Here is a 72,089-nt window from a genome sequence, read left to right on the forward strand (position 1 = left end):
GTACATTGATGCTTCAACATATGCCATTGGAAGTATTCTAGCTCAACCTGGAGACGAAACAATGGATTTTCCGGTTTGCTATGCGAGCCGACAGTTAAACAGTGCAGAAAAGAACTACACAACCACCGAGAGGGAAGGATTAGGAATGATTTATGCTGTAAAGAAATTTCGGCATTATCTACTTGCAAACAAATTTGTGTTCTTTATAGATCATCAAGCTCTTTTGTACCTAGTAAATAAACCTTGCAATACAGGGAGAATCGTGAGATGGTTTAGTATATTGCTAGAATTTGACTTCACAGTGATGGTCAAAAAGGGTAAAACCCATCTACGAGCAGATCATCTTTCAAGAATACAAAAAGGGAAAGCTCCAGAAGGGGTAGATGATGACATACCGGATGCTTATCTTTTCAACATTGAAATGGTACCCAAGTGGTCTCAGGAAATTGTTAGCATTCTTTCCTTCGGACATGAGTTTGACAATACGGAGTGCAGATCCAAACAACAAACAATTCGACAAACAAAGAACTTCCAGTTGATAGCAGGACAGCTGTATGATGTTGAATCTGACATAATCCTACGATTATGTATAAATCCGAAAGAATTTGAGTGCTACCTTGAAGAGGCACATGTCCAGGGATGTGTTTTTCACTGTTCAACAGTGAAAACACACCAGAGACTGAAACAGTTAGGGGTTTATTGGCCAACTATGTATGCGGATACACATTTTTATGTTACCAATTGTACAATATGTAGTGCCAAATGACCAGTGGATCACGCAACTTTGTTTCAGGTGAACATAGCACCTGCATGGAGTCAATACATCATTGACTTCTTAACCACTAGGACGTTCCCTGAGAACATTACAAGAGCACGAGAAAAAGCTATAGAGCGGGAAGCTCGCGACTTTCAGCTAATTGGGAATCAACTCTATAAGCGGGGAAAGGACAATCAACTTAGAATCTGTGCAAGTGAAAGCGAATACCTGCTGATTCTAGAACATGCATATAGCGGAATAAGTGGAGGCCATTTTTCGGGCGATAAGACGGAAAAAATTGTCTTAACCACAAGAATTTGGTGGCCTACATTGCACATGGATGCCGATGAGTTTGTAAAGCGTTGTGATGCGTGTCAACGCACCAAGATACCAATAAAACGAGATGAGATTCCATTAAGGCCAATGATGGGGGCAAGGGCATTTGCAAAATGGGGCATTGATTTTGTGGGACCTATATCACCCCCTGCATATCACACCCATACCCAATATATCATTGTGGCTACGGACTATCTCACAAAATGGGTCGAAGCCAAAGCAACACAAAAGCTGATGCACGCACCACGGCACAATTTTTGTATGAGAATGTTTTTTGTACGTTACGGGTTACCAATAGAAATCATCATGAGTGAGCGTGGAACACACTTTCTCAATGAAGTCATTGAATATCTGCTAGAGGAATTCATGGTCATACATAGGAAATCAGCACCATACCATCCACAGGCCAATAGGCAAGCTGAGGCCACAAATAAAACACTATGCACGGTTCTCACTAAATAGTGTCAGAATCAAGAACAGATTGGGATCAACAACTACACTCAACACTATGGGCATACAGGGTAGCTTACAAAACATCAATAGGAACAACACCATACAACATGGTGTTTGGCCTAAATGCTATACTACCCATAGAGTTTTTAATCCCAACTCTACGAGTAGCAACAAGCTTGGAATGGACAGGGCATGAACTCTCTTCAAGGATTAATGACCTTGAAAAGCTCCATGAACTACGCTTACGAGCTGTCGCTTCAATCTATGCTAAAAAGACAAGACAAAAGGAATTTTTTGATAAACATGTGCGTACCAAAGAGTTCAAAACAGGTGATTACGTACTTGTTTATACCTTGAAGCAACATGCCAAGAAACTGAAAAAGCGAGGGATGGGACCATTTGTGATTCATGATCTATCACAAAGTGGAGCTGTCAAGCTTGCTACACTAGCAGGTGAAGAAATGCCAAACTGGATTAGTGGGTGTCGACTGAGAAGATATCATCTACCACTCACACAGGAAATGCTCCAACAAATTCATCAAGGGAAACAACGAATGAAGGAAAAAGAGAGAGTACGGGAGGAAGCTCAAGCCGAAGCACAGGAACGCATTGCAAAAAGACGGCTTCTGCGACAACAACAGAAAAGTGGAGCACCATTGCGAATCAATGCCATTCGAGTGACTGAGTTGGAGGAGGAAACAGTGGAGCGAATAATTACAGTCAAAGTAGGCAACAATCAAGTTGAATCAACAGCTTTGCTTGATTCGGGTGCTCAAGAAAATTTGATCTCTTACGGATTATACCAATAGCTCAAAGTCACAGATCAACTTCATCCTACTCCCCAAGTGCTGGAAAGTAGCACATCACACCCATTGACAATATTGGGATGGACTATATTGCATGTACAGATACATCAATATATCTATCCACACAAATTCTATGTGGTGACAGATGAAAGCACACAACACCCAATGATGCTAGGGCAACCTTGGAAAAAAGCATACAATGTGCAGATAGATTGGAAAGCAAAGGCTGTCAAAATTCAACATGAACATGAACGACAGGTGATAGCTTTTTCTCAGCAATACCATCATGATCAACTGGAAGCCATGCAATCACTGGCAACAAAGACAAAAGCACAAATGCCATCAAAGAACAACATGAAACCCGAGACCAACAACCAGGTAAAATCCAACCATGCTAATTACAGACAGATGAAGTCACCGGCCACAATGCAAAAATCTAGGCTACCAAAACAAGGTAAACAAGTATGGATGCGGAAGGATAGAAATGCAATGGCGGAAAAACAACATGTAACAAACGAATTCTAACAGAGCAGACGGTTCAACCCCAAACCAAGGGCATAAAACAGATGTGGATACCAAAGAAAATGCTTAGCAATAATCCAAATGTCACTCAGATTTGGATACCAAAGCAAAATCAAAAGGAACTACCTACCGTACACGCAATAATGGAAGGCAGAGAGCGGCATTTCAAAAAAGGAAACCAATATATGTGGATGCCGATGAAAGACAAACCAGTGGCAAACAAGAAAGTGCCAAACCATCTACAAAAGTTTTTAGCAACAAAATACCAATGGAAAGCCAAGGCCATAAGGCCCATAGATATTACATCCCAGCCAATTCTATCCTCAGAAAAAGCTATGGCTCCATCAACAACGTCGGCAAAGCAATTGCCTCTTGCCAAAAGGACAATTAAACAGAGAGCAGTAGAGTTACAGTTGCTACTTGCAAAGAAAACAGGAAGCCTCGACGGTGAGTGCCAATAAGCATCTTGCTTATTCCCTTCTCTTGCACAACATTAATTGTTCCATGCATTGACCGAGTATGCATAAAATAGGGCCACATTAATCGGCCAGGAATTAGCACAACTTTTTCAACCTATGCACGGAACATACTCCGAGGCAAAACCTTGTCGTCCAAGAGGACTCCGACTAGGAGGGGGGGAGTCATTCTAGAGGCACTCTCAAATGCGGAACCAATGACAGAAACAACAAAAAAGGGCATGATTTTCGACTATTTTAAGGGTTTTTGTTTGATTGCGAAATTTTTTGGAGTAACCCAAGCACACATGCCCTTATACAACATGAATCTATAGGTATATGGGTCCAAACGCCAAATCAAGCCCCTAGGTGTGTGTATATAAGTAGAAATAGCCATTTTTCGGGCAAAATATTGGTAAAACAGAGAAATCCGGCCATAAAAATTGCATGTGAGTGTATATAATGTGTTGCGGTGATGTTTGTGATTTATTATGATTTTTGGGGATTGTTTGGGTTTGATTTGCTATTTTCCTTTTAATTTTGCTAATTTTTGGCATAAAAACTTCAAAAATACAAAAAGCAGGTGAAAAACAGTCGTAATGAAAAACAAAAATATGGTGATGATCAGTGACTATAGGACAACCTATGGTACAGTGGGGGTGCAATTATGAGACTGGAGCGGAAAGCGTGTTTTGGCCAGGTTTTGACCGAAATGCCAAATTTCTGGCAAATAGAGCAAACGGAGTCCAAATCAAGAAAATTTTGAGCCTAAACCGCATCTCGCAAGAAGACAGGAGCACATGTCAAATTTCATGAAAAGTGGTTCGGGGACCTCCATTATAAGAAATTTTCACCCCATTTTTAACTCATTCTCACTAGTGACCTTGTGGAGAGAGCTTCTGCCACCTAGAGCGGATCGACTTTCCAGCAGCTTCTACGACGCGCACGTCCACCTTGAGCTTTTCGCACATGTTTGTCATTATGTCGCGAAAACTAGTGTAGAGGTCACACACAAAGCGAGCGGTAGAGACCTGCAAGTAGAGACAGCGGCCTAACGGCTAACCCGAAAGCAACAAGACTTCATCGGCAGCTTACCCTAGTCTAGGAGACCAAGGCAGTGGGAAACCATCGGGAAAAAACCTAAGTCCCAGAAACCCGCAAGAGGCCACCAAATGGGAAATCGGCAAAACGGCGACCAAATGCTACCAAAATTTATGGGTAGGAGCATCTCGACATGCTCGACAAGTCCATATGACCCACATGACCAAAAAGTGACCCGAAGCGGCACTAAACCTCAGAAACGGCATCAGACACACAAAGCGTCAAAATGCAATTGTGGCCAAACCGCAAGTCCGTTTGCCACCAACCTTCACGAGCGGCTTTCCTAGACCATCAACAACCAAGTACTATGGTGGTAGACCACCACAAATCATCAAAGATATGTAAACGCAACCACGGGTGCTTCTAGAACGACAAATTGCCAAATGGAGCTCCGGTGAAGCCAAAGTCGACAAAAACCATATGGCGAGGATCCCCAAGGGATTGGGAAGCTATGGAGACCAACATCGAGAAATCTCATCGCCAAAAAGCACTCCAAAAGTCAGAAAACGGCTCGGAGGCTCTGAAGTCCACATAGGGAGTTATACTCTATCCATTTGACTTTTTTGTTGAAATTAGGCTCAAAAGGGACTTAGGGGAGCAAAGGGCAAGCACTGGGAGCACTAGCACTGAAAAAATCACCAGGAGACATCCTACGTGTAGGACGTCTCAAGGGCACTTTTTGGCACAAACCTCAACAATTTTTGTCATGCACATGTTCTGAATGATATTTACAAGCCATACACCAAGTTTCATCACATTTGGACCAGATTTGACCTCATATGCATGGAAAAACGCAAAGTTAGAGCATAGGGGCAATAATGGGACATTGACCTACCAAATCTTGTCCAAATCTCATGAAACTTGCACAACACATTCACATACACATCAGCAAACAATCTGTGTGGTCAGGGAGTCAAAATGATGAAAAAGACATCCTACGCATAGGATGTCTATTGGACCTTTTTGGCATGGAAGGGATGTTTTGTCATTTCAGATCTAATTACCTCATCATCAAGAGCCCATATGTCAAGTTTGAAGCCATTCTAATCACTTTTGACCCCCAACACCTTCAAGATACACTTTTTGAGCCCAAAAACACCTCACAGAGCCCTACAAGCATCAAATCTTATCCAAATTCAAATCCAAGAACATGGCATTGTTCCATAGGCCAAGGACAACCCACATAACAAGTTTCATGCAATTCTGATGAAAAAGACATCCTACGCGTAGGATGCCTTCAGCATAAATTTAGCATTCTGTGCAAGGAATGACATCATAGGAGCCAATACCATGGTGCAATGAGCCCATATACCAATTTTCAACCCATTTGGACATGAATTGCTACCTATGATGGACATTCTACCTAAATTGTGACCTAAAGCCTGAATCAGCCCAAAAATCCACTTTTTGATACCCAAATTCAAATCCAAGCCTATAGCCATGCTCCATGAGCCTTACACTACCTGCATGTCAAGTATGAACCAATTCTGAAGAAAAAGACATCCTACGCGTAGGATGTCTAGATCGAAAATTTTGGCCAGATTTGCACTGTGAGCACATGCACAACTTCACAAGTTCCTTTTAAGCTATAATTCCAATTTTCAAGTCATTTGGATGAGTAAAACTCAGTTTCGCAGCTAATATGGAAAAAACGCTAACTTTGGATTACTGAGTGCAACAGGATCTATGGCAGCCTCGAAGTCACCGGCAAAGAAGAAAATAATGACAATCAAAGATTATCTAGACGAGGTGGAACCTTTTGTCATTCCAGAGGGAACACTAAAGCCCACCAGCACTTGGATACAGGAAGATCTGTTAGAGTCAAATGACCTAAAGATCTACCAGGGAGTGTTCAAAGACAATGAAGGTAATGTAATAGAGCTACCAATGCTGCCAAGAGAGCTCAATGAATTTGTACAAAGCAAAATGGCCGGCTACTTGGAGAAAATTGACCTCCATAACTATTTCGAAGCAATACCAGCAGGGGTGGACGTCAAAAGAGTATGGGAGTTTGTAACCAGCATCAAAGAGGATGGAGTGGCCAAGGTGACAGATTTGTAAGGCAGACCCGACAGAGATCATCATCACGGAGCAGGTTGTAGCCCATGCACTAGATCTCTCCAATCAGGGAGACAGTGTGACAAAGAGAAGGGATAAAGTCAAGGTGTACAAAGAGAAAAAGGCAAATTACACCTTTGAAGACATTGCCAACCGAAAGGTGGCAATCATGAGCCAATTGTACAACCGGTACTTCCACATGTGCACGAAGAGGACACAAAAGTACAGGATGCCGCCAGGTGCAACTGCCACAACGTTTACTTGGGCAATGACAAAAGGCACCCCAAAGATAATCAACTATGCGGCTTACATACATGACAGCTTGGTAAAAATGGGCAACAAAAAGCCAACCTACATAGTGCCAGGAGAAATGATAACCAAGGTGGTTTATGTAGCACTACACGCTAAAGGAAGGTGGCCTGATCCCCCATCTCAGAATGATTGGCTAAGGGTAAAAGAAGATAAGGAAGATGAGCCACAAAGAGCACCAAGGGTGGCTACGAGGTTGAAGAGACGGCTAGAGCCAGTTGCAGAGGAGCAACCTGAGCAGAAGAAAGGAAAAAAGAAGTCTGGTCAAGTGCCGGCCAAAGAGACAAGGTCACAAAAAGCGGCAAGACTCGAGAGGCTGTGTTAAGTATGGAGCCTGATTTACCGTTGTAATTTTCTGTGGTAAAAGCGCACATTTGTAAGGCCCCCATTATGAGGAGAAGCCATCGTGCGTGAAGGAAAACCACTCACCGGAAACCAAAATTTTCACAGACAAGAATCAGGGGCAACTTTAAAGGCCTCGGGGCCGGAATATTCTTTTTCGTCGGAATATTATGGCCGGACGGCGGCCGGAAAGTGGTCGGAAAACAACCGGTCGGTTGGCCGATGGTCGGTAGTCAATGGCCGATGGCCGGTGGTCGGAAGTCAATGGCCGGTGGCCGGTGGCCGAATTCAAAAGCGGACTTGTCTTCTCAAGGGCGGCCACACATGGGCGGATTGGAGGGTCCGATTTGGACTTATTCGCACAAGGGCGGCTACACATGGCTGTCTCTCATAAGAGAGGGCAGCCCTTTTGGCCTATAAAAGGAGGCCATTTCTACACACATTTCATAGTGTGAAGTTGATGCAACAAGGTGAGTGTGAGGTGGTGAGAGTGAAGCAAGGCGGGAGGTCCATTAAGGGTATAATCCCTTTGTAAACTACTTCTTGTTTTGAAGTACTAAAGCCATTGAGTGGCTGCTTTCCCGTGGACGTAGCCCACATTGGGTGAACCACGTATATCGTGTGTACTCTCTCTCTCTCTCTCTACTCTATAATCTCGTGTATATAAATCTGTCTCTCTCCATTAAGTAATCTACTCAATTATCTATTTAGCTACGTCTTATTTCCTAACAACTGGTATCAGAGCAAGGTTTGCTCGTAGCTAAATTATCTCAAGGAAAGGATTCCTTGAATTGAGTGGGAGTTATGGCGGAGGAAGGGAAGCTCAAGATTGAGAAGTTCAACGGCAAAAACTACCAACATTGGAAGATGCAGATTGAAGACTATCTCTACCAGAAGGACCTCTATTTGCCACTAGGCGGTCTTGCGAAGAAGCCCGCAACAATGGCAGATGAAGCATGGATTGTCCTTGATCGAAAGGCACTGGGAACAATCCGGTTAAGCTTGGCGTCAACGGTGGCCTTTAATGTTTCGGAGATGAAGACCACGGAGGACTTGATGAAGTCACTTGACGACTTTTACGAGAAACCATCGGCATCCAATAAGGTATTTCTTATGAAGCGCTTGTTCAATCTAAAGATGGCAGAGAATGGTTCAGTTGCAGAACACCTAAATGACTTTAACACAAACATAAGTCAACTTCGATCAGTGAAAATCAATTTCGATGATGAAGTGCGAGCTCTCCTTATACTATCATCTCTACCGGATAGTTGGGACAGCCTTGTGATGGCTGTAAGTAATTCTATCTCTGGCACAAATACTCTTAAGTTTGATGATGTTGTGGGTGTTCTCCTAAGCGAGGAAATGCGAAGGAGAAGCACAGGAGAATCATCAAGTGCTGCACTATCAGTGGAAACAAGAGGAAGGCTGAAGGAGAGGTTCAAAAACCAAAAGGGTTGTGATCGCTCAAGGCGGAGCAAGTCACGCACAAAGTCAGTTCTTGAATGTTGGAACTGCGGCAAGAAGGGCCACATCAAGAAGGATTGCTGGTCCAAGAAGAAGAAGGAGACAGAGTCTCAAGACAACAAGCCAACATCGGAGGCCAATGTGGCAGGTAAAGTAGAGCAAGATGCTCTAATTCTCTCATTAGACAATGTGTCTAATTCCTGGATAGTAGATTTCGGGGCTTCATTCCATGCGACACCACACAAGCAACATTTCCAAGACTACACCAAAGGTAATTTTGGGTATGTATACTTGGGAGATGATGAAGCTTGTGAGATTGTCGGCAAAGGTACAGTTTCTGTCAAAACTACTAACGGAAATGAATGGAAGCTTAAAGATGTTAGGCATGTTCCTTCTCTTCGCAAAAATTTGATCTCTACAGGACAATTGGACGATGAAGGTCACAACATTGCATTCGGAAACAAACGGTGAAAGATCTCAAAGGGATCTTTGGTGGTTGCCAAGGGAGAAAAAGTCGGTACACTTTACTTTTGTACTGTTAGGACGCAACCTTTAACTTGTGCAGCAACTACAGAAGCTGACAGTGCGGTGTGGCACTACCGACTTGGGCATATGAGTGCCAAAGGAATGCAAATCCTTCAAACAAAGAAGCTTCTACCAGGTTTGAAAGAAGTGGACTTAGAGTTCTGTGAAGATTGTGTTTATGGTAAACAAAAGAGGGTAAAATTTCAAAAATCAGGAAATGAAAGAAAAAATAAAAAACTTGAGTTGGTTCATTCTGATGTTTGGGGTACTGCAAGTACACCATCACTTGGTGGCTCATTGTACTATGTAACATTCATAGACGATGCGACTAGAAAAACATGGGTTTATGTCATGAAGAATAAATCCGATGTATTTTCCATATTTCAAAGGTGGAAAGCCTTTGTGGAGAATGAAACAGGTACCAAGGTTAAATGCCTCACATCCGACAATGGAGGCGAATATTGCAGCCAAGCTTTTGAAAGCTTTTGTGCTAGCAATGGCATTCAGAGGCAAAGGACAACCCCAAGGACACCTCAACAAAATGGGATTTCGGAAAGGATGAACAGGACAATCATGGAACGAGCACGAAGCATGCGGCTACATGCAGGCCTACCGCTTGAGTTTTGGGCGGAAGCTGTAAGTACGTCTGTGTACTTAATCAATCGGTCACCCTCAATGGCATTGGATGGGGTAGTTCCAGAAGAGGCATGGACAGGTAAACCGGTGAATTATGCATTTCTCAAAGTGTTTGGGTGTGAGGCTTTCATGCACATAGATAGAAGCCTAAGATCAAAGTTAGATGCAAAGTCCAAAAAGTGTTTCTTCATTGGCTATGGAGAAGGAGACTTTGGGTATCGCCTATGGAATCCTGAAGATGGTAAAATCTTAAGGAGTAGGGATGTAATTTTTAACGAACAAAATATGTACAAAGATTACTTGGAAAGAAAACAAACAAAAGAAACAGGTGATGAGTACATGGAGCTTGAGGACGGTGAAGACTCAAGGACTGCAAACGGTGACAATGTGCAACAACGTCAACCAAATGAGGAGCCTCAACTTATTCCCCGAAGATCTACAAGAGAAAGTAGACCTCCAGAAAGGTTTGTTCCTTCCTTCAACCATCTCTTGATCTCAGATTATGGAGAGCCGGAATCATATGAAGAAGCTATCCAACATGAATCCAAAGAAGAATGGACAAAGAGCATGAAAGTGGAGATGGACTCACTACATCGCAACCAAACATGGGAGTTGGTTGAGTTGCCTAAAGGTAAGCGGGCACTTCAAAACAAATGGGTGTACAAGCTAAAGGAAGAAGAAGGTGGGAAGAAAAGGTACAAGTCTAGGCTTGTGGTAAAAGGTTTTTCTCAAAAGAAAGGTATTGACTTCAATGAAATATTTTCTCCTGTTGTAAAAATGAACTCAATTAGGCTTGTCTTAAGCCTTGTGGCTGCTCATGATCTAAATCTCGAGCAAAAGGATGTAAATACGGCATTCCCTCACGGTGACTTAGAGGAGGAAATCTACATGCTTCAACCAAAGGGGTATGAAGTAAAAGGTAAGGAGAAAATGGTTTGCAGATTAAAGAAGAGCTTGTATGGTTTAAAGCAAGCATCAAGACAATGGTACTTGAAGTTTGATCGATGGATGTTGGATGATGGATTCACAAGATGCAACTCGGATCACTGCGTCTACACGAAGAATTTGGGAGATGGGAAATTCATCATCCTAATGTTGTATGTTGATGACATGTTGATTGCAAGTGCTAACATGCAGGACATCAAAGACCTAAAAGAGGAGCTGTCCAAATCTTTTTCAATGAAAGATTTAGGTGCTGCAAAGAGGATACTTGGTATGAAAATATCAAGGGACAGGACGAAGAAAACAATAAAGCTATCTCAAGAAGATTACATCAAGAAGGTACTAGAAAGGTTTGCAATGAAAAATGCAAAACCAGTTTCTACACCTTTGGCTGGTCATTTTAAACTAACGAAGGATATGTGTCCAAAGACACAAGAGGAGATAGCCTATATGTCGAAAGTTCCATATGCTGCAGCGGTAGGTTCTCTAATGTATGCTATGGTCTGGACAAGGCCAGACATTGCACATGCAGTGGGAGTTGTGAGTAGGTTCATGGACAACCCAGGTAAAGAGCATTGGCAAGCTGTGAAGTGGATACTTAGGTATCTAAAAGGGACAACAACAAATGATTTGTATTTTGGAGGAACTGATATTTTTCTAGAAGGGTATGCTGATGCAGATACGGCAGGTGACAAAGATACTCGAAGGAGCACTACTGGCTATGTGTTCACGTTTGGAGGCACAACAGTAAGCTGGGCTTCAAAGCTGCAGAAAGTGGTTTCACTTTCTACCACGGAAGCAGAGTATGTAGCAATGACGGAGGCAAGCAAAGAAATTATGTGGCTTCACAGATTCTTAGAAGAGCTTGGATTCAAACAAGACAATTGTGTCTTGTACAGTGATAGCCAAAGCGCTATCCATCTTGCGAAGAACACAGCCTTTCATTCAAGGACAAAGCACATTGAGGTGAGATATCACTTCATACGCACTCTTTTGGAAGAGGGACAACTAAAGCTAGGAAAGGTGCATACAAGTGAAAATCCTGCAGACATGTTTACAAAGGTGGTCAACAAGGAGAAGTTGAGCTTTTGCTCATCTTCAATCGGCATTCAAGGATAAGAAGCCAGAATGAAAAGAAGTCACAGGTTTGGTTTGGAGATCAGTCTCCAAGTGGGAGATTGTTAAGTATGGAGCCTGATTTACCCTTGTAATTTTCTGTGGTAAAAGCGCACATTTGTAAGGCCCCCATTATGAGGAGAAGCCATCGTGCGTGAAGGAAAACCACTCACCAGAAACCAAAATTTTCACAGACAAGAATCAGGGGCAACTTTAAAGGCCTCGGGGGCGGAGGCCCCCGAGACTTTTTTTGTCGCCGGAATATTCTTTTTCGCCGGAATATTATGGCCGGACGGCGGCCGGAAAGTGGTCGGAAAACAACCGGTCGGTTGGCCGGTGGCCGGTAGTCAATGGCCGATGGCCGGTGGTCGGAAGTCAATGGCCGGTGGCCGGTGGCCGAATTCAAAAGCGGACTTGTCTTCTCAAGGGCGGCCACACATGGGCGGATTGGAGGGTCCGATTTGGACTTATTCGCACAAGGGCGGCTACACATGGCTGTCTCTCATAAGAGAGGGCAGCCCTTTTGGCCTATAAAAGGAGGCCATTTCTACACACATTTCATAGTGTGAAGTTGATGCAACAAGGTGAGTGTGAGGTGGTGAGAGTGAAGCAAGGCGGGAGGTCCATTAAGGGTATAATCCCTTTGTAAACTACTTCTTGTTTTGAAGTACTAAAGCCATTGAGTGGCTGCTTTCCCGTGGACGTAGCCCACATTGGGTGAACCACGTATATCGTGTATACTCTCTCTCTCTCTCTCTCTCTCTACTCTATAATCTCGTGTATATAAATCTGTCTCTCTCCATTAAGTAATCTACTCAATTAGCTATTTAGCTACGTCTTATTTCCTAACAGGCTGATGGAGAGTTTCCGAGCAGAAAGTGCCCTCAAGGGTGATTTAAACAAACTCTGGAAGCCATCTCTCGAGTCTATGTCCGGATCATCCAGAAGAGTGCAGAGGGACCGCTTTGAAGATTACATCAAGAATTTCGAGATTCTTGATGCTTCAGCGGAAAACATTCCCCATGTCCCTTTCACCGAGGAGGAAGTGGAGCAGATAAGGCAGACATTGCTAGATGAGCAAGAAAGCCAAGAAAGGGAAAGGAAAACAAAATCAGACAGGGACTTAAAAGACAAACCTGCAGCTTTACCAGAAAGCCCTAAACCCAGCCCGCAGCCATCACCACCGCCTAGCAGCCCTCCACCAGAAGATAAAGAGGCTGAGGACAAACAAGAAGAAAACCAAGCTGAGGAGCAAGAGCAAAGGCAACAACCTGAGCCAAAGGAAGATGCCAAGCCTGAGTCTGAACAAAAAGGACTAGATGAGGCCTATTATGCATTTTTGGACCTGCTAGCTACAGGCTATACAAGGGAAGAAGCCGCCACAGTCGCATTCGACTTGGCGAGGACAGGGCATAAGGAACAGATGCCAGGCATCCGGCTAGTGGAGCTAAAAGAGATTGCTGCCGACACGGTAGACCTGCACCCACCCTCTAATGACTGGGACGTGGTGATGACCATGCTAGCTGGAATATGAGCACAATCTATGGCATCAGACGAAGAAATGATAACTCTAAAGGCCACCGAAGAAAAGACCAAGATGGAAAGGGATTCCCTGCAGGTACAAAGCCAAGGGCTAAAAGAGAGAGAAGCTGACCTCCAGGCCAGCTTGGCAACATCTCTACAAAACTGCCAAGCAAAGGAAGAAGCAAATGAGGCAGCGGCAAAAAGAATACAAGCAGCTGAAGAAGAGTGTCTGCAGCTTAGCAAGTCATTGCAAGATGCTGAAAAAGAACGGGATAATCTGACACTCCAGCTGGCAGAAGAAACAAAATAAGTAGAGGCCATGAGGAATGCCAAGAAAAAGGCAGAGATAGAACAAAAAGCAAGCCTGGATGAAGTCCTTGAGCTCAAGGACCAATTAAAAGTCAAAGATCAAACCATCCAGAGGCTGTGGGCATCACCTACTAGAGTTAGAGTTACAAGCTCGACTTAAATCATTTCCGAGAGTCAAATATATGAAGAGCAAATGCAAGAACTTCAGAAGGAGCTGACTCTCGAGAAGAAGCAGAGGCTGATGATGGATGAAGGTTCTATCTCTATGCAAACAAGAATGGAGGACAACCAAAAATCCCTACAAGAAGAAATGGAGAGCATAAAGATAAAGCTCGAGGAGGCGGAAAGAGTAAACGCTGAACTTAATGACCTCCTCGTGACTATCGGCGGAGAAGCCGAAGCGGAAAAGCAGACACTCCTCAAGCAAATTGAGGAGTTGAAAGGCAGGCAACAAACAGAAGCAGAAAGCTCAGGGCCAGCTGCCAATGAGGGCATCGACCTCGACAATGTGGCAGATCCTGTGGACACACCCATGCCAGAGGAAAGCATAGCAGGATCTGCTCAAGAGCCACAGGATCTAACACAAGAAGAGGAGGAAAAATTGCGTAAGGAAATAGAGGCAGAGCTCAGAGAAAGCACAAAGGCAGCCTTGGAATGGGAGCAGAGGATCTTCAAATCTATGACCATTCAGAAGATCGACGCCAACAATCTCAGGCGCGAGTGGCTTCAACCCTCTCTCCCTTATCCATTGCTGAAATATGAGGCATCAACAATAAACAAGCGAATAAGAGAAGAGCCAACGGAACCTCTCTACAATGCAGACACCTCGAGGCCAGAAGGAGTAAAGATCATAGTGGATTCTCAGCCAAAGTGGAGGAAGGCTTGGCTTACCAAGTACCCACAATACCTAATACACTTGGTAGAGACACCTAAACACAGCAGAGACAACCTCAGCTTCTGTCCTCTACCAAGGATTAGGACGTGGAAGGCACAAGAAATCTTGCAAAGAAGCCAACCCACTTGGCTGAACTACCCAAAGCTGCCAGGCGTAAAGGCAGGTGAGAGAATAAGTGTACAATACATGGTGAAAACCCTAACGGGCGCCATAAAGTTGTTCACCGGCTCACCTGACCTTACATGCATTATGATGAGAAAAATCTGCAGAACCATCCTAGCAGTGTTCGAGACCTTCAAGCCAGGCTAGGTGACCGACATCGTATTCTTCTTCCAAGATACATACAGATGTGCTTATGATCTGTCAGGTCAGCCTTCCAAGGAGGTGATACATGCGTTGTATCAAAGAATTATGTTTCTACCATCCTATCACCTCTAGGCTTTTGAAGAAGCATTCTACACGGGGTTCTTCACCATGCATACAGATATCTTTGGCCCAACAATGCTGAATCTACATGCAAGGTACGAATCACTGCGAAAGATGCGGGAGACCATAAGATGAAGCACTGGATCAAGGCCATGTCGGGGACGACATGAATGAGGAGGGGGGGGGGATGTTAGAAGCTGGACACACCCCATGGCATCTAACTACTCGGCGGACTATTATTTTTGTAATTATTCATTCATTGAGGAAAACCCGATTTTTCACCTTGTAAATATTGGGACTTACAGAAGTTTCCAGATTGTATTCCATTTTTGATAGTTAGATTGAATAGATGGTTGATTTTGGAACTTTAGAGTTTGAGAAGTTGTAAGGTATATATACCACTTTTTGACCTTAATGAAAAAACCTTTTGTCATTTTTAAAGAAGGAGGTTTGAAGTCTGTGAGTGAGCGTACTGTGTACGAGAGAGAGAGTGTGAGCTTCGTCTTGACGCTACGTGTGCTACGGTGGTCGGAATCGAGTGCGGAGAAGTGCAGCGTGTTGCCCCCAACTATAGCTACGCGCCGATACCATCATTGCATGCGTACGGTCCGGCTTTGGGAGCTCCTTCTACGAGCTTCATCAGTTGTTTGGATGAGCATACGTTATCCGATTTCGCATTGCAGCATATCCACGCGTTCACATTGAGTAGAACTACACATTAGGCACTTCAGATTTTGGAACCGAAGACCTACAGATTTCGGCCAGACATTCTACGTGTTTTTGCACCGGGTGTTTTGGGTCATGATTTTGGTTCATAGACCTTAGGGAGAGTGGCCTATAGGTATTAGTAGGGTCTCCTTCAAGTTCTATGGTGTTTTGAAAATGCTTGATGGGTGTTCGGCAGGCTAGCAAGCGTTGTAGGAAATTTCCTCTTTTGCACTCTTGAAGGCTGTGACTTAGACAATTGGTAGAGACCTTTGTAGGAATTAGTTAGGAGTCGGTTGAGTGTAGATTGACACCTTATGCTTGCTTCCATGTGCCTGCGGGTCGAGCTTCATCCTTAGCTGACATTACTTGTTCGGTGAGTTCTCGCTGTGCTGACGTCCATCGCGGCGTACCCGTCTAACATATCTTTATCTCTTCTTCCCCTCCCCCTCCACCTCTTTCCCTCTCTTCCTCCCTTCCTATTAGGAAATAAGACGTAGCCAAATAGATAATTGAGTAGATTACTTAATGGAGAGAGACAGGTTTACATACAGAAGATTATAGAGTAGAGAGAGAGAGAGAGAGAGAGAGAGAGAGAGAGAGAGAGAGAGAGAGAGAGAGAGTACACACGATATACGTGGTTCACCCAATGTGGGCTATGTCCACAGGAAAGCAGCCGCTAAATGGCTATAGTACTTCAAAACAAGAAGTAGTTTACAAAGGGATTATACCCTTAACGGAGCTCCCGCCTTGCTTCACTCTCACCACCTCACACTCACCTTGTTGCATCAACTTCACACTCTAAAATGTGTGTAGAAATGGCCTCCTTTTATAGGCCAAAAGGGCTGCCCTCTCTCATGAGAGGCAGCCATGTGTAGCTGCCCTTGTAGATAAGTCCAAATCAGACCTTTGAATCCGCCCATGTGTGGCCGCCCTTGAGACGACAAGTCCGCTTTTGAATTCGGCCACCGGCCACTGGCCATTGACTTCCGACCACCGGCCACCGGCCATTGACTACCGGCCATCGGCCAGCCGATGGTTGTTTTCCGACCACTTTCTGGCCATAATATTCCGGCGAGGAAAAAAAAAGTCTTGAGGGCTTCCGCCCCCGAGGCCCCTAAAGTTGCTCCTGATTTTTGGCCGTGAAAATTTTGGTTTCCGGCAATTGATTTTTCTTCACGCACGATGGCTTCTCCTCATAATGGGGACCTTACAAATGTGCGCTTTTACCACAGAAAATTACAAGGGTAAATAAGGCTCTATACTTAACAATCTCCCACTTGGAGACTAATCTCCAAACCAAACATGTGACTGCTTTCCATTCTGGCTTCTTATCCTTGAATGCCGATTGAAGATGAGCAAAAGCTCAACTTCTCCTTGTTGACCACCTTTGTAAACATGTCTGCAAGATTTTCACTTGTATGCACCTTTCCTAGCTTTAGCTGTCCCTCTTCCAAAAGAGTGCGTATGAAGTGATATCTCACCTCAATGTGCTTTGTCCTTGAATGAAAGGTTGAGTTCTTCGCAAGATGGATAGCGCTTTGGCTATCACTATACAAGACACAATTGTCTTGTTTGAATCCAAGCTCTTTTAAGAATCTGTGAAGCCACAGAATTTCTTTGCTTGCCTCCGTCATTGCTACATACTCTGCTTCCGTGGTAGAAAGTGAAACCACTTTCTGCAGCTTTGAAGCCCAGCTTACTGCTGTGCCTCCAATCGTGAACACATAGCCAGTAGTGCTCCTTCGAGTATCTTTGTCACCTGCCATATCTGCATCAGCATACCCTTCTAGAAAAATATCAGTTCCTCAAAAATACAAAGCATTTGTTGTTGTCCCTTTTAGATACCTAAGTATCCACTTCACAGCTTGCCAATGCTCTTTACCTGGGTTTTCCATGAACCTACTCACAACTCCCACTGCATGTGCAATGTATGGCCTTGTCCAGCAGACCATAGCATACATTAAAGAACCTACCGCTGCAACATATGGAACTTTAGACATGTAGGCTATCTCCTCTTGTGTCTTTGGACACATATCCTTCGTTAGTTTAAAATGACCAGCCAAAGGTGTAGAAACTGGTTTTGCATTTCGTATTGCAAACCTTTCTAGTACCTTCTTGATGTAATCTTCTTGAGATAGCTTTATTGTCTTCTTCGTCCTGTCCCTTGATATTTTCATACCAAGTATCCTCTTTGCAGCACCTAAATCTTTCATTGAAAAAGATTTAGACAGCTCCTCTTTTAGGTCTTTGATGTCCTGCATGTTAGCACTTGCAATCAACATGTCATCAACATACAACATTAGGATGATGAATTTCCCATCTCCCAAACTCTTCGTGTAGACGCAGTGATCCGAGTTGCATCTTGTGAATCCATGATCCAACATCCATCGATCAAAATTCAAGTACCATTGTCTTGATGCTTGCTTTAACACTAGAATGGTAACCTAACAGGACATAAAAGTGTCCTTTCAGGGTTTTGGGAAAAAATTCCAAAACCATAGTAGATCCACTCATTTTGAAAAATCCTTTCATGAGCTTATAGTTCAATAACTACTACATATGGAAAAAATGAGAAACTTGTAATTTTTCTCATCCTTGGTCACTACAAGCCTCCAAAGTTGATGGACCAGTGCATTTTTCCCAAAATAGAAATTTCTTACGGTTGATTGCATATAAATAACAGTGGAGATTTTCATAGGACATGAGATAAAATGCCCCGTTAACTTCAATGGGTTGGTGACCAAAACATATGGTTGTTTTTACCTCACTAAATTTTTTTTGGGCAAAAAAAAGGTACAAAAAAGTTGCATTTTTGCCATTCTGCGGACCTATCATCAAAGTTTCTATAGTCACGCTCAATACAGATACTATATACATGTTTTCTTAGTTCCCTTTGGGCCTCTGGATTCAAAAGGAGCCATGGAGCATGTCAAAAGGATAATGGATCTCTTACAATTGGAATCTTGGGGGCAATGATAAAGTGCTAAATACAGCAAACATGAAAAAACTGGGTTTAGCATTATGACCTCTAGAAACCCATAGAAACTACTCAATATCTAGCCAAGTTTGTAGTTTATGATTAGATATGGTTACTACCTACAAAATACACACAATTGGCCTAAGAAACTAGCAATATTGAGAAAGTTATACTTGCTACTCTAAAATGTATCGTATTCTTCAGCAATCAAAAAACTCAACCATCATCATATACTATGCTATATTGCATATTAGGTCCCCCAAAACTCAAGGAAGATTAACTTTATGTTATAAATTACACTTACACAATCAAAATTGAATTTGGATATCAAGAAAGCCACCAAAAAAATCATAAAAGTGCTAATTTTGGCAAAAAAAACAGGATTATGCAATTCTTGTAAATTGGTCATAACTTTCAATTTTAACACTTAGCTCTCCCTACAAGCATCAAAACATGTTGAGAACTATGAATGCCTAACCTCTAGCCATCTAAACCTCACAAACATGAATTTTAGAGTGGTATAGTTGCCAAAAATTGAAAAAAAGCCAAAAACAGGACCCGTTTTTTCACATAGTTTAGGTTCAAAAATGTTGTGCAAGAGTAAGGTTAATGGTGAGATCGATACTCAAAAAAAAATGCTAAGTTTTTTTCAGCTCATAAGGCAACGTTGTGGATATATAGCACCTAGAAATTCATTTTCATACTCTTCAAATAATTCAAGCAAAATGGTCACTTAACAGGACACAAAAGTGTCCAAGGACATAAAAGTGTCCTGTTACCATTCTAGTGTTAAACCATACAAGATCTTCTTTAATCTGCAAACCATTTTCTCCTTACCTTTTACTTCATACCCCTTTGGTTAAAGCATGTAGATTTCCTCCTCTAAGTCACCGCCGTGAGGGAATGCCGTATTTACATCCATTTTCTCGAGATTTAGATCATGAGCAGCCACAAGGCTTAAGACAAGCCTAATTGAGTTCATTTTTACAATAGGAGAAAATATTTCATTGAAGTCAATACCTTTCTTTTGAGAAAACCCTTTTACCACAAGCCTAGACTTATACCTTTTCTTCCCACCTTCTTCTTCCTTCAGCTTGTACACCCATTTGTTTTGAAGTGCCAGCTTACCTTTAGGCAACTCAACCAACTCCCATGTTTGGCTGCGATATAGTGAGTCCATCTCCACTTGCATGCTCTTCGTCCATTCTTCTTTGGATTCATGTTGCATAGCTTCTTCCTATGATTCTGGCTCTCCAGAATCTGAGATCAAGAGATGGTTGAAGGAAGGAACAAACCTTTTTGGAGGTCTACTTGCTCTTGTAGATCTTCGGGGAATAGGTTGAGGCTCCTCATTTGGTTGACGTTGTTTCACATTGTCCCTGTTTGCAGTCCTTGAGTCTTCACCGTCCTCAAGCTCCATGTACTCATCACCTGTTTCTTTTGTTTGTTTTCTTTCTAAGTAATCTTTGTACATATTTTGTTCGTTAAAAATTACATCCCTACTCCTTAAGATTTTACCATCTTCAAGATTCCATAGGCGATACCCAAAGTCACCTTCTCCATAGCCAATGAAGAAAAGTTTTCTGGACTTTGTATCTAGCTTTGATCTTAGGCTTCTATCTATGTGCATGAAAGCCTCACACCCAAACACTTTGAGAAATTCATAATTCATCGGTTTACCTATCCATGCCTCTTCTGGAACTCCCCCATCCAATGCCGTTGAGGGTGACCGATTGATTAAGTACACAAACGTACTTACACCTTCCGCCCAAAGCTCAAGCGGTAGGCCTGCATGTAGCCGCATGCTTCATGCTCGCTCTATGATTGTCCTGTTCATCCTTTCCGAAATCCCATTTTGTTGAGGTGTCCTTGGGGTTGTCCTTTGCCTCTGAATGCCATTGCTAGCACAAAATCTTTCAAAAGCTTGGCTACAATATTCGCCTCCATTGTCGGATCTGAGGCATTTAACCTTGGTACCTGTTTCATTCTCCACAAAGGCTTTCCACCTTTGAAATATGGAAAATACATCGGATTTATTCTTCATGATATAAACCCATGTTTTTCTAGTCGCATCGTCTATGAATGTTACATAGTACAATGAGCCACCAAGTGATGGTGTACTTGCAGGACCCCAAATGTAACATTTGATGGCCTAAAAACTTGTGTGTAGCGGAAATTAGCATGAACATAGTGGGCATTTCATTAGAATAGATTCCTAATGAGAATTACAAGAGTTCTTGGGTGGAGAGAGCAACAAAAAGCATAACACCTAGTTAGATAGCATCAACAATACTTTCAAAAGAGAGAGAAATTAAGCTATTGACAACAGTCGAGGACCGGATTTGCATGGAGCCGGTCTTCCCTCCAAAAGGCTTTGTATTATGGTTTCTCCCATCAAGAGAGACATTGTACAATACAATTCTTTGTGTTCCTTCAAGACTAGCTAGTGCAATGAAGATGAAAGCTTCATGCACTAAGCAAAACACTTAGAAAACACAACTTTAATTATCCCCGTTCTCAGACCCAAGACCTCACACACCTTCGAAGATGGTGAGAGCTAGCAGGGTATGAGAGTAGATTGAGAGGAAGAAGGAGTATCTTACGAGAAAGATGTACATCTCATAATCACTCATATTAGCATATCTTAGCTTAGTAATTAGCTTGGTAGAGGAGATGAGCATGCATTGAAGCTTGGCTCTTTGGATTTGCATCCACATGCCAAGAGTGTGTTGATGTAGGCTTCTATCTCACAAGCTTGGAGTAGGTGATGAGCTCTCCATTAAAGCTTGGGAAGAGATAGTCTTCTCTTTCTTCACACATGAGATTGTGTGAGTGTGTGTGTGATAATGCCTTGCAAAAATCAGCCCCCTCTCTCTCTTGGGCGAGCCCTCTTGCTATTTACTCTTGCAGGCTCCCCATTGGACCTCCCCAAGTCAAGCCAATGGCTATTAAGCAGCATAAGTGATAGCCTTCTAACATGTGTCCCCCTTTCCCCTTTTGTGAGAGCTTAATCAATTAAACTTAATTGATTTAAATGAATTAAATCCCCATAGGACCTTTCCCCATTCTGACCAATAGGAATTAAGTAGCCCATTGGGCTGCTCAATTCCTATTGGACCCCTTCACGGGCTGTCCAATAATCATCCAGGAGACTTAATTTTCATTGGTTCTTTTTGTTAAGTGTTTTTAAATTAATTAAACTAGATTTACTCTAGCCTAATTCTCATTGGTCCACCTCTAAGGCCATCCAATAGGAATTGGGTACCCCTTGTGGGCATCTAGCCTAGGGAGCTGACATGTGTCCCTCATTCCCTTTGTGTAAAGGGAGCTTGTGTGTGTGTGTGTGTGTGTGGATTTCTCTCTCATCCCCTAGAAGAAAGGATCGCCCCCTCCCATGTAGGGATATGCAAAGACTTTTTTTTACACACACAAAGCATCCAATTCCCCTAGGGTTGACCTTTGGACATAACCTTTGAATTTTGGAACCTTAGCATTTTGGAAGTCTTAATGGGCTGAACCTTAAGGTCTTTTTAGTCCATTGTTGCACATGGCTCTTTTGCAAATGGCCCCCTTTTTGGATCCCTATTTTCCCTCCTTTGGATCCCTACTGTGGCCGGTCTGCTAGCTTAACCAATATTCTAGCTTTTTCTCCCCTGGCACTTCCCCACATTAAATGATCAGTTTAATATGAGAAAATCATTTAGGAGAATTAGATATTGATTATTATGAAATTACCTCTCTCTTGAAATCATAGTCGTCCTCGACTATGGTGTAGAGAAGATAAAGCATATTCATGAGTCCTTTTCTTAGTGGGTAGAGGATCTCTATGTTACTCTACGACATCATTCCACAATGGATGACTAGTCCATTTGGCGCTTGAGAGCCTCAGGCTGCCGCAAGCATGTCTGCACATTAGTCCTATCAATCTTCCATAGTAGAGTGACAAGCTCTACTTGGTGTTTGGGAGATGTCGTCTCCGCAAACTTGATCTAAACATGCATACTACTTCGTTTTTGTGCACAATAAAGAAAAAGAGAGTCTTATAAGACAAAAAAAACTTCGTTCATTTTTAACATTTTGTACATTTGCTTACTCTTGGGAAGCATTGTAAGCATTGACAAGGTTTAGGTTATCCTTTGATTGTATGCCTTGCATCCATCTAGCATCTTCAAAAGGATAATTCTTAAACTTAATAAGATATCGTCGGATAATCTTACTGCCTCTTAACACCTTGTCTTCATGTCGGAGAATGGACTCGGGCTGCAGCAAATCCTCTTGGTCCTCGATCTCCGGTGGGTCTTCAATAGTTGGTTCTTGAGGTGGCTCTCCTTTGTAAGGCTTTAATAGGCTCACATGGAAAGCATTGTGTATGAGCCAATGATTGGGCAACTTGAGCTGATAGCCATCTCATTGATTGGCCTAAGAATCTGGAAGGGACCATAGTACCTTTTTGCTAGTTTAGCATAGTACTTTTGGTGTCCCGTAGGATTCTTGCCCGTCATGTGCCTTAACCGAGCCTTGGGAAACTTTAAAAAGACCCAATAGTTTTCTTGAAAGGTTTGGGATCTTTTGTGATTGTCAGCAGCAGCCTTTTGCCTTTGCTGTGAGATAGAGATAGCATCCTTAATCTTTTGAAAAGATTCTTGTAAGTCTCGGCTATACTCATCTGTAGCGAAGATCTTCCCATGTACTTTAAGTAGCAAGGGACTTTTTGATCTTCCCTCAATTACCTTGAAAGGTGCTTTTCCCGTGGAAGTATGTACAGTGTTATTGTAAGCATACTCCACTAAGGGTAAGTACTTCTCCCATTGGGATCTTTGATCTACTTCCGTTACATTGGCTTTTAGTAGATCGAGAATGGTTAGGTTAGCTATTTCACTTTGGCCATCCGTTTGTGGATGATAGGCTGAAGAGAAGTTTAGCCTTGTCCCTAAATTCTCAAAGAGACCCTTCCAGAAATTACTAGTCATTCTAGGATCTCTATCCGACACTATGGACATTGGCAAGCCATGGTACTTGAAAATTTTTGAAATGAAGAGGGTTGCCATTTGATTGGCTTTAATAGTCTTTTTGACAGGTATAAAATGAGCTTGTTTACTGAACCTGTCTACTATCGTCCATATTCCCGTATTCACATGGATAGACTTAGGCAATCCAAAGATAAAATCCATGGATATGCTCTCCCATGGTGAATTAGGGATTGGCAAGGGTTGAAGCAATCCAAGTTGCTTCCCTCTATCAAATTTTGTCTTTTGGCATACCACACATTTAGAAACATACTCTTGTATGTTTACTTTCATGGTAGGCCAATAGAAATATGTTTCAATTCCCTTTAAGGTAGATTGAATCCCCCTATGCCCCGCATAAGGTGGATCATGAGATTCATACATTACTTTCTCACATAGTGAGTTAGTAACACATAGTCTATTGCCATAGAGAAGATTACCATCTTGTAAAGTAAATGGCTCTTCTTTCTTCCCTAATGCAAGGGCTGAAATCACATCTCTAAAATCGGGATCAATAGCATACTCATCTATCATTGAAGATAGATCATTGTGAGTGGCTATGGAAACCGCATTCACTCTCGGTCGTCTTGAGAGTGCATCAGCTACTTGATTATGCTTGCCAAAAATGTGAGCAATATGAAAATGAAATTGCGAAAGGAAATTTGCCCACCTCATTTGTTTGTCGGAGAGCTTGGTCTACGTCATGAAGTACTTAAGACTTTGGTGATCCGTTCGCAGAATGAAAGGAGTCCCCAATAAATAGTGCTTCCATGAGTCTAAGGCATGTAGAACTGCAAGGAGTTCCTTTTCATATATGCCTAGGCTTGCTCAACAGGGTCGAGCCTTCGACTCTCATAGCCTATGGTGTGCCCTTCTTGGAGTAAAATAGCTCCAAGGCAATCACCACAAGTATCGCATTGGACCTCAAATGGTTTTGAGAGATCCGGTAGTGTAAGCACAGGTTGAGAGATAAGCTTTTCTTTAAGCTTTTTAAAGCATTGTTCTCCTTAGTAGACCATGTGTACCTAACTATTTTCTTTGTTAGGTCATGTAATGGTCCCGCAATTTGTGAGAACTTTTCTATGAAGCGTCTATAGTATGCACACATACCTATAAAGCTTCTTAGTTCATGAAGATTCCTTGGTTTAGGCCATCCTTTTATTACCTCTAACTTTGATCGATCCATTTGGATGCCATCTTGAGAGATAATGTGACCTAAGTATTGAATCTCTTGCAAGAAAAATTCACTTTTCTTTCGATTAACATAAACTTTATTCTCTCTTAAAACTTGAAATATTACCTGGAGGTGTTTCTTGTGTTCGTCTAATGAATTAGAGTAGATGATAATATCATCAAAGAACACTCCAGTGAAGGTTCGATGAGGCCTAAACAGCTTCTCCATCAAGCGGTTGAATGTGGCTGGTGCATTGGTCAAGCCAAAAGGCAGGACAATGTATTCATAAAGACCAAATGTGGTGCGAAATGTGGTCTTTGCAATGTCTTGATCAACTATCCTTATTTGATGATAGCCACTTTTTAGGTCAATCCCACTGAAGTAGGTCGATCCTTGTAGCTTATCAAATAGGTCTTCTACCCGTGGAACGGGAAACCTATTCTTGATAGTGATCCTATTTAGTGCTCTATAGTCGACACACATACAATATGTGCCGTCTTTCTTTTGCACTAATAGCACAGGTGAGCAAAATGGAGATGAGCTAGGCCTAACCATGCCCTTCTCACTGACTCCCGCATGATCTCCTCTTGTTGAGCTTGAGAAACTCTATAAGGAGGTTTGTTAGGCGGTGAACTTCCTGGAAGAAGTTCAATTGCATGGTCATCATTACCTCGTTTAGGAGGTAGCTCACAAGGGATGTCGTCAATAAAAACATCTTGAAACCCCTTGAGAAAATTGGATAACTCTAATTCCTTTTGGTTGCTTTTATTTTCTTTTGCTAAAGCATTAGGTTCATTTTGAGAATCTTTAACAAAAATCATGTACACGGAAATAGAGCTCTTTATTGACTTGTTGAAAGCTGGTGTATGTACAATGGGAATAGTGTTACCCATTTCCTTAGCATCTATATACATGTCTTTTTCCCTGAACTTAAAGGAGATTCTCCTTTCAGAAAATTTAACATCGGCAGCTAGGCGGTCAAACCATGGTGCCCCTAGGATTACATCCTCATGCTTGAGAGGAGAGATAAAGAAGTCCTCTTTGTACACATAGCCTTGGACATGAAGCCTCAATTTCCCGATTAAGGGAGTGACTGAAGCTTCTTGCCCCTTGAAGGCACTATTTGCGGGTAGGACATCTCCCATCTCGTAGGATTGTATGCCTAGCTTGGTGGCCAACTCTATAGATATAAAATTGTGAGTAGAACCAGGGTCAAAGAGAATAAAAGCATCATGTTCTCTTACCTTTCCCCAAGCATGGCATAGAGGAGATCCTTTGTGGTGGGTTTGGTGAGTCTCCTCCTCTTGGATTTCAACCAAGGAAGCTCTAGGAGGAAATTCGGCGGTACGCATGCCCTTGTTCACCGCACTTCAAACACCGGTTATCCTTGCGATAATGCTCAAGCTCTTCAGGAGAGAGTTTGTTCTTACCTTTGTAAACTCCCTTCTCTTTAGCTTTGTTGGAGTTGCCCTTAGGAGACTTTTGGACATTGTCCTTCCCCTTAGGCTCATTGGAACCCTTGTTTTCCGTGGGATTATTATTTCTTTTAGCCCCCGTTTGGAAATTGATTCGAGAGGCCACCATAGTATGGTGTATTACTGCCGATATGGTACGTGGCCTTTGGGAGTTGACATACTCCGCCATTTCTTTGGTTAAGCCCACACAAAATTGTTGCTTTTGCTCTCCAAAATCCAACTTTTTGAAGACAGTGGCGTTGAGTTGTAGGTCCCAAAACTTGTCTACATATTTGTGGATGGATTCATAGGGAGAGAGCTTTAAGCTTCGCCATTCGGTGAGTACTTTGTCTTTGGCATCGGTGGCCAAAAACTGCTTCATAATGGAAGCTCTTAAAGCTTTCCTTTTTCGTGGAGCTTCACCGTTGGCTCGTAGGCTAGGCCACCATTGCCTGGCGGACTTTTGAACGTGCATAGCTACATGGCGTAGCTTAGAGGACTCCGTGAAGCCCTCATCTCCAAACGCCGCATCGAATTGCTGGATAAAGGCCAAGACTTTGTCCGTAGCACCAAAGGTACCATCATAGGTAAGGAAAGAGATGTTGTTCCCTCCCTCTTTGAATTTCTTCAGCTTGGATGACCTCTTCCATGCGGCATAGGATTTCCTATGGCCTCTTCTTTTTGATGGTTCAAAGGTTGCACCATCACTTTCTTCAGAAGGTGAAGAATTTGAAGAAGGTGAAGAAGAGGGTGACCTCTTTCTCGCCTTTTTCTTGTCTTGATCTTCGTCGTCTTTACCATCACTTTCATAAGAGGAAGAGGATGAAGAAGATGGAGAAGAGGGTGTCCTCTTTCTCGCCTTTTTCTTCTCTTGATTTTTATCATCCCTCTTTGAATTATGGCGTGGAGAAGAGTATGATGGTCTTCTCCGCTTTGGTGGTGATGGAGAGCGTTTAGCCCGCCGTCTTCGTGGAGCCATATCTGCCGAGGTGGCGGGAGACTCACTTCTTTCTCGTTCCTTCGGTGGAGGCTCTTGAGTTCTCCTTTGGGAAGGAGATGCATCATCAAGAAGTAAATTCTTGAGCCCTTCGTACGGATTCTCTTCTTCTTCCCGAATCGGAGAGAGACCTCTTTTGGTAGTCTCACAAGGAGGCTTCCTCGGTGTTCTCTCGTCATGGTGATGAGCTTGGAGAATCCCGTGAGTACGGAGCTGCCGTTGCTTCGCTTTGGAGAGATGGATTGCCCATGGCTTGTTGAAGCCTAGAAACAAGATAGTTAACAAGCATTGAAGCATCATTAGTAGCTTGCTCATGAGAAAAATCAAAGTTATCAACATTAATTTCACTCACTTTACTATTGTCAGCCATTCTATAACTTTTAGGTGTACTTTGGCACTTCAAGCCCTAGTTGCTACTCCTCTTTATCCCTTTGGAAAAAGCACTCAAGCTACTGTACCCGCGGCTCGAATACCATTAATTGCAAGGAATACAAGAGAGGGTCTTTCGATACCAAAAGAGCACCGTCTCCTATCAAGCTTCTAATAGCTCAATAGTGGTTAAGCCATAGGCAAGCCCTGTAGGACTCCACTATTAAGACCATAGCTCTCGACGATGATGCCCCGTTAACTGCACGAAGGCAGGCGCACTGCAAGGCTGAAAAATCCCTATTCTACTTACTCAGAGGCAATTAATAATACCAACCATTTATAGCTAGCTTGAGAACCTCCCTTCTTGAGCAAGAAAAGAGAAACCTTGTGCTTTGATAGCAATATAACTTTCTGTGGTAAAAGCGCACATTTGTAAGGCCCCCATTATGAGGAGAAGCCATCATGCGTGAAGGAAAATCACTCACCGGAAACCAAAATTTTCACTCGCCGGAATATTCCTTTTCGCCGGAATATTATGGCCGGACGGCGGCCGGAAAACAACCGTCGGTTGGCCGGTGGCCGGTGGTCGGAAATCAATGGCCGGTGGCCGGTGGCTGAATTCAAAAGCGGACTTGTCTTCTCAAGGGCGGCCACACATGGGCGGATTGAAGGGTCCGATTTGGACTTATCTACACATGGGCGGATTGAAGGGTCCGATTTGGACTTATCTACACAAGGGCGGCTACACATGGCTGCCTCTTATAAGAGAGGGCAGCCCTTTTGGCCTATAAAAGGAGGCCATTTCTACACACATTTCATAGTGTGAAGTTGATGCAACAAAGTGAGTGTGAGGTGGTGAGAGTGAAGCAAGGCGGGAGCTCCATTAAGGGTATAATCCCTTTGTAAACTACTTCTTGTTTTGAAGTACTAAAGCCATTGAGTGGCTGCTTTCCCGTGGACGTAGCCCACATTGGGTGAACCACGTATATCGTGTGTACTCTCTCTCTCTCTCTCTCTCTCTCTCTCTACTCTATAATCTCGTGTATGTAAATCTGTCTCTCTCCATTAAGTAATCTACTCAAATATCTATTTAGCTACGTCTTATTTCCTAACAACTGGTATCAGAGCAAGGTTTGCTCGTAGCTAAATTATCTCAAGGAAAGGATTCCTTGAATTGAGTGGGAGTTATGGCGGAGGAAGGGAAGCTCAAGATTGAGAAGTTCAACGGCAAAAACTACCAACATTGGAAGATGTAGATTGAAGACTATCTCTACCAAAAGGACCTCTATTTGCCACTAGGCGGTCTTGCGAAGAAGCCTGCAACAATGGCAGATGAAGCATGGATTGTCCTTGATCGAAAGGCACTGGGACCAATCCGGTTAAGCTTGGCGTGAACGGTGGCCTTCAATGTTTCGGAGATGAAGACCACGAAGGACTTGATGAAGTCACTTGACGACTTCTACCAGAAACCATCGGCATCCAATAAGGTATTTCTTATGAAGCACTTGTTCAATCTAAAGATGGCAGAGAATGGTTCACTTGCAGAACACCTAAATGACTTTAACACAAACATAAGTCAACTTCGATCGGTGAAAATCAATTTCGATGACGAAGTGCGAGCTCTCCTTATACTATCATCTCTACCGGATAGTTGGGACAGCCTTGTGATGGCTGTAAGTAATTCTATTTCTGGCACAAATACTCTTAAGTTTGATGATGTTGTGGGTGTTCTCCTAAGCGAGGAAATACGAAGGAGAAGCACAGGAGAATCATCAAAAGCTGCACTGTCAGTGGAAACAAGAGGAAGGCCTAAGGAGAGGTTGAAAAACCAAAAGGGTCATGATTGCTCAAGGTGGAGCAAGTCACGCACAAAGTCAGTTCTTGAATGTTGGAACTGCGGCAAGAAGGGCCACGCCAAGAAGGATTGTTGGTCCAAGAAGAAGAAGGAGGCAGAGTCTCAAGACAACAAGCCAACATCGGAGGCCAATGTGGCAGGTAAAGTAGAGCAAGATGCTCTAATTCTCTTATTAGACAATGTGTCTAATTCCTGGATAGTAGATTCCGGGGGTTTCATTCCATGCGACACCACACATGCAACATTTCCAAGATTACACCAAAGGTAATTTTGGGTATGTATACTTGGGAGATGATGAAGCTTGTGAGATTGTCGGCAAAGGTACAGTTTCTGTCAAAACTGCTAACGGAAATGAATGGAAGCTTAAAGATGTTAGGCATGTTCCTTCTCTTCAAAAAAATTTGATCTCTACAGGACAATTGGACAATGAAGGTAACAACATTGCATTCGGAAACAAACAGTGGAAGATCTCAAAGGGATCTTTGGTGGTTGCCAAGGGAGAAAAGGTCGGTACACTTTACTTGTGTACTATCAGCACGCAGCCTTCAGCTTGTGCAGCAACTACAGAAGTTGACATTGCGGTGTGGCACTACCGGCTTGGGCATATGAGTGCCAAAGGAATGAAAATCCTTCAAACAAAGAAGCTTCTACCAGGTTTAAAAGAAGTGGACTTAGAGTTCTGTGAAGATTGTGTTTATGGTAAACAAAAGAGGGTAAAATTTCAAAAATCAGGAAATGAAAGAAAAAATAAAAAACTTGAGTTGGGTCATTCTGATGTTTGGGGTCTTCCAAGTACACCATCACTTGGTGGCTCATTGTACTATGTAACATTCATAGACGATGCGATTAGAAAAACATGGGTTTATGTCATGAAGAATAAATCCGATGTATTTTCCATATTTCAAAGGTGGAAAGCCTTTGTGGAGAATGAAACAGGTACCAAGGTTAAATGCCTCAGATCCGACAATGGAGGCGAATATTGTAGCCAAGCTTTTGAAAGCTTTTGTGCTAGCAATGGCATTCGGAGACAAAGGACAACCCCAAGGACACCTCAATAAAATGGGATTTCGGAAAGGATGAACAGAACAATCATGGAGCGAGCACGAAGCATGCGGCTACATGCAGGCCTACCGCTTAAGCTTTGGGCGGAAGCTGTAAGTATGTGAGGTCCCCACCCCACCGTATCAACGGCGGATCTGATGGTGAACCTGGTGGCCACTAGATCTATTGCGGAAGCAAAAAAAATGGTTCGGGGTTCGACTAGCGGACGATCTCTCATCACAAAGTGAGTCGAGTTCGAGCATACTAGCAGAGAGATCTAGCTCCACCTCGCAGGGGAAGCGTACTTGAGCTATCTAGCGATCCTAAGACCCACCTTCCAAGAGGAGAGAAGCCTCGAGTGCCTTTTTTCCCATGTTTTAGAGGCACGTACTCTCAAGAATTCCCCACTCTAGGGGCAATGAGCATTACTAATATCGAGTAAGCACTATGGGGACAGAGAGTTCCTGACCAATCGGGACCACCCATCTCGTAGGCATTGGCAACCTAAGCCAAGCCCCCACTTTCCACCCCCATACTCACACTTCCTTGTGTGACCTAATTACTACCACAAAGGTTGTTCAACATAAAGATTCCTTGTTTAATTCCGAATCACATTGTTCGTTAAAACAGCCCTTCAACCAGTATTGCAAACAACACCAAGACAGAATTCTAGTAAAAATTATACTCAAACTTATTCATAAAAATTCCAATGTTCTGGAGGTACAACATCCCCCCTCCAGCGAGAGTTCACTGCTCCCGTTGTCGCCTAGCTGCCCATACAACTAGGTATCTCCACCGCATAGAAAGCACGTCATGGACACTCCCACCGCATAGAAAACAAGACGTGGGTTCCCACCGCATAGAAAGCAAGTCGTGGATATCCACCGCATAAAAAGCAAGACGTGGATTCAAGAGCCCTTAACGAGGAACTCTGCCCCCTGTGATCAGTAGGGGGGTCAAGACTGATTCAACATTGGAAATAAAATGAACATGTCGAGCTAAATTTTCCCTAGCAGACATTCTTTCCTATTGCAACCAACATACCCATCAATCATTTCCTTCCTACTTTAGAACTTAATGCACAATGAATTCAATGCCGAGGTTTCCGTCGGATTTCTCCAACATGTTTGGGGATATTTTCATTCCTAACTAGACGTGTGCAATGTTAAATTAAACAGCTTGAATGAAATTATGACCTACCTCTTCCATTTCTTCGTCGATGGCCCGTGAGATGGCCGGTATTTGTTCCTCCATGGGAGCTTTTCCCTTTCCGTTCATCTTGCTCGTTCCTACCTCGTGGTCGTGGGCACCAAGGCGAGTCCTCTTAACCGGGGCCATTTTAAACTCACTACTTTAAATAATTAACTTGCAGAAAAGAGCTAATCTCTGCAAGCGTTATAACAAGCCAAATGATAGATTAGCAACATCAAACAATGCCTGCTACATGAGAGGTTTAGATTTTCCCATAGAGCAATCATTATGGATGACACATAATCCTATGGGAACCGGCTCTAAAGATAATTACTTGGCTTACATGATTAAGAATAATAGGATTTCACTAATGGAATTACCAGAGAGATGAATTAAGCACGATTAATCTCTTTCCTAGCAATTAGAGGGTGCAGAATCACCGCATGCATAGGTGTGAGAAAAACCACCTCTTAGAGACTTAATGACATATTAATCTTACCTTAATTATATCTTAATGCATAACAGAGATGAATCTAAATCAGCTACAATATTAATGCGTGATAGAAAGAGTGATTCTCATCAATCTACACAATTACCAGCTTACCGATTAATTTCTATGCTACCTAAAGAGAGAAAATTCTAATAATCGTGCACTAATCATTAATTAAGAGTGATGAATGGCTGATAATTCAGCTATGGGATGATGATTACATAATAGAATATGGTTAAGGAGAATTTAGAGAGTAATTATAGAGAATTAGGACTAGGAATAAGCATAATAGACGAGAAATTTAGATGGTAGAGAAAGGAATTTACAGATAGCATTAATTAAACCATGGTTACCGTGATTAAGGGCTGATAATCTTCTCGATTTTTTGATCTAATTGAGCTTCTTGAGGCGAGAATTCGACAGCACCTCCCTCCTTGCTTCTCCTTCAAAAGGTGTGTGTACCGGCAGCACCTTCCCAGAGTATGTGTAGGTGTGTGTGTGTGTGCACTGTGTGTGTGTGTGTGTGTGTGTGTGCAGGCCTTTAAATAGGCTCCTACACGTTGAAAATCGACCAGCCTTGCTAAATGCAACTGCAGGAGCACTCAGTCTCTACATTGGCAAGTCCAGTTCCCCTACCCACCAAGTGTCAGGTTGGCTTGGTTAACTGGCTCTGAGACTTAGTTACTGGCTTGGAAAATTCCCAAAGACTTCCACAAGGCAAGAGGGCGCCCCCTAGCTGCTAAAGCTGGTCTGGAGTGGCCTGGAACCTGTTCCCACACAGTCCCGGGCCCCCGGTACCTCCCCGGACAATTTTTAGGAAAATTGGTTCTAGGCTAAAACGGGTCATACGAGTCGGATTTTGATGCCGAAAATTGCTATACAAAGCTCTAACTAAGACGTACTAGCCCGAGTACCTGCTATATTTAGCAGCTCTCGGGGTTCGAAAATGCATTTTTTCAAATTTGGGGTACGGGTGCAGTTTTTCGAGACGGTCAAAACTGGACGGGTCGGGTGACCAAAAACTTACTATTTTTGGAAAATTTTCACAAAAATTATTTTAATTCACATTTTGAAGCTTTATAACATTCTTAGCATCATGGCATTGACAGAATTTGGAAAACTGCTAAAATTAGTAACTTTTTCCACTATGTTCATTTCATGGTACAATGGTGCTCTTTTGATCGTGGTTAGAGACCTTACAAAGTACGTCTGTGTACTTAATCCACCGGTCACCTCAACGGAATTGGATGGGGGAGTTCCAGAAGAGGCATGGACAGGTAAACCGGTGAATTATGCATTTCTCAAAGTGTTTGGGTGTGAGGCTTTCATGCACATAGATAGAAGCCTAAGATCAAAGCTAGATGCAAAGTCCAAAAAGTGTTTCTTCATTGGCTATGGAGAAGGTGACTTTGGGTATCGCCTATGGAATCTTGAAGATGGTAAAATCTTAAGGAGTAGGGATGTAATTTTTAATGAACAAAATATGTAAAAAGATTACTTGGAAAGAAAACAAACAAAAGAAACAGGTGATGAGTACATGGAGCTTGAGGACAGTGAAGACTCAAGGACTGCAAACGGTGACAATGTGCAACAATGTCAACCAAATGAGGAGCCTCAACCTATTCCCCGAAGATCTACAAGAGCAAGTAGACCTCCAGAAAGGTTTGTTCCTTCCTTCAACCATCTCTTGATCTCAGATTCTAGAGAGCCGGAATCATACGAAGAAGCTATGCAACATGAATCCAAGAAGAATGGATGAAGAGCATGCAAGTGGAGATGGACTCACTACATCGCAACCAAACATGGGAGTTGGTTGAGTTGCCTAAAGGTAAGCGGGCTCTTCAAAACAAATGGGTGTACAAGCTGAAGGAAGAAGAAGGTGGGAAGAAAAGGTACAAGTCTAGGATTGTGGTAAAAGGGTGTTCTCAAAAGAAAGGTATTAACTTCAATGAAATATTTTCTCCTGTTGTAAAAATGAACTCAATTAGGCTTGTCATAATCCTTGTGGCTGCTCATGATCTAAATCTCGAGCAAATGGATGTAAATATGGCATTCCCTCACGGTGACTTAGAGGAGGAAATCTACATGCTTCAACCAAAGGGGTATGAAGTAAAAGGTAAGGAGAAAATGGTTTGCAGATTAAAGAAGATCTTGTATGGTTTAAAGCAAGCATAAAGACAACGGTACTTGAAGATTGATCGATGGATGTTGGATCATGGATTCACAAGATGCAACTCGGATCACTGCGTCTACACGAAGAATTTGGGAGATGGGAAATTCATCATCCTAATGTTGTATGTTGATGACATGTTGATTGCAAGTGCTAACATGCAGGACATCAAAGACATAAAAGAGGAGTTGTCTAAATCTTTTTCAATGAAAGATTTAGGTGTTGCAAAGAGGATACTTGGTATGAAAATATCAAGGGACAGGACGAAGAAGACAATAAAGCTATCTCAAGAAGGTACTAGAAAGGTTTGCAATGCAAAATGCAAAACCAGTTTCTACACCTTTGGCTGGTCATTTTAAACTAACGAAGTATATGTGTCCAAAGACACAAGAGGAGATAGCCTATTTGTCTAAAGTTCCATATGCTGTAGCGGTAGGTTCTCTAATGTATGCTATGGTCTGGACAAGGCCAGACATTGCACATGCAGTGGGAGTTGTGAGTAGGTTCATGGACAACCCAGGTAAAGAGCATTGGCAAGCTGTGAAGTGGATACTTAGGTATCTAAAAGGGACAACAACAAATGCTTTGTATTTTGGAGGAACTGATATTTTTCTAGAAGGGTACGGTGATGCAGATATGGCAGGTGACAAAGATACTCGAAGGAGCACTACTGGCTATATGTTCACGGTTGGAGGCACAGCAGTAAGCTGGGCTTCAAAGCTGCAGAAAGTGGTCTCACTTTCTACCACGGAAGCAGAGTATGTAGCAATGACGGAGGCAAGCAAAGAAATTATGTGGCTTCACAGATTCTTAGAAGAGCTTGGATTCAAACAAGACAATTGTGTCTTGAACAGTGATAGCCAAAGCGCTATCCATCTTGCAAAGAACTCAGCCTTTCATTCAAGGACAAAGCACATTGAGGTGAGATATCACTTCATACGTACTCTTTTGGAAGAGGGACAGCTAAAGCTAGGAAAGGTGCATACAAGTGAAAATCCTGCAGACATGTTTACAAAGGTGGTCAACAAGGAGAAGTTGAGCTTTTGCTCATCTTCAATCGGCATTCAAGGATAAGAAGCCAGGGTGGAAAGCAATCACAGGTTTGGTTTGGAGATCAGTCTCCAAGTGGGAGATTGTTAAGTATGGAGCTTGATTTACCCTTGTAATTTTCTGTGGTAAAAGCGCACATTTGTAAGGCCCCTATTATGAGGAGAAGCCATCATGCGTGAAGGAAAATCACTCACCGGAAACCAAAATTTTCACGGCCAAGAATCAGGGGCCGCCGCCCCCGAGAATTTTTTTTCCATCGCCGGAATATTCCTTTTTTCCGGAATATTATGGCCGGACGGCGGCCGAAAAGTGGTCAGAAAACAACCGGTCGGTTGGCCGGTGGCCGGTAGTCAATGGCCAGTTTTCGGTGGTCGGAAATCAATGGCCGGTGGCCGGTGGCCGAATTCAAAAGCGGACTTGTCTTCTCAAGGGCGGCCACACATGGGCAGATTGAAGGGTCCGATTTGGACTTATCTACACAAGGGCGGCTACACATGGCTGCCTCTCATAATAGAGGGCAGCCCTTTTGGCCTATAAAAGAAGGCCATTTCTACACACATTTCATAGTGTGAAGTTGATGCAACAAGGTGAGTGTGAGGTGATGAGAGTGAAGCAAGGCGGGAGCTCCATTAAGGGTATAATCCCTTTGTAAACTACTTCTTGTTTTGAAGTACTAAATCCATTGAGTGGCTGCTTTCCCGTGGACGTAGCCCACATTGGGTGAACCACGTATATCGTGTGTACTCTCTCTCTCTCTCTCTCTCTCTCTCTCTCTCTCTCTCTACTCTATAATCTCGTGTATGTAAATCTGTCTCTCTCAATTAAGTAATCTGCTCAAATATCTATTTAGCTACGTCTTATTTCTCAACACTAAAAACTTGTGTGTAGCAGAAATTAGCATGAACATAGTGGGCATTTCATTAGAATAGGTTCCTAATGAGAATTACAAGAGTTCTTGGGTGGAGAGGGCAACAAAAAGCATAACACCTAGTTAGATAGCATCAACAATACTTTCAAAAGAGAGAGAAATTAAGCTATTGACAACAGTTGAGGACCGGATTTGCATGGAGCCGGTCCCCCCTCCAAAAGGCTTTGTATTATGGTTTCTCCCATCAAGAGAGACATTGTACAATACAATTCTTTGTGTTCCTTCAAGACTAGCTAGTGCAATGAAGATGAAAGATTCATGCACTAAGCAAAACACTTAGCAAGCACAACTTTAATTATCCCCGTTCTCAGACCCAAGACCTCACACACCTTTGAAGATGGTGAGAGCTAGCAGGGTATGAGAGTAGATTGAGAGGAAGAAGGAGTATCTTACGAGAAAGATGTACATCTCATAATCACTCATATTAGCATATCTTAGCTTAGTAATTAGCTTGGTAGAGGAGATGAGCATGCATTGAAGCTTGGCTCTTTGGATTTGCATCCACATGCCAAGAGTGTGTTGATGTAGGCTTCTATCTCACAGGCTTGGAGTAGGTGATGAGCTCTCCATTAAAGCTTGGGAAGAGATAGTCTTCTCTTTCTTCACACATGAGATTGTGTGAGTGTGTGTGTGATAATGCCTTGCAAAAATCAGCCCCCTCTCTCTCTTGGGCGAGCCCTCTTGCTATTTACTCTTGCAGGCTCCCCATTGGACCTCCCCAAGTCAAGCCAATGGCTATTAAGCAGCATAAGTGATAGCCTTCTGACATGTGTCCCCCTTTTCCCTTTTGTGAGAGCTTAATCAATTAAACTTAATTGATTTAAATGAATTAAATCCCCATAGGACCTTTCCCCATTCTGACCAATAGGAATTAAGTAGCCCATTGGGCTGCTCAATTCCTATTGGACCCCTTCACGCGCTGTCCAATAATCATCCAGGAGACTTAATTTTCATTGGTTCTTTTTGTTAAGTTCTTTTAAATTAATTAAACTAGATTTACTCTAGCCTAATTCTCATTGGTCCACCTCTAAGGCCATCCAATAGGAATTGGGTACACCTTGTGGGCATCTGGCCTAGGGAGCTAACATGTGTCCCTCATTCCCTTTGTGTAAACGGAGCTTGTGTTGTGTGTGTGTGTGTGTGTGTGTGTGTGTGTGGCTTTCTCTCTCATCCCCCTGAAGAAAGGCTCGCCCCCTCCCATGTAGGGATATGCAAAGACTTTTTTTTACACACACAAATCATCCAATTCCCCTAGGGTTGACCTTTGGACATAACCTTTGAATTTTGGAAGTCTTAATGGGCTGAACCTTAGTGTCTTTTTAGCCCATTGTTGCACATGGCTCTTTTGCAGATGGCCCCCCTTTTGGATCCCTATTTTCCCTCCTTTGGATCCCTACGGTGGCTGGTCTGCTAGCTTAACCAATATTCTAGCTTTTTCTCCCCTGGCACTTCCCCACATTAAATGATCAGTTTAATATGAGAAAATCATTTAGGAGAATTAGATATTGATTATTATGACACCAAACATCAGAATGAACCAACTCAAGTTTTTAATTTTTTCTTTCATTTCTTGATTTTTGAAATTTTACCCTCTTTTGTTTACCATAAACACAATCTTCACACAACTCTAAGTCCACTTCTTTCAAACCTGGTAGAAGCTTCTTTGTTTGAAGGATTTGCATTCCTTTGGCACTCATATGCCCAAGTCGGTAGTGCCACACCGCACTGTCAGCTTCTGTAGTTGCTGCACAAGTTAAAGGTTGCGTCCTAACAGTACAAAAGTAAAGTGTACCGACTTTTTCTCCCTTGGCAACCACCAAAGATCCCTTTGAGATCTTCCACCGTTTGTTTCCGAATGCAATGTTGTGACCTTCATCGTCCAATTGTCCTGTAGAGATCAAATTTTTGCGAAGAGAAGGAACATGCCTAACATCTTTAAGCTTCCATTCATTTCTGTTAGCAGTTTTGACAGAAACTGTACCTTTGCCGACAATCTCACAAGGTTCATCATCTCCCAAGTATACATACCCAAAATTACCTTTGGTGTAGTCTTGGAAATGTTGCTTGTGTGGTGTCGCATCGAATGAAGCCCGGGAATCTACTATCCAGGAATTAGACACATTGTCTAATGAGAGAATTAGAGAATCTTTCTCTAATTTACCTGCCACATTGGCCTCCGATGTTGGCTTGTTGTCTTGAGACTCTGTCTCCTTCTTCTTCTTGGACCAGCAATCCTTCTTGACGTGGCCCTTCTTGCCGCAGTTCCAACATTCAAGAACTGACTTTGTGCATGAATTGCTCCGCCTTGAGCGATCACGACCCTTTTGGTTTTTGAACCTTTCCTTAGGCCTTCCTCTTGTTTCCACTGATAGTGCAGCACTTGATGATTCTCCTGTACTTTTCCTTCGCATTTCCTCGCTTAGGAGAACACCCACAACATCATCAAACTTAAGAGTATTTGCACCAGAGATAGAATTACTTACAGCCATCACAAGGTTGTCCCAACTATCCGGTAGAGATGATAGTATAAGGAGAGCTCGTACTTCATCATCAAAATTGATTTTCACCGATCGAAGTTGAATTATGTTCGTGTTAAAGTCATTTAAGTGTTCTGCAACTAAACCATTCTCTGCCATCTTTAGATTGAACAAGCGCTTCATAAGAAATACCTTATTGGATGCCGATGGTTTCTCGTAGAAGTCGTCAAGTGACTTCATCAAGTCCTTCGTGGTCTTCATCTCCGAAACATTGAAGGCCACCGTTGACGCCAAGCTTAACCGGATTGTCCGAGGGCCTTTCGATCAAGGACAATCCATGCTTCATCTGCCATCGTTGCGGGCTTCTTTGCAAGAACGCCTAGTGGCAAATAGAGGTCCTTCTGGTAGAGATAGTCTTCAATCTGCATCTTCCAATGTTGGTAGTTTTTGCCATTGAACTTATCAATCTTGAGCTTCCCTTCCTCCGCCATAACTCCCACTCAATTCAATGAATCCTTTCCTTGAGGTAATTTAGCTACGAGCAAACCTTGCTCTGATACCAGTTGTTAGGAAATAAGACGTAGCTAAATAGATAATTGAGTAGATTACTTAATGGAGAGAGACAAGTTTACATACAAGAGATTATAGAGTAGAGAGAGAGAGAGAGAGAGAGAGTACACACGATATACGTGGTTCACCCAATGTGGGCTACGTCCATGGGAAAGAAACCACTCAATGGCTTTAGTACTTCAAAACAAGAAGTAGTTTACAAAGGGATTATACCCTTAATGGAGCTCCCGCCTTGCTTCACTCTCACCACCTCACACTCACCTTGTTGCATCAACTTCACACTCTAAAATGTGTGTAGAAATGGCCTCCTTTTATAGGCCAAAAGGGCTGCCCTCTTTCATGAGAGGCAGCCATGTGTAGCCGCCCTTGTGTAGATAAGTCCAAATCGGACCCTCCAATCCGCCCATGTGTGGCCGCCCTTGAGAAGACAAGTCCGCTTTTGAATTCGGCCACCGGCCACCGGCCATTGACTTCCGACCACCAGCCACCAGCCATTGACTACCGGCCAACCGACGGTTGTTTTCCGACCACTTTCCGGCCATAATATTCCGGCAAAAAGGAATATCCCCTGACTTTTGGCCGTGAAAATTATGGTTTCTGGCGAGTGATTTTTCTTCATGCACGATGGCTTCTCCTCATAATGGGGGCCGTACAAATGTGCGCTTTTACCACAGAAAATTACAAGGGTAAATCAGGCTCCATACTTAACACTTCCCTGTTCCTCCATTCTCTACAAGCTCCCTTTTCCATTTCTCTCTCTCTCTCTCTCTCTCTCTCTCTCCAAACCAAAAGACTATGGGATCGTCGGCCTCCTTCACGGGGCTACCCCATGGACTTTGGTCCATGATGATAGCTTGCGGACTATGGGTTGCTCACATTTTGCATGGTCCACGGACGTAGCCCACATGGATTGCGGCCCGACAAATGGAATGTTCTCCCCCCCCCCCCCCCCCCCCCCCCCTCGCTACTATAGAAGGCCCCTTACACTCCTTGTTTCTCGCACAATTCTCCAACTCTCGCTCTAAGCCTCTCAAGCCTTCAAGCCTTATCAAAATCCAAAAAACCTCCCCCCCCTTTCCAATAAAAGAGGCGTGTCCCCTTACGCTTCCCTTTTCTCTCTAGCTCTCACTCTTAGCCTCTCAATCATTCAAGCCTCTCACTTTTACTCTCATACTCTTTTTTTACAATCCCCTTCTCGTTTCTCTCATACTCTCTCACTCTACTATCAAGCGCTCAAGCCCTTAAAGCGTTTCACTCTTAATCATGTACAGAGACTTTGTTACTCCCTCACTATTAATCTGACACTTTCAAGCCCTCAAGTTCCACTCTTTGTCTCATTACCCTTTACCTCTCGCCTCCATTCCTCTATATTTATCATTCCCTCTCTTCATACCCTCCCTTCCATTCCTCTCTTCTCAACTCTCCACCCACTCTCCTCTCTTCACACACCCACCTTCTATAATTCTCACTCTCTCTCTCACCAGACGCATTCAGACTCCTTAGTTTCCACCCCTACTGTAAAAAGAATGACAATTCTTATGAGAAACCAATCTAAGGGCGTAATTTTTTGGCGAGCATTTTTTGATGACGAGCATTTATAGAATCCGGTGAACAGATTCCAAAAATATTCTTTCTCCTTTCTCAACTTTATTCTCTCTCTCTCTCTCTCTCGCTCTCTCTCAGGTATATGTGTGCTTTGGTGATGGTTGTACATGTGTTGAAAAAAAGTGGTAAATGGTTCTATCACTATACCACCCAAGCTTCTTCTTCTCCATCATCATCTACTTCTCTCTCTCTCTCTCTCTCTCTCTCTCTCTCTCTCTCTCTCTCTCTCTCTCAATCAAACATTCATAATTTATAAATCTCTCTGTGTCACTATCCTCTCACTCATGCATGCAACTTGTCTTCTCAAATGTTATGATATATGTTGGGCAACAAGATTAACCACCAAAGTGATAAATATTACTAATAACTATTAAGATCAATATAAAATGCTCTTAGATGCTCTGAACACAACTAAACACTTTCACTCTCATCTTTTCAATCTCTTGTTTATCTTTTCTATTCTACTATCATGTCATGCACTATAGTATTCCCTTCTTTCGAAAGGGATTTTCCCTTTACCAATGAGAAGATTATCTTTGGGCTTAGATATCTACAGGAGCATGTTGCACCACAAAATTTTTCTGCTTTGCATACAATTTTCACAGTTGGGAGTGAAGAGTTGACAGCGCCAATGGAGAGAACAAGCAATCAGTTGGGAGAGGAGTTTTATGTTGTGGACGAATCTCTTTCTACAAAGTTCATGGTGTTAGTCGAAGATGACACAATCTCAAATTCTAATGGCATGGATGCTCCATAGGTGGATGTTCCCTACATAGACCTTAATAGTCCAAGAAAGGAACAACTCTTTGGAGAGCAAGCATTGCAAGACTCTATCGAGGTAAGGAGTTCAAATAGTATTTTGTCATTTTTTAATGCAATGACAAAGACCAACACTTTGATGGAGATTCTTTCAAAGACGGTGGAAAGCAAACAAGTGTCAAAAATACCAAAGGTGTACAATGATAACATGGTGTTTGAGTTTCCATTGACCTTAGGAAAGGTTCATCCAATGGATACTATGGAACATAAGTATGATCCACACCATTGGACCAAACCGTAAAACCTCAAATATCGTATTTCCTGGAGTGTGTCACAAAAGCCAGTGTGGAGCTGCTTTGAAATGTCTTAATGAAAGTTGTCCCAAATTGGTTAATTTTGGGAAGTCAAACACAACGCATTTCAATGGCAGCATGCTAAGCTTACTTACCACTATTGCGGTCAACTGCCCATTTGTTTGCGTACATGTGATTGCTTTGTATATTATGTCAGAGGCCAAGGGATGAGAGTATGAGCAGATTAATGGTACATCAAGGAGATCACCAACATGACATGAGGGATGGGTCGTCAAAGGGGCTCACCGATAAAACCAAAGAAATGGTTGCACGAGTTCTCATTGTGGATAGACATGCAGACGCAAGAAAGGTACAAATGTGTGTGGCAAAGAAAATTGTGACAACAACTTTGATGCAAGAGGGGGGCTCTAGCCATGTACTTGGTGAGCAAGAGTTCTAAATGTTTTTGAGGCAATGGGTCCCTTGGTGGTGTTTGGACATAATATTTCAAAGTAATTTAACTCTAAAATACAGGTTTCAAAGGTTCGTGGTGGCTGTAACTAGAAATGGGCCAACAAACGAGATCTTTGGTGTAAACTCCTTGCTGCCGCTAAAAAAAATTTGCAAATATGTTTTTTCCACAAAAGCATGTTCCTCGGGCAAGGAGCGGCAGAAGGGGAGAGGTGCTTTGTGTTCAAGATGTCTACAATTGGTCCTGCATCTGGGTTGGATTTGGTTAATGGAATGTGATGTGTGGACCTGGAGATCTTTAGCACGCTTGGGTGCAATTTGACCACACTCACCGAGTGGCAGATTGGGTGACCATGGTATGCCACATTTACGATCCAGGGTTTGTTGTCTCAGGAACATATTTCAAAATTTTGGCATATCTTAAGAAACAACCAACAATGTGTTTACTAATGTGCTTGTCTTATGTTGCAGCATTCATGATCTCCTCACTATTGCAACTTGTGAGATGAAAGAGGAAGACATGGAAGCACAATTTTTTTTCTGGTAGTGCATAAATGAAGTTATGGAGGGTCATGGATGTGAGAGAGAAAATTTCCATGGATTCATGGCAGACAAAGCTCAAGCCAATTGGAATGCAGTTTGCACTGTGTTCAATGGTGGCAAAGACAATGCTCTACAACATTGAGAGCGATCTTGCCTTTTTTATTGGAAACAAAGCATGGTGGCATACACCACAAATTACATTGTCTCTTCATCTCAACAAACTCACAAAGACATGTACAAAAAGTGGCATCTATCCCCCTCTAAAGAGGCACCTACAATGAAGTCTTGTCTACTTAGACAATGGTGGAGAAATGGAAATTGGTGGGAGGTGCGTATTGCACATTGGGGAGCATCATGTCAGCAATAGAGAGAAGTGCTAATGGGGAAAACACTCCAAGAACCAAGTTGGCCAAGAGAAAGCATGGTAGCTGGCTTGCAGGCAAAGGGTTCAAAACAAAAATCTCATTGTATGACGCATGTACTTTAGATATGGAAAATGCAATACTACAAACCAGGAAGGCAATTTCTTACTCTCAAGGTAAACATATTGGAAAGGATCCTTCACGAAAAGAATTTCCTCTAGTCCTACACAAGTGATAAGATTAGTAAATGAGGCTACTTCTGGAACACCCATGTATAAAGCTCACACCCCACTTAAAAGAGACAAAGAAACCGTTCAGCAAAAGCGAGGGCCATCAAGTGAGATTGATGTTGAGGATGAATCAACACACAAGCCAGAGTACAATGCAAAAACTCGAGACCGCACAACACATGAAACGCCAAGGAAGATCATCTTCACGGAATATTCAGCAGTAGATGGACATGTGGGGTTGTATGAGGTGCACATCAAGTATGACCCCTATTGCACATGCTCTGATTTCATCAATCGGGAGGCTAAGAAAAAATCTCATTTGGCTTGCAAGAACTTGTACTTCATTTTCTTGAGAGTTCTTGGATTGATCCAAAATGAAAACATGTTCATACATCAACCCGTTCTATAAGCAAACTACATGTCTACAATGCTCTTAGCACACATATCCAAACTTAGAGTGATGCCCAATATTGTACAATTTTGTGACACATTTTTCGCCATGTATTGTAGCTGGAGAAGTTGATATAGATTGGGTAGGAATTGTACCTTTGGCAAATATGTTTTGGATGATCTTGGGTTATAAAATTTTGAGTCTCTCTTTTTGTTAGCACTAATCTTGATGTAAATTGATTAGGTGTATACTTCTCCGAGAGAGAGAGAGAGAGAGAGAGAGAGAGAGAGAGAGAGAGAGAGAGAGAGAGAGAGAGAGAGATAGATAGATTTTATTATCGTCCTCAGAGGTAAAATATGACTAGGAATCTCAAATCTCGAGCGAGATTTTCCGAGCAATCCCTAAAACGAGCAAGACTGGCCAAGGCACACTATATAAAACAAAAACCAAACATGATTTTTTAGGTGGCTTCAAGCACACAAAAAAAAACTGAAACAAGATTACAACTAATTTTAATGGTAAAACGACCACAATTTTTTGTTAGAAAAAACCCCTTGAACAAGGGTTTTGTAGATGTTTCCTTTGATGGGCTAGAACAATTGGAACCCATATAATGGCATGTTGATATTCCTCTTCTTAGAACTAGTTGTCCTCAAATATTGGAAGCTCATTTCTACCACCATTGATCCTTGTTGGGAATAGTCACACCATGATTCCAATGGATATAAATCTCCTATTTCTACCTCCCTACATGTAGGACCACGAAACTTACACTAAAAGAGTAAGGTTGTTGCCACTCGAACAAATCTCATGAATAAGGATAGTCTGGGAGCTTGAGCTTCTCTTCACTTTTTCTTCTCCTCTCTCTTGCTCTACCTCAAGTTATTGTGGGTTGATGTATGATAACATACTGTGTATTATAAGTTACTCATGGTATATATTAAAGTTTGGATCACACCATCATAGGTAGCCTTCTATCGCGGGGGGGCGGGGGGGGGTTGGAAGTCACAGTGGTGTTGCCAAAGGTGGTGAGGACAAACGTGTCAAGGGAGGTGGTAATGGTGGGGATTATAAAGAGTGCTTTGATAGAAGAGTACGCAAGGTTGATAAAGCTATGAACAATTTACTTATGACAACTTTGTCCACATGCTAGTTCTCTTTCATCTACCCATATCTATAGAAACCTAGGTTTAGTGTAATTCCACCTACAAATTTTGAGATTTATCTTCAAAATTCAAAGTAGAAGGTGAATAAACCTACAAAATATAGAAAAATTTAATGTAAAAACATCCTCTTAAATTTTCCATGTTTATATGATCACAACTCAAAGTTCCTAGACTGCTTGGGGTTCCTAGTCTGCTAAGTTGTCCGTCATGCCTTGACCCAGATTACTCACCCAACGTGTGATGCCCCTATGCTGAATACACTTCTTAGAGCCATGGTGTATGATTTCCATTGTAGTCCTCTAGAATGCTTTTCCTAATTCGGCTTAGCCCTCCATTTTTGTTTGTACTCTATCTACTGCTTGGGAGTTGTACGTCCATCAATGCCTCATAGAAATTCAAATGGATGGTAGTTTAGAATTGCATCTATCCTCTTGCAAAATGATGTTTCCCATGCCTCGATCCTTAGCACCCCATAAGGTAAACCCCTCCAAGGGGTAACTGGGAGGTTGATTGTGCTACAACAAACAAAATTGTGCCACGTTGAGACAACTGTGTTGGCTAGGAAAGGTAATCTCAGGGTCCTAATTATTGACAAACTTTATTTTGAAGGAGTTGGGCAAGAAAACTCACAATAGATGAGGTAAGAAGGTCCTCAAGTTCAACCGTCGTCATTTTCAACAACTATATAGTATAAACAAAACCCTTCACAAAATCTCTTTGAAAGAGACACAAACTCTTTCATGCAGGGACCAGTGCTCGAAAAAAACTTTGTTTTGAAAACCTACCTATGAGAATTTTAGTGGTAAACTGACTAAATTTCAAGGGTTTTACACCAAAGATGCTAAATTTCTCTAAATTTTGAGGTTTTCTCACTTCCAAATTTAAAATTCAGAGGTAAATCTCAAAATTTGCAGGTGGGATTACACTAAACCTAGGTTTTTTTTCAACCCCTCCCCCTCTCTTTCTCTCTCCTCTCTCTCTCTCTCAATCTCTTTAAAAGAAAAGTGTCTGAAAGAGCTCGCGCCGTGTGGACTTTTTTTTTGGAGAGATGGAGAGAGATGGAGGAGAGAGAAAGAGACAAGAGGAGGAGGGAACCGCATATGGCCGAGGGAACCTCGGAAGGAAAGAGGCTGAGGAGGCAGAGATTGTGCATGATGTAGGATCAACATATCTATGCTGATGTGCGTCACGCAACCTTGAACTTTGTCACAAGTAGAGCTTCTGCATGTTGATGCAACCCGACCTAATCTCTTGTCGTACCATCGCTTTTGGTGTTGCGGCTTGAGTAGGTTTTTTCCCAACCCGATTAAGCATCAAATGTGAAGAATCATGGTGGTTGTTGGACTAAGCAAGGCAGGGGAGAGAGAGCACGCGCTCTTGCGAGGCAAGAGCTCATAACTTCTGGTGGGAATGGGTAGAGGCAGCAAAAGGAAACCGGAGAGGTCCAACTGCTAAATTGCACTTCTCTCTCTCCCTCTTTATCTCTCTCTCAATACATACTGGCTCACATTTAAATAAATTGTTTATTAGTTGGAAAGATTCCCTCCCTCACCACCACCCATTCACTTTTTTGATATGCACCTCTTCTGCGCACCACACACGACCCCTTTTTTTAATATATCTCCCTACTCTCTAAAATTTAGGTACATACTAGCCGGCTAAATATTTCAATGCGCAAACATACATTACTTAGGGTCGGGACTCGGAAGGTATAATGAATGGCGGGGCTTTCAGCAGCCGTAAGACGCGCATAGCAAGCGATGAAGATGAAGCGAGGGTGAAGGGACGGGATAGCACTCATGCTACTACACGTCTTGACGATCATTATTCTATGCAGTAGTAAAAATGTGCAGCTTTAGCGGCGGCACCCATGCAATCCAATGATAATGCAGATGATATAATGATTGACAGTCAGCGACAATCTCTCTTCCTGAGGACGTGATGATGAAGATCAAGAACATCGAGCTGCTATTGTAGGACGGTGCCATGCTCGCCCTTCTCAATAGTAGTAGTACTTACTCTTCTGCAACTCTTGCTTGCATCCTTGATCACTTCGATGCCATCTCTGTGGCTCTAAGCTCTGTAGGTGGACTCCTGATCAACACCTCCCACCAAGTGGACACAACCTCAACTTGCCTCTTTGCTTGCCAAACCGCCATTGCAACCGCCCCTACGTCTTCCGTGGAGGAAGTATAATAGATGTTCCTCTTTCCCACCTGCATCTGTATGCGTGTGTGCGTGCATGACCAAAACCATGTGTATGTGTGTGTGTGTGTGTGTGTGTGTATGTGTGTGTGAGAGAGAGAGAGAGAGGAGAAGAAGAAGAAGAGAGTTTTAACGTTGTAGGAAACTATCCCATACTCTACTCACACACACCACTAGCATGCTTTAATTCAAATCATATTAATAAATGAAATTCCCTGGATATATTCCCCATGTGTCCCTTGGGCCCTCGCTCGCCACGAACTCGCCCTGCTCCATTGCAGCGGCTCTGCGCATTTCCCTTGCTCCCACCCCTTTCGTCCTCTGCCTCCTATGCACCAACTGCCTCCAGCCCTGCAGTAAAATCTTTGTAAGCTCCCCATGTCTCTGATACCAGCCTGAGAGAGAGAGAGAGAGAGAGAGAGAAAGCTCTGCTTCTGTTCGTAAACGAGAGGGAGAAAGAGAGAGAGAGAGGGATCACCCTGCTGCTCGTGAGACACACAAACACACACACACACACACACACAGAGACAGAGAGAGAGAGAGAGAGAGAGAGGGCTCACCCTGCTGCTCGTGAGACACACACAAAAACACACACACACACATTCTAAAGCTTCAGTGGCATCATGATTCGAATTCCACCCAATTCACCATTTTTGTGAAATCGTCCAGATATATTCTCTCTGAAAGAACACGCACCGACACGTGCTCTTTCATAGAGTTTCTATTGTGAACTACCTAATGCTTTGTGTCCTCTTAATATGAAAGGACACACACACAAAGGAAGTTGCCTATCTGGCAAAAAGACACACACCATAGCCTTTCACTTTGGAGGCACTCAGCAGCATATCAGACGCACACTTCACACACCTTCACGTCATTCTCCAAAGCATACACTAAGCATTTTCCTTCACTCCACGCTCTACGGCTATATGTCATGAAATATTCAAGTTGTGTGTATTGTGCTTTCAAGAGGGGAGGGTCGGCAACAACATGGGTGCACAACACACTGTTGTAGGGCTCAACCACAGATGCTGATGGTAGACAGTAAACCCGGGGTCCACGACTACGATAGAGAGAGAGAGAGAGAGAGAGAGAGAGAGAGAGAGAGAGAGAGAGAGAGAGAGAGAGCAGGCAATTGACCGCTCTAATACACAACCAGAGTACATCAAGAAGATGCTTGTCTACCGCCCTCAGCATGTTGGTTGCACGAGTGATGAGAGGCTCTGCATCGAGTGCATGCGAGATAGAGAGAGAGGTCGGTTTTCTTCCCTCTAGAAAGAGGCTTTACGACAGATGGAGACAACCCACCTGTCAACCTATTTGAAATCTCATGTTGGATTTTTTGACACCTTCTCTCCTCAGCCTCATACTTTTTTCATTCTTTTGATCGAGCCTCGAAATCTTCTCCACAATCCACTAATTCGTCTTTTTTTCAAAATCGACCAGACATACACACAAACATTATAAACATTGAGCAAACTGCAAGCCAAGGTGCGCAAGAAGATAATCTCGCACCCTTTGCGCATACTAAAGATCAATTCCTCACATCACATTGATGAAGGGCAAACAGTCCGTTTGGCAAAGGCTCCCTCCTGCCAAGTCAAGGAGTTGCAATAGAAAAGCCCTCAATGGATGGCACAAACATGAGTGTTGGATACTCAGAACCCCTTTGTTGTACAACACAATTGTAAATTATGCTATAGCATGTATCCCAGTGAAGAAATCAAATCCACCCCATCAACAATCTCTACTTCAAGGAGAAAACACCTGTTGAAGATCATGCTAGTTTGCATCGCATAATGTATTACCTAAATCATGTAGACATGCACGCATCGAGGGTGTCGCCAACACCTTACAAAACTTTAGTCATCTTGCATCTACTATCTCCTTATGCAGTCACACGCATTAAGGGGGAATATTGTGAACTAATGCTTTATGTCCACTTAATATGAAAGGACACACACACACAAACATTATAAACATAGCGAAACGTCATAATCAGAAGAATCATTATGCTGAAGAGTTTTGCGTCTTTGTGCATTTGAGAGAGAGAGAGAGAGAGCAATGGTCTGCGTACTCTATCCCTATCGCCATTTTCTACAGTTTCTTTTTTACTGAGAGAGAGAGAGAGAGAGAGAGAGAGAGAGAGAGAGAGAGAGAGAGAGAGAGAGAGAGAGAGAGAGAGAGAGAGAGAGAGAGAGAGAGAGAGAGAGAACATCTGTGCGGGAAAGCAGTTAGTATCATAGAGAACAAGAGAGAGAGAGAGAGAGAGAGAGAGAGAGAGAGAGAGAGAGAGAGAGAGAGAGAGAGAGAGAGAGAGAGAGAGAGAGAACATCTGTGCGGGAAAGCAGTTAGTATCATAGAGAACAGAGAGAGAGAGAGAGAGAGAGAGAGAGAGAGAGAGAGAGAGAGAGAGAGAGAGAGAGGGAGGGAGAGAGACTAGAGGGGTGGCTTCTAGTAAGTGCATGGTCGTAGTGTTTATGGTGATGCTGGTGGCGATGGCCGGACTGAGTGGTGCCGCAGCATAGCCGCCTCCTCCGGCCCTACAATGTGCGCCCCTGCTGAATGTGGTGCCGGCCTGCCAGGCTCTAACTCTCTATGTTTAAAGCTTACCTTGCCCAACCTATCGCTCACCACCTGCCTGGCCTCAACATCAACATCGCCCGCATCATCTTCGGCAACATCGAAAGCTGCATCTAATCACCATCACTTGCATCAACCTGCCTCATCATGCACTTCTCTTCATTTATGGTCATTTGTAGTTAGAGTCTTGCATGCTGAAATCAAGTTCTCCATCATGCTAGCTCGCTTATGTACTACTTTTTTGGCAAATTTGCATTGACGCTTCCTCTTTGAGAGAGAGAGAGAGAGAGAGAGAGAGAGAGAGAGAGAGAGAGAGAGAGAGAGAGAGAGAGAGAGGAGAAGTGAGGGTTTCTGTGTGTGTTGTTGCAGCCATCCCATCTCGTCAGCACTTTCCTCTCTCGTTCGGCAAGCTATGTAAAGTTGCCTCACCATCACTCTTCTGGTGCATGCAGGTGATTTTTGGTACTACATGCCGTCAAATGCTAGGTTGTATCGTGCAGCCTTGTTGCTACAATATGGGGTATTGTACATGCATATGCCAGACTTGATCGCTCAACCCGAGCATCCCAATCTGTCTTCTTTCCATCGATTGCAATCCTTCATCTTGCCATCAATAGGGATCTTGCCCCTAGTCTAGTGTGTGATTGCTCTGCGTTTTGCATGAGTTGATGAATAGATGAGCAAGAAAGTGCCCAAGGCCGAACTCAAAACCACTCCCAAGCCCGACCTGGCTCCCATCTTGCAAACCTCAAAGACCATGAGGCCTGATGCCCTCAAGCGAGTATGGGACTACATCGAGGCTCACAACCTCCATAGTAGTACTAAGAAATCGCAGATCTTATGTGATCCTCCCCTTAAGAAGGCATTTGGACGAGACAATGTTAAGGCGTCAAAAGTGCTCAAGTACTTGAGTCCCCACTTGTCAAGAAAGATTTGATGGGCTTGTCTGCTTTATCTAAGTCAATTTTCACCAAAAGACTTAAACTACATACAAACACTTGCTTCGGTTTGTCTTTGCTCGAAGAAACTCGCTTGATGTGTTGTAAGACTCAAATATGACATATGGGACCAAAGTTACATGTGATGTAGTATGTGTATGGTTGATGAGTGACTCTCGATGCTCCAAAATTGTGGTGATGAAAGTCACAATGAAGAGTCCATATTGTGGCTTGGAGAGGAAAGTGTGTAGGTCTAATTTATGGCTGAAAATGTGAGAGAAGCAAGTTCGGATGTGACCAAAAGTTGAGCACTCTAGTAGTGTGTGGTACTCAGACTCTCAAACTTGTAGTGAGCATAATGTGCACAGTCAATTTGACTCTTCTCCATTGCCCGAACATCCTATCTCGCATTGAAGGAAATGGGAGCTAGGCCAAATGGCTGTGATAGTGCGTATCGCCGACAAGGGGATATGCTCAAGCATGTAAGTGTGAGTACGGTTTCCTCTTTCAGCAAAGAACATGGTTTTGTAGTTGAGGGCAATATGGGTAGTGCAATGTATGAAGCATGACCCATCGGATTTCTCCCAAGCCATAATACATTGGTGTTGTAGAAAAGCTTCATTCACTTGGGAGTCAATTGAAGCATCATGTAGCAAGTGTAATGCATCCCATCTCCCAAACCATTTCTTTATTTCTTGCATCCATCCCGTGCTCAAGATCTTGCTTTTCTGTGTCTTTTGAACTTTTTTGCTTGCTTCCCATGCAATTATAGGAAGTTGATGAGAGGGGGTTTGACGCATCTTTATCATGTATTCCACAACCCTTTCCATGCCCATAACCTCAAATCGAAGAGATCCCAACTCAAGAAGTAGGAGCATATATGGTGTTTGTGTCTTAACTTGGAGAAAGTTTGTAAGAAAACGTTTTTGGAAAATCTCAAACTCTTTCCAAGTAGACTTTGAGATGCTTCCGCCCCACACTCCAACTCCATAAAGAAGAACCAATCTCACCAATGTATCAAAAAGATACTTCTTGAGAACCCAACACTTGATGTTTCCTGCATTACACATGTTCTCAAATGCATAATATGCTCTCTTTCCCACTTCCAAATGACACATAGCACACTCATGCCACTTGTGATTGGACGGAACCTCAAGGACAAGGTACTTAAAGCTCTCAACAACTTCAAGTGTCTCATTGTTGTACACAATGCATCTCCTTATGATTGGTTTTTACAAGCATAACCTTTGTGTTGGATTCATTCACAATTAGCCCACTATGCAAGCAAAAGTTCTCAAGGACAACCATAAGCTTTTGTGCATCTTCTAAAGTGTGTGCTAGAAATACTACATCATCCGCATACAACAAAAGCATGATTACCGCATTGTAAATAGTAACCTGTTCAATGCCTTCTTCCATAAACTCAAGTACCATTTGTTCCAATTGATTGATGCATAGACCAAAGAGAGTTGGTGACAATGTACATCCTTGTTTAACCCCAATAGTGCTTACAAAAATTTCTAAAATTTCGTTTCCCATGCGCAATTGACTAATCACCTCCTCATAGATTTGAGAAACCGCAAGCATAAACTCACTTGGCACTTGGAGCTCTTCCATCCTTCTCCACAAATTGTTAGGTGGAATCATATCAAAGGCTTTCTTAAAGTCCAAAAAATAACAATACAATTGCTTGTCTTTCAATCAACTTTCCTCCATGAGAACACGAAGAGTGACAAGATGATCAATAGTGCTATGGCATCAACAAAACCCGCTTGTGCCTTTGCACGCTTGTCATTCTCTTCATCCCAATCACTCAATTCCATCTCCATCATGCACCCAAACAACTTTTCCATAAGAGACCCAATAATTATAGTCCGGTAGTTTTTTACATTCTTTACATCCCCTTCTTTATGCAAAGGCTTAACCCAATTAGTAATCCAATCATAAGGCATACCATGTTGAAGTGCAAGGTTGAACATATTACACATCCACGCATGGGTAAAATTTCTCGTCCATTTGATCATCTCCAACTTGATACCTTGAAGATCTCCTGCTTTGCGAGTGGCCAACTTTTCAAGCCCACCACATACATCCTCAATAGTAAAAAAAGAGGGAATACATGGGCATGAACCATAAAATGGTATTTTTCAGCATTTGCTTTCTCATATATAATTGCCTACAATGTGTGTACATATCCACAAGAGTCAAGTTACCAAAATTCTCAACCCGCTTGTCCCTCAAGTTTCTCCAAAATCTTCCACATGCATGTGCCTTTTCTTGGATTTGAATTTTTTTTTGCTTTACTTCCCATCTTCTTCTCTTCTTTTGAATCAATGCCTTGTATGTATGAAAATGACTTTGATAGTTGTCTTTGTCCATAGTTGCATCAAGCTTTATCAAGGAATTTCAAGCCTATTGACATTCTTTATCAAACCACCTTTTGCATGATCTATCTTTGTTTATACCATGGAGATGTACATTGGTGCCTGTTTGAAATCCATACATAGTGATAATTTCTCTTTCCTTTGACTGAGATTATTATGCTTAGTTTCTTCTCCACATGAAAGGTCAATACATAAGGTGCGATGGTTGGATTCCAGAATCTATTGGCCAAACATTAAACTCTTTATGTAATACATGATGGATTTGGAGAGTAGCATATAGTCAATCACACTATCCCCATTATGTCTCCTACATGTAAATCCATTGGTTCCACTCCACAAAGATACACCATTGGCAATGAGCATACCCCTGCTATTACACATGTGTAAAAGTAACTTTCCATAGTGATCCGGCTCTTTCTCATCCATTGAAGTACGATCATATAAGTGAAATTCTTCCAATTCCCTTGAAATGTATGGCATATCAAATTGTTGAGTATCATGTTGCAATGTTTTTGTGCAAGCATTCATATCCCCAAATACAATAACATCACCTTCACCTTTGAAATAAGCAATGTCCTCTTCTAAATCAAAAAATGGATGATCTCTATCCATGCAAGCATAAAAGGGAGAATCATGATGAGGAATGTAGCAACTGGCTACAAAAATGGGTCCTCTTTTTGGTGTCATAATTTTCAACCATACATAATGTTTATACTTGTCATCTTTCACAATTGATACAAAATCTTCCAATCCTTTCTTAGCCATACATGCTACCCCTCCTTGTCCTCTTCGTTGCTTGAGATTCTTTGACCACATCAATGAATGTACATTGTAATCCTCCAAGCCGTTAATCCTTTGTGTATCATGCTCCCAAGTTTCAACAAGAAGTACATCGGCTTTGCTTGTTAGTTCATCAATGCCAACCCTTGCATTCCATGGGTATCCATTACAATTCCAAATGCATAATAGGTCACACATCCCTATTTGCTCGAGGGACTTGCCTCCTACTTGGGCACATTTTCTTCATGAGAGATCTCCTTGTTTTTATTATTCTTTTCCTCATATGCCTTGCGATGCATATTTTGTTGCTTAATAGTGCGATCTTCACATACAAAACATTTTGTATCCCTCAAATAGATCCAACTATTATCAAGGATAATCTTTTGCTTGGTCTCATCCAGCATGGTGCATACAATTGGCCGTTCTCCCAAGTGAGGAGCTCCTTGCTTCCCCACTCTATGTGCTCCATAGACCATAACTCCGAACATGCCAAAGTGAGTTTTGAAGAAACCTTCAATAACAGTGGCAAGAGAAGGAGGTGTCTCTAACTTCTCTTTGGGAATTCCACGAATAACAATGTTCTTGGAAAGTCACTCCCGTTCCTTCAACTCCTCCTTATCCACATTCTCAACATTCTTTGTTTGAACTATAGCTTGCATGAGTGAGGAATTAGAAACCACATTGCTACCACATAAATCATCCCAAGACTTGTTTGTGCATACATTTTGCATGTCGCATATATCCCGGCTCATGGTGTCAAATTTCTCCTCTTTCAATACATGGGCATGCTCTACTTTGCTTATCCGCTCCTTCAAAGCATTCAAGTCCACAAGAGAGCGTTTACATTCCTTGACTTCCTCTTCAAGTTGCATCAAATGTGTTGTTTGTATCTCAAGTGTCCTCTTGAGATTCTCATTCTAACCACAAGTACCCTTAGTGTGCCATTCTCCATTGTAAGTGCTCATAAGTCTTCCCCTTGTTTGTTTACAATCTCTTGCAATGATACCAAGTATTCCATGATCATGGTTTCCAATGTCGCTGGTTGGGTGGTTGTGTTGCTATCTCCACACTAAGGAGATTTTGAATCATTTTCCACAATGATTGTGGACCTTGTTGAAGAAGAAGAACCCTTGCGAGTGCCGGAATACATTGTATGTAAAATAAGAGATAAGAGTCAATTTTCTTGAACCTGCTCACTTTGGAAATGCTACTACAAAAACACCTTCCATAACTCTTGATTTTTTTGTCTTTACATCAATGCATATAAGACTTTGTGTTCTTCGATTGAGGCTATAGATCACCCAAATCAAAGTTTGGATGAAGAAGCTATGATCAAAAGAGTGAACTGATGTCTACTAGGTCAGAAAATGGCTGCGTTTTTTGTTGGAGAGAGAGAGAGAGAGAGAGAGAGAGAGAGAGGCTGAGGTTGACAAAGGATCAAGAGAGAAGAAAGAGAAAGAGAGAGAGAGAGATCGCCAGGGGATCAAGGGAGAGAAAAAAGGAGCAGAAGAGATGGTGACGAGGATGTGGGATCGAGGTTTGTTTACCAAGGATAAAAATATGAGAGAGAGAGAGAGAGAGAGAGAGAGAGAGAGAGAGAGAGAGAGAGAGAGAGAGAGAGAGAGAGGATCAAGAGAGAGAGTGAAGTTGAGAAGAGAGAAAGGATAATTTTAGAATCTGCTTGTGGATTTCGAAAAAGCTCTTGCCACAAAATGCTCACCAAAAAAAATCTCCCCAATTTCTAAAAGAGTGGACTGCCAAAAAGAAATCCCAATCCACACGACTCAAGAAATCGGTTCTTCTCTTGCATCGACATCCGCGGTTGCTGCATCTTTTTCACACGTAACTGCATTAAAGGGTGCAGCCACGTCGATAACTATAGAGGCATAAAATATCGGGTAATGACCCTTTTGGTGATCTCTTTATACCCGTGGTTCATAGCCACATTTCTTCAAGGTTGGTTTGATGTACATATTGTGCCATACAGTCACCTATTGCCACGAATTTCTCTTTGTCATCTTTTTGCCAATCTTTCCAGAACAAACAATAGTTGTGTGGCAGAACTCACAATCTCTATATCCAAAAGAGGCTATGAGCCCACAATGGCTCGTTTCATTGTGTCCAAAGCTTTTTCTTGGCAAGATCTCGTACCATTTAATAGGCATGGTACTTATGAGAGAGAGTTGGTGATGTCTGCCACATTTAAGGACAATTAGAGCCATTCTAGAGCTTTGTCAAGTGGAAGAGAAAATTCTCATTGTGTGGGATGAGAATCATTGGCTCCACGCATGGAAATATTGGGTATTGCACGAGCAGCTGGATGAATTCTCAACCCTGAAGGTTGAGTGCACGATTGTGAAGTTTGACCCTAAGGAAATGGTGGAATTTCTATTTGTGCTCCACATGATCAACAAGTTAGGTCTTTTACATTACTTTTGCTGCACTTGAAATTTGGATTGTTACTAAATCATTATCTTAAAAAATAGGGTCACACGAGTTTGTGTGCCTCACACCACTACCCACAATATCTTCATGATGCAAAAGTTGGCACTTGCAGACCCACCAGCCTCGTTGGACAAGTTCAATGAAGAGGATATGGCAAAAACTGAGAGGGCGCTTTGTGGCACATAATGAACCGATCAAGATGGCTTAGACTAGCAAGGTCTTTGCTAGTGCAATGTTAGCGGGTCGCCACGACGGAAATCTGTAGCATAGCTATCTGACACTAACATACGATAAATAATCAGGGAAGAGACTCGGATGGGGCACGGAGACTCTTTGAGGGTGTCAACCTCAAGAAGTGAACCTATGGGGTAAAGCCATCTCTAGTACTAGCAAATCTATTACTCTTGAACTAAAAAACTGCCTATGTCCTATGTCATCACTCTCGGTCGTCGTGCCATTTCAACACTCAAACGAAGTCCAAATGCAACAAAACTTTAGAAGGAGGTCTAAGATGCCTGGGGGAGCTATCCTACCAACTCTAGTCACAATCCAACAAGGTACCAAAATCATGATTCATCATTATCAAGGTCCTAAAAACTATAACAAAACATACCAGAAAGGTCATCATATGGTCTAGGAACACTCTTCTATGGTCGAAATGTCAAAAAACAACCATTAAAGCACTCAAAATAGGCGATTTATCTCGCTAACATGTACTTGCAAAACACAACAAAATTGACAATGATTACACTTAAATTAAAGAGCAGTAGACAAGGAACATAATGCAGCTGTTGAAATTGAACTCAGATTACCAAATCTCAAGAAAAATGAATTACAATGCGCGAGAGAGTAGCCGCTCTTAGTCGAATGTTTCAAAGCTTCAAAAAACATTGATAATGATAATGTGTGTCCTTCCCACTTACAAAAATTAGGCTTTTTACCTAGGGATTCTCTTGGCCAATGCCTGCTTTACAAGGCTCATATTCAAAATCAGGCTTTACAACTCAAATTCTACATAGAGTAACTCAGTTGGCTAAAAATCAAAGATCCTCATACTTAGAAAGAGTTTCCAAAAAAATAATAGTGGGATTACAAAATTATATGTCTTCATGATGAGGTGGCTGGCTAGGAGAGCGCCCGTCTAGTTCATCTTCCAACATTCCTCCCTTCCTAGTCGTTGCATACCCTCGTGAAAGAATTTTCTTTGTCATTGTCTTTGGCAATAATTGGTCTTCAGGTTGGTTTGCTTGAGTCTTTAGTAGTCGAAATCTCTCGTTTCTAGTGTCTTTGTCAGGAGTCTGAACTTCTCTGCTCTAGCCTCAATCTCTTCTTGGATTGCCAAATCCTTAAAGGGAGTTCAGTAATGTGTTATGATAGGCAATGTGGTGGGCAGGCAGGTCCTTTGTCATGGGTTTGAAGATGGTAGGATTCATCTCAAATAAACCTATCATGAACGCCTCTTCAAATGTCTGCACATATTGCAAGGGTAAAAACTTGACTCTAGCAAACAACCCCATGATTACATTGCAGCCGAGAACTTTTGCTTCCATATTCCAGCATATGCCCTTTTCTCCCTCAAGAGATACATGCCATGGATGCTCCACTACTTCAATGTCCTCAAATGCTATGATGCAAGTGATAATCATTTTTGCAACCTTTACCAACCATCATCTGACATGTGAGATCAAGGACATTGTGCATCTACTTTATTATCACCTGTAAGAACCATGTAGTGCTTTGAGGGTGGAAAATTGTTGGCCGGATTTGATAGAACAAGGTAGTTTAGGACCAATGGCCTCTTACTCTACCAGTTTAGTAGTTATCCTAGGATTTCTTTCTATTGATGGAACAAAAGGTTGGGTTGATCCTAAGATATTGCGGTGAGTTGCGGTAGAAGGTCTCATCCTGCGGTCTCTTTTCAAGTCATTTCCTTTTCCATAGTGGTTGATTCCCCAAAATGGTTAGCACTGGGTCCACTGTCACAGATACATCTTTATAGCCCCCCTTCATGTTTGGATCCAGAGCTGGCATTAGCTTTTTTTTCCACAGGATGGCCTCTTGCTTCATGAGCGGTGTCAAGGGATTTGTGTTCGAAAGGTGAGCCGAGAATGCACGGGGCCTTTGGCTGTGAGAGATGTGTGGAAGAGAGTTGCAGCAAACACAATCAATGTAGACAAAGCTTAAAACTGACAACTTGAACACGATTCTGAAGCTTGATTACCCAAAGCAGACAATTAACAGTATCGTTGTTTCAATTATTTAAACTCCTTACATCATGTTAATTTGCCTTCATTGGCTTGCCGAGCTTTCCTTGACAATATTTGTCTCCTTCATTCTTCCTCTGCTGCTTTAAGATCGACAGAGAGAGAGAGAGAGAGAGAGAGAGAGAGAGAGAGAGAGAGAGAGAGAGAGAGATCCCAGGAAAATGATTAATTATGGTTTAAGAAAGAGATTATGGCTTGGGTTATGGTTTTTTTATTATTAGAGTGGCTATGGAAGCTTGGATTAGAGTGGGCTATGGAAGCTTCAAAAAAGAGTTGCAATGCTCAAAGCTTATGGCTTCCTCCCTTGATACAACAGAGAACGAAAACTTGAATATCTTCTAATCGGTGCTGAATTAGCCTCTGTGCGTGAGACGCAAAAGTGCTCCAAATGCTATTTTCCTTCTCCATAAGTGTCCGTTTTTTTCCAAAATCTTGTTTTACAAAAAAATTACAGACTAAGACTTTTTCAACCTCCCTCATGCAGAGGTGTGAAGTCTCTCTCTCACACTTTTGTTTTTACCACTGACCACATGTCTTCCTCTACCCAAGTTGTTGTTCATGTCCTAAGAGCCTTTTCACATGTAGAAACCTTTTCTTCAAGCATGAAACTTCTACGCTTAGGCCTTCATAACCACATAAAACATACACTTTTTGGATATCCTTGCTTGTTCTCGAGCCCTGGTCACTGCTCAATAAATGTGTAAGATTCAAATAGAATTTTTTTGCTTCCCTTTGCTCTTTTTCCCATCATGAAAGCAGAGCTTCATGACAACGGTAAAGGAATCATCTTATGGCCAAAATTTTACACTACTTTGTTAGCTTCATCATTAACAAGGCCACTGATTCCAGTACCTTTAGCTCATATTGCATGGGATCATGCACTTCCAAGATCCATTTCTTGATCTCCTCTCTGGCATCTGGAGTCTCCTCTATAGCTTCAAAATCATGGAGGCATCCCTCAGTAGATGTTCTTGGCACATCTACAAGGGGTAGGTCTACCCTTGTGGTTACTGCTTCTGTTTCATGTGTTTGTGGTATAGGCACAATAGCTTTGGCTTGGGTGGCATTGATTTCTAGATCCTTTTGATGAAGGTCTAAAGCATATTTCTCCCCTTGAAAAGCTAAGTATACCTATGCCTTCACTAGTTGTTCCTTTAGCTACTGGATTTCTTGATCTTTCTAAGCTTGGATAGCCCTATGCCCTGCGATCCTGATCTATTGATCGTATCTTTTGTGGGCTAGCTCATCTTTCACCGCCTTTAGATCTTCTAGCACTAAAACTAGATGTGGAATCCGTGGTTGATGTGTCTTGAATTTCTTGGAGATTTGATAGAGTGTTCTTGAGAACAACATAGGACTCATTGAGCTTCAAGTTCTTTTGATGCTTCTTTTCTAGCTCCTCTTTTCGAGCCTTTGTTGGTCTACCTGTATAGCTAACTATTTATCACATTTTATCCTTCAACCTCTTTGAAGTAGTATGCCGTTGTGAGCGGGATGGAAACACACACAATGGCTCTATAATCACCCAACACACACTCTTGGGATGATACACACACACACACACAGACTATGGGGCACCACTTGGCTTACACAACCCACCTGGCTAAGACAGGGAACACATCGATGGAGTGAGAGGAGTGAGACTATCCATTTGCCCACTCAACATAGAGGCACACACATACACCCCCAAAAACTCAGCTGAAAAGAGGAAGGTTTCTGATGTTTAGGTAAAATTAAGCTTGGGCCAACACCAATGGGGCAAATAGCTCACACAATATGGATGAAATATTCCAAAATTTGAGTAGAGGCTTCGCTCACAGGAGAAACTTGACACAACCAAAACAGCAGAAAAACAGTGAGGAATCTAGAAAAATGGACAACACCATTGCATCCGGAACACCCCAAAACCACAGTCTACAATATCAAAGTGCTCAAATCCGACCTCGGATGAGCATTTTATGGCCAAAACAGGCTCCAAAAATAGCAAAAACTCAGTTGCGGTTGTTCCTCCTCTTCCTTCCACATTTTGCTGGTTTTCTTCTCAAGTTTTTTAGTGTCTACACTTCACTTTATCCCTTGGGCACCTTTGGCCTTTTGATTGACCTCAAACAGACCCCGAACAGGCCAAAAAATGGCCACGCAGTGCATTTTTGGCACCCTTCTACATCCATCCACACAGCTAGCACTCAACTTTTTCCAATAATGCATCCTCTAATCATGTGAAGTGGCCCCCAAATATAGTTCTCATGATGACCTTTCTGCATAATCATCCCAAGAAAACATTTCGTTGTGTCCTCACTTATCCACGTGCAAGTGTTGATCCTATTTGACCTCCTAACGCCACTGGATGTCACTTGATGCACCTGCTTACCTCATGGCCTCTGCCCGCTGATAGCTTCCTTGAGAAGTTTTATGCTCTACTAGCTCCTCATTATTATAGAAAAACACACTGGTACTGGTGATAATGAAAATCGATGTACTATGTACACGCTGTCCTACTTGTACACATGTGGGCCCCACATAACTACCTGGCTCTGGAAAATGGGCAATTCTTTATTTGATGCACCATGCATGTGTATGTACATATGCACATTCACTTATTCCAAGAAACTCCTAACATAATTTGTCCATCCCCTAGCCTGCTAGATCATTCTTGATCAGCAGCAGCAAAAAGAGATATGAGACTTGCCGCATCACATGTCCCCTCATCCTTCACATACATTACTTGTTCTGTAGATAGGTCATCTTGCTCCACCATCATTAATGTAGCATGATATAATTTAAGATGCAATGCATTTATCCTTGACTTATGTAGAACCCCATCTAGGTTAGCGAGATGATATGTACCATTTGAAAAACACTCCACTACCTTGAAAGGGCCTTCCCACTTAATTTGAAACTTCTTTTAGAATGTCTTGTCCTGCTTACTATTGTAGAGCAAAACCAAGTCATGTTTCTTGATACCCTTACTTTTGACCTTTTCATTTATCTTTGCTAAAGCCTTATCTCGCATCTGTCCATATATTCCAATGCACTCATCCTATCAAGCTGAACCTCTTGTAATTGTAAGAGCCTCTCTTTGAATCCATCACTAGACTGCCCAAGCAACTTTTCTAACATCTTGATCACACGGAACTATAATTTCACAGGCAATAGTGCTTCCTTTCCATATACCAAATGAAATGGAGTAAACCCTGTATATGTCTTTACCAAAGTATGGTAAGCCCATAATGCACTAGACAATTCCAAATTCCAATTCTTTCCTTGGTGCTCTGTCACTTCTGAAAGAATTTGTACCAACTCACCATTGAACCTTTCATTTAAGCCATTACATTGTGGATAATAAGGAGTGGTATGATGGTGCCTAATCTTCATCTTCGCGCATAAAAAGTCTAATAGTTTAGCTCTAAATCCTGGCCCCTTGTCCAAAAGTAGCTTTAATGGCACCCCAAACTTGCAACATATTTCATCGTACACAAATTTTGCCACATCCTTTGTAGTGATTTGTTTTACTACTATAGCGTCTATCCATCTATAGAGATAATCCACTGCAATCAAAATATAGTTTTTGCCCCTGCTTGTGATAGGTAACGGGCCTATTGCATCAATCCCCCACTTTTCAAACACATCAAATTCCATAATGGTTTTTCATAGCTCTCACTTCAACACTCTCTTCCCAAATGCTTGACACCTATTGCAAAACCTACACCAATGGTGAACATCCTTGTGCAAAGTAGGCCATACATACCCCTCTTGAAAGATCTTATGCAAGGTGATCTTTAGAGCAAAATGTCCGCCACATGCGCCTTCATGATTCTCTTTCAACACTCTATAAATTTCCTCCCACCAAGGTACACGTCTCAACACGAGATCAGCCCCTTTCATGTATAAGACATCACCAATCAATTTGTACTTGGATGCTCTATGCACAAAACCATACTTCTTAGACTTTTGAATGTCCTTCAGAATGATTCCTGTTAGCAAAAAATCCTCTTCTTGAGCCAAACTTTCCCGGCCATGATAAAGAAGTAAATTGGTCCTCGACACAAATAGCTCCCCAATCATGCTTTGAGCTGCTTCATGTGTCTCTCCATTTAGAGCACGCTCATTGTGTCTGATGCTCCATGCTTCGAACTTTTTAACAGACCTTTAATCTGAAACATATTTCCTTCAATGAGGCGTTCTTGCTCTTCCACACACCCAACACTTGCTTCACTATTAACAAGGCATCACCTTTTATGCTCAACCTTATAATCCATGCTTCAAACAAATGTGTAATCCGGCTTCCAAAGTAGCATATTCAGCCTCATTGTTACTATGAGCATCCAATTTGAACCCTCTCTTGCATACTAGCTTCCCCTCTGGATCATAAGTGATTTACCCCCTAAAGCCACATCATGGCTCTTTCTGTATGATCCATCAAAGAACAACATATGTGCATTGCTGATCTGTGTCACTTCTTCAACTACCCTTTTCACCACCTCTTCCTTAACAAGAAGGGCATTCTCCTTGTAAGTCAACAAATCAGCTAGGGTAGCTCTTGTACTAAAAAAGAGAACTCAAACTCTTGCAGCTCAATTACCCATTTCTTGACCACATTTGACATGTTAGTGCCATTAACTAACTGTGGTAAAAAGGTGTAACTCGTTAAGAAAACAAAAGGTCGTGGTAAAGTAATGACGAAATCATCTACAGGCAAATATTACACTGGCCATCGCTAGCTCTACTTCCAATACTTTTCTTTCTGCTACCTACTTCACTCGGCATGCACAATACACTAGCCTCATATAATGGCTTCCCTTCCCCTTTTGCAATAGCAATACTCTAATGGCATCATCCCCTACTGATGGATTTACATAAAACGCTTGCTCCAAATCTCCTGCCTGCATGGTTGACAGCCCCGCTAAAACCTCTTTCACCTCTTGAAACACTTCTTCACACTTGTCATCCCATTGCAATAGATCATGCTTTGCCACTTGTTGTAATGGATAAAGGAGCTGTGAAGACAATAAAATAAATTGCGCCGTGTACTTCACTTTGTGTATAGAGGCTGCCAATTGCTTTGTACTCTTAGGTGATGGAAGAAGAATAATAGACTTAACCTTTTTTCGATCAGCCTCAATGCCATTTTCTGACACCATATGGCCCAATAACTTCATCCCTCGCTGTGCTAGATGACAACTCTTTGGATTTAGTTGTCCTCCACCTTCATCATATCAAGCCAATACCATCTGCAGCTGCTCATGGTGTTCAGCCCTACTGCTGTAGACACAAAAATTGTCCATGAAATCTTCAACACAACTACCAATGAACGGTGCCAATACCCAATTTTCTCTCTCTTGATAGAAAGATGGTCCATTTGACAACCCAAATGACAATACCGTGTAGCAATAGCAACCCCATGGTGTAATGAAAATTGTCTTTGTTCGGTCTTTAAGAGCAATCTTCAATTGAAAATAGCCTGAAAAACCATCACAGACACTGTACCTCTCATAACCTACCACTGAATCCAAGATCTTATCAATGAATGGAAGAGGGTATGGGCTCTACTTAGTGGCTGCATTTAAGGGTTTATAATCTACAAAAATCCTCCACTTTCCTTCTTTGGGCTAACTACTACTAGACCCACCCATTCTGTGGTGTCCACTAGGACTATGAACCCTGCCTTCAATAACTTGTCCACCTCTTCCCACAAGGCTTCCATCTGCTCTTGACCCATCCTTCGTAGCCTTTTCCACACTGGATTAGCACCTTCTTTCATATCTATATGTATCTCTTCTCCTTTGAACCCTCTAATCTCTTCATATGCAGTAATGAACAAATAAGGAAAACTAGCCAGCATGTGCAAATATATCTCTTTCTCCATAGCTGAGAGGTCTCCACTGATCATTTGCGTCATCAATTCCTGCTTCTTTGACAATTCAACCTTGGTTTGCATCAGCCCTTCAATCACTTCATAAGGCCCTTCACTTTCATCTTCAATCTCATTTGAAAATGAAACTAAACCAGACTCATGGATTTCTTTGTCCATCAGAAGAAATGCAACATCAACATCCTCATCATTGTTGGTAGTACTATCACTATCCTTGTCAGACACTGTGGAATAGTCTTCATCACTAAACTCATCCTCATCTTCATAAAGTTCCTCCAATTGTTTCCTTGTGTCCATATTATATAGCTTCTTGGCACTTGTCTTTCCATAGAGGCTAATTGTACCATGTCTCCAATCTCGAGCAACTCCCACTGCACGTAACCATGGTTTGCCCAGTATAATAGGATATGCTCCCAACCCCGCTGGCATCACATGAAAATCAGCCACCGCCTTTGCATCATACACCTCTAGGAATCCTACACCATCCTTTGAGGGGTATATAAAACATCTGAATGGGCTACTCAGACAATGATTTTGGTTCTAATTCAGACGTGTTATTCATTGCTATGTGGTGGATCATAATATAGAACCAAGGCCAACTCCTCCTCCAACAACTTGGCTGATTAATCTAGGAAAAAATCTCACAGATGAAGAAGTTGAGGTACTACTTGAATGAGGATTTCAAGTGGAGACAAATGAAAGAGATTGAGAGAAAGAGACAGAAAGAGAGAGAGAGAGAGCGAGATAGAGCCCGACAGGGGATCAAGGGAGAGAAAAAAGGAGCAAAAGAGATGGTGACGACGATGTGGGATCGAGGTGTGTTTACCAAGAAAAAAAATGAGAGAGAGAGAGAGAGAGAGAGAGAGAGAGAGAGAGAGAGAGACTGATGGAGGATCAAGAGAGAGAATAAGTTTGAGAAGAGAGGAAAGAATCTTTTTGGAATCTACTCATTGGATTCCAAAAAAACTCTCGCCAAAAAAATGCTTGCCAAAAAATATCTCCCCAATTTCTAAAAGAGTGGACTGCCAAAAAGAAATCCCAATCCACACGACTCAACAAAGCGGTTCTTCTCTTGTGATGACATCCGCGGTTGCTGCATCTGTGTTGATGATTTCACACTTAACTCCATTAAAAGGTGCAGCCACGTCAATAACCATAGAGGCATAAATTATTGGGTAATGACCCTTTTGTTGATCTCTTTGTATCCGTGGTTCATAGCCACATTTCTTTAGGTTGGTTTGATGTACATATTGTGCCATACAATCACCTATTGCCATGAATTTCTCTTTGTCATCTTTTGGCCAATCTAGCCATTAGATGAACAATGGTTGTGTTGTAGAACTCACAACCTCTATAGCCAAAAGAAGCTACGAGCCCACGATGGCTCGTTTCATTATGCAAAAGGTTTTTTCTGGGAAAAATCTTGTACCATTTAATAGGCACGGTACTTATGTGAGAGAGTTGGTGATGTCTGCCACATTTGAGGATCAAATTGGAGCCATTCTAGATATTTGTTAGGTGGAAGAGAAAATGTTCATTGTGTCGAATGGGAATTATTGGCTCCACGTGTGGAAAGATTGGGCATTGTGCGAGTGGTTGGATGAATTCTCAACCCTTAAGGTTGAGTGCATGATTGTAAAGTTTGACCCTAAGGAGATGGCGGAATTTCTATTAGTGCTCGTCATGATTAACAATTTAGGTCATTTATATTACTTTTGTTGCACTTGAATTTTGGATTGTTACTGAATTGTTATCTTTAAAAATAGGGTCACACAAGTCCGTGTGCACACCACTACCCACAACAACTTCATGATAAAAAAAATTGGCACTTGCGGACCCACAAGCCTCGTTGGACAAGTTCAATGAAGAGGATAGGGCAAAAGATGAAAGGGCACTTTGTGGCACGTCAATGAACCGATTAAGATGGCTTAGGCTACCAAGGTCTTTGCTAGCGTAATGTTAGCGGGTCACCACGAAGGACATTTATAGCATAGCTTCTGGCACTAATACAATGTGATTACTCAGGGAAGAGACTCAGATGGGGCACGGAGACTCTTTGAGGGTGTCAAACTCAAGAAGTGACCCTATGAAACAAATCCATCTCTAGTACTAACAAATCTATCACCCTCAAACTGGCAAATTGTTTATGTCCTATGTCATCGCTCTCGATCGTCATGCCATTTCAACACTCAAACAAAGTCCAAATGCAACAAAAGTTTAGGAGGAGGTCTAAGATGCCTAGGGGAATTATCCTACCAACTCTAGTCACAATCCACCAAGGTACCAAAATCACAATTCACCATTATCAAGGTCTTGAAAACTGTAACAAAACTTCGGGGGGTTCACTATGTGTAAAACTACCATATCACGTGCGTTCAAGACATGTTTGTAAAACTCCTTATCTGTGAATTCTTTTAGGAATATAATATACCCTTTTCTCTTAAAATCTGTAAGTTTTTTTCAAATTTGAAAAACTAATGCCCTTGTGTATATATATTTCTGTAAGTTTCAAGAACTTTAAATACCCTTCTGTTGAACTCACGTGATAGGTTACATTTTTATTAGGTGACCTCCTCGGGAACAAAACATACCAAAAAGGCCATCCTATGGTCTAGGAACACTCTCCTATGGTCGAAATGTAAAAAAAAAACCATTGAAGCACTCAAAATAGGCCGATTTATCTCTCTAACATGTGGTTGCAAACCACAACAAAATTGACAATGATTACACTTAAATTAAAGAGCAGTAGACAAGGAACACAATGCAAGTGTTGAAATTGAATTCGGAATACCAAATCTCAAGAAAAATGAATCACAATGCGCAAGAGAGTAGCCGCTCTCAGTCGTACGCTTCAAAACTTCAAGAAACCTTGATAATGATAATGTGTGTCCTTCTTACTTACAAAAATTAGGCTTTATACCTAGGGCTTCTCTTGGCCAATGGCCTGCTTTACAAGGCTCGTATTCATAATGAGGCTTTACAACTCAAATTCTACATAGAGTAACTCAGTTGGCTAAAAATCAGAGATCCTCATAATTACAAAGAATTTTCAAAAAAATAATAGTGGGATTATAAATTGTATCTCTTCATGATGAGGTGGCCGGCTAGGAGAGTGCCTGTCTGGTCCATCTGCCAACATTCCTCCCTTCCTAGTCGTTGCACACCCTCTTTTTCTTTGTCTTTGTCTTTGGCAACAATTGGTCTTCAGGTTGATTCGCTTGAGTCTTTAGTAGTCAAAAGTTCTCTTTTCTAGTGTCTGTGAGGCGTTTGAACTTCTCTGCTCTAGCCTCGATCTCTGCTTGGATTGCCAAATCCTTGAAGGGAGTTCAATAATTTTCTTTGATAGGCAATGTGGTGGGCAGGCAGGTCCTTTGTTATGGTGTTGAAGATGGTAGAATCCATCTCAAATAAACCTATCATGAACGCCTCTTCAAATGTCTGCACATATTGCAAGGGTAGAAACTTGACTGTGGCAAACAACCCCATGATTACATTGTAGCCAGGATCTTTTGCTTCCATATTCCAGCATATACCCTTTGCTCCCTCAAGAAATACATGCCATGGATGCTTCACTACTTCAATGTCCTCAAATCCTATGATTCAAGTGACAATCATTTTTGCAACCTTTACCAGCATCTGACATGTGAGATCCGGGACATTACGCATCTACTTTATCACCACCTGTAAGAACCATGTAGTGCTTTGAGGGTGGAAAAATGTTGGCCGGATTTGATAGAACATGGTAGTTTAGGATTGATGGGCTCTTACTCTACCAATTGTAGTAGTTATCCTAGGATCACCTTCTATTGATGGGACAAAAGGTTGGGTCGATCCTAAGATGTTGCGGTGCATTGCGGTAAAAGGTCTCATCCTACGGTCTCTTTTCAAACCATTTTCTATGCCATAGTGGTTAATTCCCCAAAATTGTTAGCACTAGGTCTGCTGTCATAAATACATCTTTATAGTCCCCCCTTCATGTTTGGATCCAGAGATGGCATTAGATTTTTCTTCCTCATGATGGCCTCTTGCTTCATGAGCGGTAAAGGAATTATCTCATGGCCAAAATTTTGCACTACTTTGTCTAGCTTGATCATTAACAAGGCCACTAGTTCCAGTACCTTTAGCTCATATTGCACGTACTCTTTCTAAAAGAGATCATGCACTTCCAAGATCCATTTCTTGATCTCCTCTCTAGCATCCGAAGTCTCCTCTATAGCTTCAAAATCATGAAGGTCTCCCTCAGTAGATGTTCTTGGCACATCTATTGGGGGTAGGTATACCCTTGTGGTTACTGGTTCTATTTCATGTGTTTGTGGTATAGGCACACTAGCTTTGGCTTGGGTGGCACTGATTTCTAGATCCTTTTGATGAAGCTCTAAAGCATATTTCTCCCCTTGAAAAGCTAAATTTGCCTATGCCTTCGCTAGTTGTTCCTTTAGCTACTGGATTTCTTGATCTTTCTAAGGTTGGATAGCTTGATGCTCTGCACTCATTATCTATTGATCATATCTTTTGTGGGCTATCTCATCTTCCACTGCCTTTAGCTCTTCTAGCACTGGAACTAGAGCTTGTGATGTGGAAGCCGTGGTCGATGTGTCTTGAATTTCTTGGAGATTTGACAGATTGTTCTTGAATGTTTGGTAGATACATGTGTTGCACACTAAACCCTATAAACATTACTTGATTTTTCGGAGAAAGCCATGTAATTCAGCCTATGATTATTTGTAATTATGATGTAATTAGGCAATACCCTCTCTACTTCTCTGAGTCTACACCCTTGTAAGAGGCCGGATGGCCATGGGAAAGCTCCCTTAACATTTTAAATTTAAAATCCTTAGTTTGAGAAGGAGAATTATCATTAGCTTGAAGGATCAAAAACGTGCACTGTGGGAGCCTCTTATTGCCACAAATTGTAATCTTCTTTTCTCTTGGACTCGTAATCAGAATTCATTTACGAATAGCACATTGCACTCCTTGTCGCTTCTTCTACAATCTAAGTGTAATTATTTTCAATTCTACTATGGTTCGCGACCCATTGTTTGTGAGCTAAATGCATTGATTTGGAGGTTAAAATGGTTGTTTTTTTATGTTTTGACCATGGATAACTGTTTCTATGCTTAAGGAGGACCTTTCCGAGTACTTCTGTTTCAGTTTTTTGTACATTTTTTCTGATGGATCGTGATTTATGTACCTTCCCAGATGGTGAAAGAACTTGGTAGGATTAAGCCCTTAAGTGTTGTGATACCTCTCCTTAAGTTTCGTTGCATCCCGGATTTGTTTGGATGCCGAAAAGGCGTGATGACATAGAGTGGTGAGATTGGACGCATACTGATTGTCTGACTAGGAAGTGGTTGATTTGCTTTTGTAGTAGATTGAGTAGACCTTTTAGTTCACTTTGGTGAGATTGACATTCTCATTAAGTCTCCGTGCCCCATCTCAAGTCGCTTCCTTGGATATTGACATTATGTTAGTACAAAAGACCTATGCTCTAGACGTCCGTCGCGGTGACCCGCTAACATTGGCGTCGTTGCCAGGGAAACCAATCCTTAGTTGGTGAGTGACTCAATCTACAAAAACAAAAATCTCCCTTCAAAGATTTTCACACCCATTCTGCTTACACATAGATAGTAAAGCAGCTAGACGTAGGTTTAGTGGTTGGTAGAGACTGAAGTCCGGACTAGCCATTGCTATTCCTCAAGAGCAAAGAAAGCTATGAGTGAAGTACAAGATAGTATTTTGTTCTTTGATTTTCACATGCTTGGAAATGGCTGTTCCACCACACACTTTGTTGTTATTTTCATATTGTTAAGTTCATTTATGTTTGAAAATTCATTTCAGTTTATAGGAGTAGGTTAGGAAACAAATTACACCATCATTTGGGGCCTAAAGGATCAAGGGAAAAACTGTCAAAAACCTTATTTTGGTGTTGAAGACCATAACTTTGAAAAGTGAAGAAGTGATGGTCAGAGCTTCAAAACTAGACCAAACCCAGCAAAAATTTCAAGAAGGGGATAAAAACACTTGCTAAAAAAAAAAGTGCTCAAACTTTCAAATTGCATGTCCAACATGGATCACGATCCATGTACATTTTGGGCAAAATGTGCTAAAACTATTTCCTTTGCTTAGAACAGGTTCTCAGGCATCACAACCTTAAGTTTGGTCAGAAATAGAGTGCTAAAAGATCAAAAAAATCAAAAGATTGGGGTGAGCAAAGAAAAACCTTGGTAAAAGGGGAAAACATGGAAAAACTGAACTTTTACTTGTCCAAATTCAAAAAGGGATGAGAATTGGGATCAACTAGAGGCATGGAATGAGCAGAACCAAATTTCTATCCAGATGCTTCCCAACATGGATCGCGATCCATGTTCCTTGTAGACATCTGACAGTAAGATTTGATCAGTGTACTCCTGACTACTAGTTGAACTTTTCCAAAAGGAGCCATAGACAAAAAGTAAAAAAATTTGATCAAAATACCAAAAAAGGAGTTTTTTGCAAAAAACCGCAAAACAAACACAAAAAAATCTTGCTTTTCACTTGGAAAAAACTGATCAAATCCAAAAAGACTTGGGGAATAGCATCATCATACCTTGTGTGATCAGCTCACTAAGTGTCAGTCCAAAATCTTGCCAAACATGGATGCAATCCATGTACCTTTTTGGAATTTTGAGTTGATAATGGGCAAGCAAAAAAGTGATAACAATTGAAACACTTCCTCTCATAGGACCCTTACCAGAAAAGTTCAAAAAGAAGGCAAAAGGGTGCAAAAATCAGAGCAAGGGGGAAAACCATTGAAACAAACCCTAAAATTGACTTTTGGCTGACCTAAAAAACTCCAAAACAGTAAAAAACCATACAGCCAGCATCACTAGGCCAAGGACTAGCTGTGGGCCAAGTTTTAGTGCATACTGACACAAAGGAACATGGATCGCGATCCATGGTCCCATGACACATTTTGACACCAAACTGGCACCATAGCTAGAGGGCATCACAGAGAGTCTAGTGGTCCTTCTAGAGTTGTATTTGGGTACAAGAAACCATCCCAACAGCTCAGAACTGACAGAAGCTCAGGCAAGGTGAAAAAATCAACTTAGCCTCTAATCTAGAGGTTCATTTCTAAAAAAATTGATACCATAAGACCTCTTAATCATGTTAAACCTAATGATAGCAACAAAAGTTCATTTGTCTTCCAACATGCATCGCAATCCATGTACCTCTGAGTCAAAACACAGACAAAAATTTACCACACAAAGAGCTAGCCCACAGTAACCTGGTGGTTCTTTCAAAATTGAACTTGGACCTAAATTGTTGAGTTTGTGTAAGAAATTGTGTGCTACTGAAAAAACCTAGCTAAGTTTTGTCGATTAA

This window comes from Adiantum capillus-veneris, chromosome 16 (assembly GCF_014529385.1).
Source record: "Adiantum capillus-veneris isolate H3 chromosome 16, ASM1452938v2, whole genome shotgun sequence".
NCBI classification, from domain to species: domain Eukaryota; kingdom Viridiplantae; phylum Streptophyta; class Polypodiopsida; order Polypodiales; family Pteridaceae; genus Adiantum; species Adiantum capillus-veneris.